General features: G+C 45.1%; 4 protein-coding genes, 1 long non-coding RNA gene and 1 other non-coding gene across 7 annotated transcripts; 2 read left to right on the forward strand and 4 right to left on the reverse strand.

Annotated features, from left to right (window-relative positions):
- Positions 1–544: 544 nt before the first annotated feature.
- On the forward strand, positions 545–3,817 carry LOC123119651 (protein IMPAIRED IN BABA-INDUCED STERILITY 1). Its single transcript, XM_044539515.1, has 5 exons — positions 545–1,351; positions 1,443–1,730; positions 1,817–3,040; positions 3,173–3,308; positions 3,412–3,817. Exons 1-5 carry the CDS (start codon positions 1,022–1,024, stop codon positions 3,435–3,437), a joined length of 2,004 nt encoding a protein of 667 aa, XP_044395450.1. The 5' UTR covers positions 545–1,021; the 3' UTR covers positions 3,438–3,817.
- An 8,347-nt stretch (positions 3,818–12,164) lies between these two features.
- On the reverse strand, positions 12,165–16,202 carry LOC123124425 (uncharacterized). The gene is made up of 3 exons (XR_006461076.1): positions 15,978–16,202; positions 13,306–13,391; positions 12,165–12,367 (listed from the first exon to the last, which is right to left on the reverse strand). It is a non-coding gene; the product is annotated as an uncharacterized lncRNA (long non-coding RNA).
- A 1,716-nt stretch (positions 16,203–17,918) lies between these two features.
- LOC123119652 (uncharacterized) lies at positions 17,919–22,602 on the reverse strand. 2 transcript variants are annotated; one of them, XM_044539516.1, is made up of 11 exons: positions 22,358–22,602; positions 21,267–21,350; positions 20,489–20,804; positions 20,302–20,385; positions 19,698–20,213; positions 19,482–19,611; positions 19,233–19,395; positions 19,025–19,153; positions 18,717–18,911; positions 18,506–18,628; positions 17,919–18,417 (listed from the first exon to the last, which is right to left on the reverse strand). In XM_044539516.1, exons 3-11 carry the CDS (start codon positions 20,739–20,741, stop codon positions 18,304–18,306), a joined length of 1,707 nt encoding a protein of 568 aa, XP_044395451.1. In that variant the 5' UTR covers positions 20,742–20,804; positions 21,267–21,350; positions 22,358–22,602; the 3' UTR covers positions 17,919–18,303. The 2 variants fall into 2 exon arrangements, with proteins under 2 accessions (XP_044395451.1, XP_044395452.1); XM_044539517.1 differs by lacking the exon at positions 22,358–22,602 and adding an exon at positions 21,807–22,031.
- Positions 22,603–33,600: 10,998 nt separating this feature from the next.
- Positions 33,601–33,673, forward strand: TRNAA-CGC (transfer RNA alanine (anticodon CGC)). The gene has a single exon. It is a non-coding gene; the product is annotated as a tRNA-Ala (tRNA).
- A 2,751-nt stretch (positions 33,674–36,424) lies between these two features.
- Positions 36,425–48,562, reverse strand: LOC123119653 (putative F-box/LRR-repeat protein 23). Its single transcript, XM_044539519.1, has 2 exons — positions 48,163–48,562; positions 36,425–37,325 (listed from the first exon to the last, which is right to left on the reverse strand). The coding sequence occupies exons 1-2, from the start codon at positions 48,471–48,473 to the stop codon at positions 36,716–36,718; spliced, it is 921 nt and encodes a 306-aa protein (XP_044395454.1). The 5' UTR covers positions 48,474–48,562; the 3' UTR covers positions 36,425–36,715.
- A 1,822-nt stretch (positions 48,563–50,384) lies between these two features.
- Positions 50,385–53,303, reverse strand: LOC123119654 (uncharacterized). The gene is made up of 2 exons (XM_044539520.1): positions 53,021–53,303; positions 50,385–50,891 (listed from the first exon to the last, which is right to left on the reverse strand). Exons 1-2 carry the CDS (start codon positions 53,199–53,201, stop codon positions 50,608–50,610), a joined length of 465 nt encoding a protein of 154 aa, XP_044395455.1. The 5' UTR covers positions 53,202–53,303; the 3' UTR covers positions 50,385–50,607.
- Positions 53,304–70,874: the final 17,571 nt, after the last annotated feature.

Here is a 70,874-nt window from a genome sequence, read left to right on the forward strand (position 1 = left end):
CTGAACCATCACTTTCTAATTCTTTGTGGTTGATTAACAGATGGTGATCACATGATGCCACCATGTTTCTCCCAAACAGACCAGCACTTATAATTAATTATCACTGCTATTAACCTAGTAGGGTGCTAATTAAATCCGTTAGCCACGCTGATTCAATTTTGAGCGCACGGTGCAAGAAAGTGGAGACCGGGAGAAAACCGGGTAGGCCAGCGTAGGGTTTAAATACAAACGGCTAGTACACGCATGCATCGCCACCTACACTTCCCTGGCGACATAATGCAATCACATGAACATTTCCCGCCCAAAACCCGGACACCACGTTCCTATACTTGCATGCACATCGATTCTTTGACTTCCCACAGTAACCTTATAGTAGTAACTAAATAATAATGGAGGTACATTTTTATGCGAAAAAAAAACAGAGAAAATTATACATACATGTAGTAAGACACTAGTTTTGTTTCTGGATCAGTTGCACCTGTTCTTACTTCCTCCCTGAGAGGCTGAGAATATAAGAGAGGTTGGTGCACTTAACCAGGGAGGGAGACAAGCTTTTGGCTATCTTTAGCATGGTGTGATAGGAAAGAGAAAAACACACACCAGAAGTGCAATTTCTCCCTCTCCATGTCCCTCCCCATTTTTATCTTCTCCTGGCTCAAGGCCAGCGCAAGGAATTAAAGCAAAAGGGGGGATAGACAGACCGAGGAGGACGAGGAGGAAGAAGAGGAGAAAGCCCAATTAAAGGCAGCTGCAGCAAGGCTGGCCCTGGTGGTGGTGGTGGTAATCTAGATTTCCTTTCTATCTTTAGGAGGAGGAGGGTGGCCGCTTTGGATTTGCGCATTTGCATTGCTCGTGCCCTGTGGAGAGGAAGCAGAGGAGACAGGGCAGGAGGAGGAGGAGGAGGAAGAAGGTGGGGGAGCCAAAGCAGAGGAGCCCTCCCCTGTTTCTTGCTCCTCCCCCTGGTTGGTTCTTGCTCCTCCCCTCGCCTCTTTGTTTCTTTCTTGGTCGACGGCACGGAGCCATGGGGTGCGCCGTGTCCAAGGGGGCGTCGCTAGGGTCGCCGGGGTACGAGGTGTCGTCGGCGTCGGGGCACGAGGTGGTGTCCGGGAGCGCGTCGGCCTCGGCGTCCGCGGCGGTGTGGAGCAGGCCTAGGGATGGGGAGGGTGACGAGGACAAGGGCGCCGCGCGCGGCAACGCCGTCGGTGGCACGGCGCGGCCGGGGAACCTGCACCGGTACATCGAGTGCGAGCAGGTGGCGGCCGGGTGGCCAGCGTGGCTCAGCGCCGTGGCCGCCGAGGCCGTGCAGGGCTGGGTCCCCCTCAAGGCCGAGAACTTCGAGAAGCTCGAGAAGGCAAGCGCCCGCTCCTAGCTCCTCTCGCGGCAATTAGAAAGAAAGAAAGAAAGAAAGCTCATCAATGGCGGGTTGTTGTTGGTGGGTGCAGATCGGGCAGGGCACGTACAGCAGCGTGTTCCGCGCGCGTAGCCTTGAGACGGGCCGCCTGGTGGCGCTCAAGAAGGTGCGGTTCGACAGCGTGGAGCCGGAGAGCGTGCGGTTCATGGCGCGGGAGATTATCGTCCTCCGCCGGCTGCAGGGCCACCCCAACGTGATCGGCCTCCATGGCCTCATCACCTCCCGCTCCTCCGCCTGCATCTACCTCGTCTTCGAGTACATGGAGCACGACCTCGCCGGACTCGCCTCCTCCCCCGACCTCTCCTTCTCCGAGCCCCAGGTAGGCACATTGCATTTCATTGCCTTGTTATCATCACCACAACGGCATCCATCATATTAATTGATGAATTTGGATGCTGCCGGCAGATCAAGTGCTACATGCGGCAGCTGCTGGCGGGGCTGGAGCACTGCCACGCGCGCGGGGTGATGCACCGGGACATCAAGTGCGCCAACCTGCTGGTGAGCAGCGACGGCGTGCTCAAGGTCGCCGACTTCGGCCTCGCCAACGTGTTCTCCACCTCGCCCACGCAGCAGCCGCTCACCAGCCGCGTCGTCACGCTCTGGTACCGCCCGCCGGAGCTCCTCCTGGGCGCCACCGCCTACGACCCCTCCGTCGACCTCTGGAGCGCCGGCTGCGTCTTCGCCGAGCTGCACGCGCGCCGCCCCGTCCTCCAGGGCCGCACCGAGGTGGAGCAGATCCACAAGATCTTCAAGCTCTGCGGCTCGCCGCCCGACGCCTACTGGCACCGCGCCGGGATGACGTCCAACGCCTCCGTCTTCCGCCCGCAGGCCCCCTACGAGAGCCGCCTCGCGGAGACCTTCGGCTCCGCCATGCCCGACGCTGCCTTCCGCCTCCTCGGCGCCCTCCTCTCCGTCGAGCCCGCAGCCCGCGGCACAGCCTCCACCGCCCTCGCCTCCGACTACTTCTCCACGGAGCCGTACGCATGCGAGCCGTCAAGCCTGCCCAAGTGCGCGCCAAACAAGGAGATGGACGCCAAGTTCCGGGAAGACTCCAGGAGGAGGAACAACGCGCCGCCGCCGGCGAAGCGGCTGTCAAGGGCGCACAAGAGCATGCAGGACACCAGCCAGAGGCATCACAGCCACGTCCACGCCGAGGAGTCGCTCCCCATGGAAGTCGACGGCGGCCTGCGGCCCGAGCCGGCGACGGTTAGCAACGATGCCCCGCAGCCGGAGCCGCCGTGCACTAGGCAGATGCCCGGCAGCTGCCAGGAGGAGGAGGACGCGCCGGCGCCGGCGCCGGCGCGGCTCCCCGACCACCTCGCTCTCTCGGGCGGCCCCGTGCAGCTCGCCGCGTCCACCGGCTTCGCTTGGGCCAAGAAGCCCAGAGTGCCGGACGCGGCGACGACCAAGAGGAGCGCCTCCAGGGGACCAAGGAGTACCACCACCCACGGAGGCGACGCGGCAAGCGCAAGAACGACGGCCGGCGCCACCACAGGTCCATACGAGGCGGAGAAGCAGGAGATGATCAAGCAGTGGGCGCAGGTCGCAGAGGCGTTCACCTCATCCGAAGCCTACAACAGCAGGTCCACCAGGGAGCCATTGGACGCCAAGCAGCTCAAGACCAGCAAGGTCAGTCACACTCGCACGCTCACCATCCTACTCCACACAGCAACCCACACCAAAATCTCTTGCAAACACATGGTTGTTTTGTTTTGATCATCTGGAGCTGACGAGCTGTCTCATTTTCCCTGGTTTCATCAGAAGCACAAGGGGAAGATGCAGAGGGTGGACTACTCAGGGCCGTTGCTGTCGGAGACGCGGCGCGTCGACGAGTTCCTGCAGAGCCACGAGCAGCGGATCCGGCGAGCCGGCCGCCGCCGGTCGTGGTTCCACAAAGGTGATCGATCGAACACCCCACACAATGAAATGCATGCCTGCAGGCTAACCAATTCCTCTGAAACCGCCATTGCTAACCTCATTCTTCTTCTTTTTGTCGACAGGACAAAAGAGGGAGCAGCAGCACTGAGACTGAGACCGAGGGAGAGGCACGCACGCCATGATCACACATGCTAGACCCCGTGTAGAAGGCTCGAATTTTTCCCCTTTGACTCTTGCGGCAATTGACTGTTTGCTGCGAAATTCCTACGTTTCAAACGGAATGGTTACCATGCATTCAGTTCAGGCTTCTGTATAGCAAGATTGTATAGAGCTGCAGATCACAATAACGCATCTATGCACTGTAGCTTCCACTTCTTGTCACCTCCCATCTCCTGCATTCTTCCATCGCTAGCTCAGCCGGTTGTGCCTTGCTAATGCCCTCTTATTTTTGAAGAAACGATAAAAAAAACACGCCGTGCTGATGCCTGGGAATTGAGGCCAATGCTGCACTGGTTTGTGCTTTGCTCACTTCATTGCTGTTGTTGGTAAGGCAGAACATCTGACTCTGTTTTCCCTTTTCTTTTCTTGTACACAATGGAGGTAGGTACTACTCCCCGTCTTATTCCTGGACTAGTACACAGAATCAAATCTTACTAGAGAAAATCATTGCAAACACGTAAATAAGACATCAATGTGGAAATCATCTTCTGCTCGGGATAATCAACAATCATGCACTAAACCAAAGACTGGGTCTAGCTTTCAAATTTGGTTGACCATAATTTGTTGCCTTGTCAATTCCTTTTACGAAAATTGCTCTTAGCCGTAACGAACCTAGTCAAAAAGATATCAGAGGGAATTTTTTTTGTCTTGAGTGGAACTGCAAAGGTAACATCAAATATAAAGGAGTATTAAAAAGGGATTGAAGATTTACGATGTGCTCACCTGTTCATGAACTGGCCGATGTGAAGTCACGAGGCCTGTGCTCCATTTAGATGTCTATGTACTGGATGGATCCCTAATTCCCTATTGAATTGGGCTGGAATACTAATTCAGCAAAGAAAAGAAAATGAGCATGAATACGAGTTCGCTTGTTTGGTTGTTCACTTAATTGGCTCAAAATGGAATTAATCCTAGCGAGGATTCGATACCAAATCCTGTTTACGTGAGTATGAAGATTATGCTTTGTCCTATATGCCTCAAAACAAAATATGTACAGTCCATGACTACAATTGAATAATTATTTAGGAATTGAAAATAAAGTTTAATTCTGAAATGCATCACCACGGCAAAAAAAAAATGTTCACACAACAACAATAATCCTCTTGTGACAACAAAGCACAAATTCTTGCATGACATCAACTCTTAACACTAGTTCATAGATAGGTTCAAGTTCGACAGGACATACACAAACATACACGTATCAGCAAAGCATCAGTTGGATAACTTCAAGGCAACATTAATAGCCATGCTTTCCTCGAGATCATGGGCAGCTCTATTAGAGCATCAAACAGATGCTCATTAAGAATCAGCTTCCCATAAGACCGCAACCTATCAGGTTCAGCCAAATCTAGTATCAACTGAAGTGTCGCAAGTATTTCGTGCTAGTCTTGGGCGGTGAAAACGGATCAACAGGACATGCAAACGCAACGTTAAGGGGATCAAGGTATACAACCTTGTTCCATCTTGGTGTGATGACATCATGACAATTAAACTGAGATCTACAACTACAAGAGTTCATTATGCTTTTGATTTTCATCGCCGCTATTGACTCGATAAGTTGAGATCCAAGGTTGATGCCAAACAAATTAGCTTAAGAAAGAAAGAAAAAACACGAGGACATCCACATTTGGGATGCCTGACGGCAGCATCTCCACAATCCTACCACCTACCCTATAACTATGACCATTGACCATAATACAGCGATCGGGCGACATGTAATCGAATAAAGATGCAAGAGTCCAAGACAACACCTTTAAGATGGAATCACCACCCACACCCCAATGTTAGTTGGTCCAATTTGAAGTCAAACATGCGGCTATGATCCCTAAAGTAGATATACGGGCCAAGACCTTCAACAAGGACACAATGCGCAGACGTTGATGCTGCCTAATTTAATCAGAAGCCAAAAGTTATGGATTTCTTTGCCTAGAGAGAATATAACCTCGATATAGAGGGGGACAACAACACCGCACTTGCGTCGCCCGACTATCGTTGCTCATCTCTTAAGTGTTGCCACGAGCGGTCGAGCTGCGATGCAAACCACTGATCTAGGGGTCGTCGTACCGACCGTGCCGGCACCCGATCTGTCAATTTCCGTCACCATTGACTAGGAGCGAGAAGTGACACCCTGAACCAACTCCCACGCCACGAAGCGAGAGGAAGGGCTCGCCCCCGCCGCCGTTGCTATGCGAGCTTTGCCCATAAACGCTCACAACGCCGTTAAGGGAGATTCCACCCCCCCCCCTCGTGTCGCCCTTGTTGAGAGTGACACTAGGCTGCTTCAGATTCTTTTTGTATTATATGATTTATTTAGAATAATATGGTTATATAGCCATCACCCGATGAAAAATCCATAATATGCCCTTCAATGGTTGGATCCTACAAAGGAGACAAATATTGCGTTGGAGGACCATTGTAATTGTTCGGGCATTGCGAAAGGCGGGTTTAAGTTAAAAATCACCGATATGGGTTGATGCGCTATGAAATTTTTCTTTAAATAAATTTGTTGTGTTCACCCTTGATGTTTGCAATGGTAATCAATGCCCTAGGTATGACCCTACTTAACCTCACGGTGGGAGATAGGAAAAGACACATACCTTTGGTCCATATGAGGGACGTCAATCTCACGTTTCACGCGAAGGGATTCGACCTACTCAGCGCTACCCACTCGGCGTAGGTTTCATGGAAGCTAGAGTCTGCGATTGAAGCGATCGATAAACTAAACTAGTTTGTAGAAAAACGAGCATTAGTCGTTTTTCCAAATACTCATTTTTCTGGTTTATGGGAAACCAAGTTTTCCTTATCCCGAGATTTGATGGACCAACCAAACATAGTTTTAGGTGGTTAGAATCCTAAACGTGATTAGTGGAAACAGGTTTGGTATAAATCCCTTATCCAAACAACTCCAGAGGTTTAGCTCATTCCAGTCACATTTCGTGTTATTTGCCCCAACATAACCTTGCCCTCGGATATCTTTCATTTAACCCATTGGTGTCCTAGTCAATAATGAGTTGAATGTGAGAGATATCAAAGGGCAAGGCTATGATGGAGCAAGCAACATGAGATGCGAGTGGAATGGGCTAAAGGCTCTAATTCTCCAGAAGTTTCCTTATACATATTATATTCATTGTCTAACTCATCAGTTGCAAAAAACGTTTGTTGCTACTGCAAATAGTGTACATGAAGTGCACAATTTTTTCCAACATGCAAATTTTATTATAAATAATGTTAGTGCATCTCCCAAATGCAATGATGAGCTACTAGAATATAAAGCCACTAAAAATGCAAGAGAGATTTAACTGGTAGAGGTTGTCACGAGAAGAGGGGCAGATCAATTAGGATATTTACAAAGGGCCAAAGACACAAGATGGAGTTACCACTACAAGTCAATCAAAGACTTCTGTTTGCTGCAATTGTTTTGGTGCTAAGAAGTGTAGCAAATGATCACACACCAACATAAAACTTAAGATATTGCAAATGTGTTAGATCGTATTTCTAACACAAATGTGTTGCTTGCTAAACTGAGAGAATATAGATGGAAACACAAGATTTATGTTCTGGATATGGTTCAATAGAATTTCTCTTTTCCTACATCCCTGAGATTGTTAGAGTGATTTAGTCACTTAATTACATACAGACTTACTCATTAATTTATGAATGTTGATGTCATAAAGTCTTGAAATAAGCATGATAACACCACATATATCCATCATTACAAAGTAGATGTATTTAAACGTTGCAATACATCATTAAGTGGTAGAGTTGAAGGATTGATTCAGTTCTAGAGTAACTGAGCTTCTGAATCTTTGTTCATCCTTGGGTCCGAGACATGAAACCTACGGCAAGTCAAAGATATGCAGCCTAGTGGAGGAAATCTATCCTGCTGATTTTCTTAGTCAAGAAAGAGACCGGTTGGAGTTTGAGCCACAACATTTCAAACTTGATACATTCAGCCATCAAGAGACCATAACCTGCAAACCAATAGATGATTTGACAAAAGGAATAGTTAAGTTGGCAAATCTTCTGATATCCAATGGTTGAGAGGTTATTAAGTGTAACATCCCAACATTTGCATTTTGGTATGTTATGATATAGCTATGCATACTTACATGTCATCTTGCGTTCGAGTGCCATTTGAATTTGGGTTCCCATTTGAAGTTCTTTTGAAGTTTAATTTGAATCCCTTTTCTTCTCTGAGTTAAGACTTCTCCATGTTCTCTCATAATTACAAAATATATGAGTGAAGGAACATGACCCTTGAAAACCAGAGACAAATTTGGAAAAACATTTGAGAAAAAAAACAAAAAAATATTTGGAAAACATTTAAAAATCAAATTCCTCTTCTTTTTGGAATTAAAAAAATTAGAGTATTTAATTTTGCTATGAAAAATAGTTCATATTTTTTATGTTTTATTTCAAGATTTTTGATATAAATTTTGCATCCTACAAAGTTCATTTTCTTTTTCTTTCTTTTCCATTGATGTTTAAAAAAACGCAAATAGCCCACGGGAGGCCCAGCCTACCTCATGAGGTCGTCCTCAACCTCATGACTGGGCATTCCAGATCGCCACCACACGCCATGGTTGCGCGATCCCCGCGCCCCGGAGCCCCCTTTCCTTCCTCCCCTCACCGTAGGAAGCTTCCTCCATGCCCCGCACCTTCCTTCCCCACCTCCCCGCACCTGTATGACCATCAAGGCCGAGATCTTCGCCCGCCGGAAATCCAGTAATAGCCGGATTTTTCTCGGCTTGCCGCCGCGCCCTCGGCCCTCCCCGCCCCTATATAAAGCCACCCAAGGTACCTCTCATTCCCCTCAACTGATTTCCCCCTGGGTAGCCCCCCTTCCCCCACTTCACAGTCTACAAGAACTCGCCAGAGTTCGCAAACTCCGGCGGCTTCTCCACCGCCGCCCGAGGCTCGATTGGCCCTGCCTCGGCCTCTCCTGAAGTTGTTGCGATGCCCTCTTCCCTGTCCCATGCTCGCCTTCCTCCCACAGTCACTGCATCATCGGATCCGAGTTCGTTTCCGTCATCTTCCCAAACTCCGGCGACTAACCCTCGTGGGCTCCATTAAAATCCCGTAGTTCAATTTTCAGAAAATAGCCAATCTTAAAAAAAAAGTGTACCTCCTAATCTACTGATCCAAATGGAGTGATTCCAATTGCTATGGTTACATAAAATTGTGTAGTTTCTGTTGGATCCAAAAGTTCTATGTGTGAACCTTTTAAATACATATTTGAACAGATTTATTTCAAACACCAATTTGGACATAACTTTTATTTAAAGATAAGTTTTCAATTGATTCTTTTTGTCATTGTTTCCTATATGTTTTGTTTATCCAGAGAGTAATAAAAATAATTTTTCAAGACTATTTTAGATCTGTTTTGATCAGTTTCAAATCTGAACCTATTAGGCTTGTATTAATGAAAAGAAAATTATTTTCTTTTACTTTTAAGTAATTCTTTTTGCCACTTTAATTTAATTACACTAAAGTTTCTGTTAGTTAACAGTAATAAAAATTTATTATTAATTAAAATTATTTTTGTTCAATTCTAAGTTGATTCTTGTTTAGGCCATAACTTTGGATCTACAAAAACTTTTCAATTGATTTTTTTTGCTAATTGAAGTTTTAATAAAATACTTTTTGTTAATATAATAATATTAAGTTTTACCTTCTGTTAAACTTTTATTTTAATCAGAACTATTTCTATTTTTGTTTGATTAGAACTTAAGTTTTCCCTAAGTTTTATAAGATTTCTTTTAACTTTTCTTTGGTTTTTCTTTAATGTTTTCCTGTTAGTTTTACTTGTTGAATTCCTTTGTGTATGTCATTGTTTGCTTCGTTACATTATCAGGAGTGCGAAGCTTGCTACTATCGGTCGTTAGAGTTTGAAGGGCATCACCAAGGCAAGTCACATTTGATCATATTTTTGGCAATACCCATGATTTTATTGCATTAGATGCAAACTTTCCAACATGTCATCAAGTAGGTAATATTGAACTTGTCCTTGAGTGGTATCATGAAGTAGGAAACCCCACACCCCTGTTACCAATGCCCAGGAAACAATGAACTTATTAAGTTGCTACGCTCTAGTAAACGGGGATTGGTTGAGTGATACATGGAGTTGTGAGTGTGATATAAAATTTTGATCAAGACTAAAACCTCAAGATTTCAAGACTTCAAGACCAAGAATTCAATATACCTCTAGGTCGAATGGTTGAAGGGCACCCTGGAGTACGAGTGGATTCCCAGTGAGCTGGAGTAGGCCAATTATCATGAGGACTTGTCGGTTTTCTCTGTATGCAAAAACTTAAACTTAGAGCCACCACAGCCACATTGCATATAGTGATAGTATTTTTATCTGTTTTCTCTATGATTTTGCCAGCATATTCAAAATGTTGACCTACACGACTGCAACTTATCATATTGCAAAGATATTTTCCAACGAGGAGTAAGGTCTACGTTCTATGCTCGGTGTTGCCCTTGGAGTCGGATGGACTCATCTACCTTTGTCGCTTCCACAGTAGTTATATCTCATGAGTTAGCCTTTAGCCAATTTATTATTATTGTAATAAAGACTCGATATGAAATTTTAGATGTAATAAAGCATGTGATTGAACTTTGATATATACACTGATGTACTGTGTGTGCTAGCACGATCCAGGGATAGCAAAGATACATAAAGACTTGAACTTTTCGGGTCGGGTCGCTACATAAATGTTATCAGAGCACACGCTGGCCGTACGACGTGACCAATAGGATTGGAAACCATTAGAAAGAAACTATTTTACTATATGCTTTAATTATCGTATTCTCGTCTATTCATTTCTAACTCTTATCCGATCTCAATGTTTTAGATGGCTATCACCTATACCCCAGTCATCATCACGGAGTTTTGCCAGCCGGACGAGACGATGCCCTTCGAAAAGCAGCTGGTACAAGTCGTCAAGGAGCTGAAGATAGCTCTGCCCACCATCACCAAAACCCTCATCAAGATCATTCTGGAAGACCCACGCTGGAAGATTGAAATTCACATTCTTGTAAGGACTTTTGGAAGACCATAGAGCCAATAAACTTCCATTTTATTGCTCCCACCTGGCTCCTCGGTAGGAATGTTTCCGCTCACTGTGCACTTGGACGCATCCGTGAAGAATACAATGAAGAGCTCTTCGCATCAGATCTTACCATGGTCTCCCGCAGAAGGCCAGATGGAGAAATCGTCCGCACAAGGAATGATGAATCCATCATCTCCTACGTCCAAGACCTGGAGGTGCATATCAGGACCCTGGAGCGACAGACGCACCGCAGCACGAAGAAGGTCAAGCAGCTGATGATTCGTGAAGTGGAGCTTGAAGATGAACTGGAGGAAGTCCACTATGATCATGAGGATGAAGTCAGTGCTCTTCAGGAAAAGCTTGAGGAATTGAAGCTTCAGCTTGCCAAAGCAGAGGAGAAGCTGGACCAAGGAGAACACCTCCAAAATGATGATAGTTATGCAGACTACGTGTGCAACGATGACGATTATGAAGAGAGTACAACTAAAGGAGGCGGAGTCATTGACATTTCCTCTGAAGAAGACAACTAGTTTCGACCACCATGTTATCTTAAATTTCTGTTTATCGTCTAGACCGATGTTGAAAATTTAAGATAACATGGTGGTCAAAACTAGCTGTCTTCTTCAGAGGAAATGTCCATGAGTCTGCCTCCTTCAGTTGTACTCTCTTCATAATCGTCATCGTTGCTCACGTAGGCTGCATAACTGTCACCATTGTGGAGGTGTTCTCCCTTGTCAGGCTTCTCTTCTGCTTTGGCATGCTGGAGCTTCAATTCCTCGCCCTTTTCCTGAAGAACACTGACTTCATCCTCATGCTTGTAGCGGGCTTCCTTCAATTCATCTTCAAGCTCGACTTCATGAATAATCATCTGCTTGACTTTCTTCATGCTTCGGTGCATCTGCCACTGCAGGGTCCTGATATGCACCTCCAGGTCTTGGACGTAGGAGATGATGGAGTCATCACTCCTTGTGCGGACGATTTCTCCATCTGGTCTTCTGCGGAGACCATGGTAAGATCTAATGCAAAGAGCTCTTCATTATATTCTTCATGGATGCGTCCAAGTGCACAGTGGGCAGCAACATTCCTGTCGAGGAGCCAAGTGGGAGCAATAAAATGGAAGTCTATTGGCTCTGTGGTCTTCCCAAAATTCCTTCCAGGAATGTGAACTTCAATCTTCCAACGTGGGTCTTCCAGACTGATCTTGATGAGGGTCCCGATGATGGTAGGCAGAGCTATCTTCAGCTCGTTGATGACTTGTACCGGTTGCTCTCTGAAGGGCATCGTCTCGTCGGGCTAGCAAAACTCCGTGATGATGACTAGGGCATAGGTGATAGTCATCTAAAACGTTAAAATCGGAGAAAAGTTAGAAATGAACAAATGGGAATACGAGAATTAAAGCATATAGTAAAATAGTTTTCTTCCTAATGGTTTTTAATCCTAGTGGCCACGTCCTACGATCAGAGTGTGCTCCGATACCATCTCTGTAGCGAACCAACCCAAAAAGGTAAGTCTCTGTGCATCTATGCTATCCCTGGATCGTGTTAGCACACACAATGTCTCTGTGCATCTATGATATCCCTGGATCTTGTTAGCACACACAATACATTAATGTATATATCAAAGTTCAATCACATGCTTTATTACATCAAAAATCTCATATCGAACCTTTATTACAATAATAATAAATTGGCTAAAGGCCAACTCATGAGAGAAAACTACTGCGGAAGCAACGAAGGTAGATGAGTCCATCTGACTCCAAGAGCAACACCGAGAACGTAGACCTTACTCCTGCCGGAAAATACCTCTGCAACATGATAAGTTGCAGCCGCGTACGTCAGCATTTTGAATACGTCGGCAAAGTTACAGAGAAAACAGATAAAAATTGTATCACTATATGTAATGTGGTTGTAGCGGCTCTAAGTTTAAGTTTTTTCATAAAAGCTAATTCTTTCCTACTCAAGAGGAAAATTAATTACCACAAATTAATGTCATTAATGAGATATTTCCGCCAACCAAATTCTCATAACCCAGTTACAATTAAATCCAATTATTTTATAATAAATGTGTCGAGAGTCCCTGATAGTTCCAATTCCAGAGGCTCAAGTTGTCCATAATCGAGAACACGGCTAATTGATTGGTTTAATACTCCACAGAGTTTTGTGCACTTTCCCCACAAGATTTGATCCCTCCTTTTACGTCCTTGCACTGCTGTTGTTTAAGAACAGAAAGATCAAAACATGGTCTTTCGGAGAGTTTCCCTGAGCCACTGACAGTGCCCATCCAATCCTACCATTTGTCTACATCTGGTAGCACTGTCCGGTGAGAGTCACAACTAAGATCAACCAAGTCAGAGCCCATATTGACTTGTAGTTGCAGTATCCATCCGCCTCTTTGAGTCTGGGTGGAACTTTCGTCATCATAACTGGCCTACTCCAGCTCGAAAATCCACTTGTACTCCAGGGTGCCCTTCAACCATTCCACCCAGAGATATATTAAAGTCTTGAAATCTTGAGGTTGTAGTCCTGATCAAAATTTATATCACACTCATAACTCACATATATCACTCAACCAATCCCTGTCTACTAAAGCGTACCAACTTAATAAATTCATCGTTTCCCGGGCATTGGTAACAAGGGTGTGGGGTTTCATACCTCATAATACTACTCAAGAACAAGTTCAATATTATCTACTTAATGCATGATGGAAAGTTTGAATGTAATGCAATAAAATCATGAATATTACCAAACATATGATCAAATGTGACTTGACTTGGTGATGTCCTTCAAACTCTAACGACTGATAGTAGCAAGCTTCGCACTCCGGATAATCTAACGAAGCAAACAATGACATGCATAAGCAATCATACTAACAATGAAAGGAATTCAACGAGTAAAATAACAGGAAAACAATAAAGAAATCCAGAAGAAAAAACAAAGAAAAATTAAAAGAAATTTTACAAAACTTAGGTAAAACTTAAATTCTAATCAAACAAAAACATAAATAGTTTTCTGATTAAAATAAAAGTTTAACGAAAGATAAAACTTAATATTATTAGATTAATAAAATGTATTTTACTACAAATTTAATTAGCAAAAAGAATCAATTGAAAAGCTTTTGTAGATCCAAAGTTATGGCAAACAAGATTCAACTTAGAATTGAACAAAACTAATTTTAATTAATTATAAAAATTTATTACTGTTATCTAACAAAAACTTTAGTGTAATTAAATTAAAGTTTAAAAAAATAACTTGAAAATAAAAGAAAATAATTTTCTTCTCATTAAAACAAGCCTAACAGGTTCAGATTTGAAACTGATCAAAATAGATCTAAAATAGTCTTCAAAAATTATTTTTATTACTCCTCTGGATAAATAAAACATATATAAAATAGTGGCAAAAAGAATCACTTGAAAACCTATTTTTAAATAAAAGTTATGCTCAAATGGGTGTTTGAAACAAATCTGTATTTAAAAGGTTCAAACATAGAACTTTTGGATCCAATAGAAACTACACGATTTTATTACTGTAGCAATTGGAATCACTCCATTTGGATCAGTAGATTAGGAGGTACGATTTTTTAAGATTGGCTATTTTTCTAAAAATTGAATTACGAGATTTTAGTGGAGCTCACCGGGGTTAGTTGCAGGAGTTGGAAGATGGCGGAAACGAAATTGGATCTGATGATGTAGTGATTCCAGGAGGAAGGCGAGCATGGGACGGGGAAGAGGGTGTCGCAGCAACTTCAGGGGAGGCCGAGGCAGGCCAACCGAGCCTTGGCGATGGAGAAGCCGCCAGAGTTTTCGAACTCCGACGAGTTCTTGCAGACCGTAGGGTAGGGGAATGGGGGCTCCCGAGGGGGAAATCGGTCGAGGGGAATGAGTGGGACCTCGGGGGGCTTTATATAGGGGCGGGGAGGGCCGAGGGCGCGACGATAAGCCGAGAAAAATCCGTCCGTTACCAAATTTCCGGCGGGCGAAGATCTCGGCCTTGATGGCCATAAAGGTGCGGGGAGGCGGGGAAGTAAGGTGCGGGGCGTGGAGGAAGCTTCCTACGGCTAGGGGAGGAAGGAAAGGGGGGCCCGTGGCGCGCGGATCACGCAGCCATGGCTTGTGGTGGCGATCTGAAACGCCCAGTTGTGAGGTTGACGACGACCTCGTGAGGGAGGCTAGGCCTCAGGTGGGCTATTTCCGTTTTCTTTAAACAGCGATGGAAAAGAAAGAAACAGAAAATGAAAATGAATTTTGTAGGATACAAAATTTATATCGAAAATCTTGAAATAAAACATAGAAAAATATGAACTATTTTTCATAGAAAAATTAAATACTTTTAAAATATATTTTTTGAAAATTCCAAAAAGAATAGGAATTTGATTTTCAAATTTTTTTGTTTCTATTTTTTTCAAAAAAAAAATCCAAATTTGTCTCTGGTTTTGAAGGGTCATGTTCCTTCACTCATATATTTTGTAATTATCAAAGAACATGGAAAAGTCTTACCTCGGAGAAGAAAAGGGATCAAATGAAAACTTCAAAAGGACTTCAAATGGGAATCCAAATTTAAATGGCACTCAAATGCAAGATGGCATGTAAGTATGCATAGCTATATCATAACATACCAAAATGCAAATTTTGAGATGCTACATTAAGATTAGTGATAACTTTTCAGTGTCAACTCAACAAAAGAGTAAGCCATTTCTACTATGAAACTTGTGAAGACACGACTTCTAACTAAAATAGGGGACACTTTTCTTCGCCATTGCATCATAGTCTATATAGAGAATGTACTAGCAGAAGTTCAATTCTGAAAAGATATCCGAGACTGTTGATCTTCGTAGTCGTAATGCTCCTAGTTCCCCCCTCCCTCCAAAGTTTTGGCTCCATTCTTGACCACATTTGCTCCTAGTTCCCCCCTCCCTCCAAAGTTTTGGCTCCATTCTTGACCACATTCCCAATTGGATTTGTGGTGTTGCGTTGGTTCCTCATTTGAATCGACGACAGTCAGCACATGTTCTAGTAAATTCATACTCTTCCAAGATTAGTTGATAGGGGCCCTCAAATATACAAAAACACCTACACCATCTTGCTTTCCAGGAGGGTGTTGCCAAATTTGAACATCATGATCAACTTGGGCATTAACTTTAGTAGGATTAAGGCTGTCATCTTTGCTAGCTTGCGACATCGTTTATATATTTGTATTAGCATCATGTTCGCACGGCTGATAGCTTGAATCGATTGGCTTGCAAAAATTATGAATTGATCTGGCTCTCTTTCTGTTCATATTACACACACAACCACATGCATGTGAACAAACTGAAATTTCCTAATTAGTTTTGGTTGTTTGTATTTTCTTACAATTCTACATCCATAATTTAGAAGTCACAGATTTAATCTGCATGACTGGTCTTTGGAGTAAACTAACCTTTCTTCCTTGCCTCTTCGCCGCTCATCCTAACCGGCCGGCCACGCGCCCGTGCAGCTGTTGTCTCTGGATCGCCACCCCCTTCTTCCTCGATTCTTGGATCAACTGGAATCGATACAGGCAAGTAGCCAGATAGGGCATGGGCATGTCTGATCGAAAGCGTCGGCGGCGGCAGAACGAAGAAACAGGGGCGATCTGAGTGCCGACTGCGTGCGTGCGTGCGTTTCCAGGGGACAAGTTCCTGGCCCTTTATATTCTTCATCAATGGTGGGCTTTGGCCTGGGAGATTTTGTCCTGCCAGCTCCTTCGACGCCACAGATGAGATGGGCCACTATGCGACAGACTATCGGATAATGGTCAAAAGTGCCCCCCCCCCCCCGGCGCAATTTGGGCTAGCCCATGTGTTCTTTCTCTTTTTTCCTCAATTTGTTTTATATTTTTCTTTTTCTTTTGCTTTTTTAAACTCCATAAAATGTTCAATATTTCAAAAAAACGAGCTTATTAATTTTTATTTCAGAAATGTTCATGAATTTTCAAAAAAAATCGAGTTCCAAAAATGTTAATGCATTTTAAAAATGTTTCAAATTTCAAACTATAATTTTTTTAAAGTTCTATGATTTCAAAAATGCTCCAAATTTTAAAAGTGATCGCAAACTTTAATTTTTTTTCCCAAAATTCAAATATGTTTCAAAACTAAAAAAACTATCAATTTCATCTTTGTGCCTGGCGTGCACAAGACGTTCGAGTTGGTCGCCGTTGTCATGATGTCGAAGTCGTCGTCCTCCTCTGTGTCAACGGTGTTTGCATGGCGTTGTTGGGGTCCACCATGTAGACCAATGTCGGGACCACTGCCAAGCCGGCTGTTAGGAGTGCCTCCGAGCAGCTGCTCAAGCCTTTGTCCTCGTCGGACTCTTCCTCACCCAAGATCTGGTGAAGCGACTCCACCGTTTCGACGAAGTGAGAGGTGGATGGGAAGTTGAAGATTTTCGTCGACTCCTTGACTAGGCCTTCAACAAAGTTGGAGGTGTCAGATCGTGAACATGGGTCTCATCGCGCTAGTCGATGACGAACTCCAAATTCCCAAAGATGTGAACCTGGCCTTCGACAAGGGGAGGGGAAAGGCTGACTCACCCCGTCGAGTCAGCGATGAAGCTCATGACGCCTAAATACAAAGATCCGGCCCTGAGCATAGACGCAACAAATTATGCTAGATCCCATATGAATCTTGTTTCCAACAATTGCACCCCACGCCTGGAGGCTGGAGTGCCATTGTCAGATTGGAATCTAACAGATCCCTCGATAGGGTACCGCAACATTCGGATGACCGAGTTGGCAAACCCAGAGGCAAAGTTTACCCCGGTTCAGGCCCTCATGGTGATGGTAAAACCCTAGTGATTGTTCATAGGGTGCACAAGCACAATGTACACAGATGTTCGTATGTGTATCGAGGGAGTGAAACTATGAGATGTAAGATACCTAACGACTAGCTCGACCTCGCCTTATAAAGGAAGACGAGATCTAGGGTTACAAGTTTCCTAGTCGGCTAAGGCAATTGAAGAGTCATGGATCTATGGTTCGGCGTGTCTTAACGGCAAGCCGAATTCTTCCTTTGGTGGAGGCCATGGGCTGGGTAGAAGGCATGGCCTGGGGAGGCGAGGGCTTTACTAGGTCTGGTGGGCCGATTTCTGGTGCCCTGGATACCGCGGATTCATGGCATCGTCAGTTTTGGTGGAAAGACAGCTACACTATTTTTCCCTCAAAAATAAAAAGACAGCCACACTATTTTTTCCCCTTAAAACAACTCCCGTTGGATTCTAGTTTGAGATAACTGGTGTCAGTTATACTAGCATTTTAGCATCAAATCTTCAAGATTTGGATTACAAAAACTCAGATATATATATTGATGATAGCTACGTCCAGAACTAGTTTCAGAATGAGATGTTGATGGAGGTTGGCATATAGCCTCATAACAAATAATGTACATACAATATGATATTAGAAGATAGAGAAGAGATAAATTGAATAAATAAACCAATAAGGCTGTCCAGATAGCATCATCAACTCCTGATTCGCGGGGTTCACAGATTCGAAGTTGACCCACATATCCAGATTGTTAATGAACATGACTATATACGCATGTTTTTACATAACAACATTGTGGGTTGCGGCAGGACCGTTCATCTTGCAGAGCAGCGCAACCCTTCCAAGCACACATAGCAAAGGGAAGGTCATCAATCCTCAAGGGTCAGAACTTGTGAGCACCTGGAAATGGTTTTGAGGTCCTGACTGAGACTTCAGGTTTAACTTAGCACACCCAGGTCACGTGTCAGTCGTCGTCGCAAGGAAGGAGTGTTGGTATTTGTCCATGATCGACGAAATCAAGCCGGTTTAGCCTTACACTGCACAGGACACTCTCAGGGAGTTCTTCCTGCTTCTGGGCCTGCATGACACACGCTCAACATGTTCAGTTCATCGACAAGTTATATCCCCCCTAGCAACTTATCAAGAAGAATGGGTTATCATGCTACCTGTATAGTCAGACCCAGATCGATTACACCATGTTTCAGCCGTTCCCGGAAAGCTTCGAGCCCTTTCCTCGATATGAAGCTAAACCGGTGCACATCTAGGTCTATCTCCAAGTAATTTGGTCCCTGTATGTATTAAACCCATATGTTATATAGGAGTGGAGATGCTAGAAAAAACTAAAAAGATGGCATGCATCAAGAAAATGTCACGCACCACATAGAAGTTGTGTTGAGGCCGTGACAGAACTGGCTTTTCATTATAAGCCTGCACAAGTTTCCTCTCCGCAGAACTCAGATTCATATCATCTGGGTTAACCAACCCAGTCAATATTTTCAATCTTTCCCTGTAAGGAACAGTTGAGTCTAATGGAAACCCTTTGACCTTTTCTACCTCATCGCTTACAAGTCTCTGTAAATAAGACAGAAGACAGAGATTCAGGGCATATCAGTCCAGGTCATCAGGATTATCAAGCATCAGTTGTCTGCGAACAAAGACGGCGCCTGACGTGAGAGAAATTTTACCTTGATACTCTCATAGAAGTGAGGAGAAATGTCTTTCTCAAAGTTGTCGTTCAGTTTGAAATACAACACTAGGTTAATCCCTTCCCCGTCGCTGTCACCAAGGAAGATAGCAGTCGGATATGTAGGCATCTGGGTGCAAAATACATACGCATTAGTAATCAAGCATCCTAAAAGTTTAGGGGAAACCAGCGAGTTCTGACTATCATACCTGAATATTTACGATAAGTAAAGAAGGAACTTTCTCACTTGGCCTTATAGATGGTAGCTCAATATGCTGGGCAATGTGATGTATTTTCCTTGGTGACATGAACATGTCCACGCCGATTGGAGTATATGGAGAACTTCCTGGGGCAGCTGCCTTCTTTTTGTCTCTACATGAAAGTTATACAAATTAAAACCAAGTTCATGTACTAGAAAAACACAAAACAAGACAAGCAAAGGGTGTACCAACTCTTACCTGAAAAAGCTGTCTCCGCGTAGCTTGAAGATCGAAGGCTCAAGAATGGACCAACAACCTTCTGATATTTTCTCGCTCGCTTGAGGAATCAATAGCCCGGCTCTTGGACGAATCAAGTACCTCCTAGAGCCTGCGGATAGAGATTCAACATCAACCATATTTCTGAAAACTGCCTCTAATGTAAAAAAAGGTAAAATACATCAGAGAAGAACTCACATATTTCAGTAGTTTGCTCCCCATCAAAAGATGTCCTCGTGAAAGAGAGCCTGACAACTCCTGACTTCTTCTTTTGGCCCCGTGGGCTCGCCACTCCCAACGGCTGAACCTTATTAGCATGACGAGGCGTGCACACTGGTGTCAAACTTTTGAAGATACTTTCATGAGATTTTTCTCCATCTTTGAAAGACTTCAAATTATTGCATGCCTCGTCACCTCTTCGAAGTTTTGTCAGCATTTTTACGCCATCATTTTTTGTCTTTGCTTCCTCCACCTTTGCACCAGAGATATCAGATGTTTCCGAACTTGCAATTTTAAGCCTCTCTGCTTCCTGAACACCGGATTGGCTTGATTTATCCATACAGTGTGCATCTCTTGTTAGGTACTGTTCAACAGCTTGAGCAACACATGAACTGTCAAAAAACTTCTCGAACTTCTGGATGCAATCAGCAATACATGAAGCATCTTCACACTGCACTAAGTGTGTCCTTCCAGCGCCCGACATGGCAGGAAAGTCTGCAAGAAAGGATTGTGCATAAATAAATATATATGACCAATGCATATGCCTAGTGCGAATGAAATCTGTCTAGAGAAAAGACGATACCTCCGTTGACACTGCTGAAGTCTTCATCAGAATCAGAACCCAAAATGCTGACAGAATCGAACCATGCTTCTTCCTGACATACAACTGGAACAATAGGAACAAAATTTAAGGACTTTTGATCCTAAATGTGAAATGTAAAGACTTTGGATCCTAAAACGTATGAAAGTAAAATGAAAATTCTGATTACCGCTTCCATTTTCCGAGTCTAGCTCGCTATGATGCCACTGCAGCTGTGTAAGGTGGAATGTCACATTCGAGCCATCAGATTTCCTGCGAGTGGCCGCGGAAGTCTCCACATGGACAACTTCTCCAGAAGCAGCACAGGTCCCCACATCACTGGCGCGTATGGTAGGCGTGTTTCTCAAAACCTTTCCACGGCGATATGTGCAGCGCAATCTCTGCGGTCTCCGCCTCCTGCTTGAAGACACGCAGGCACCCATGGTAGTAGTTGTGAGAGGATTTCTTCTTCAAAGGGTCTGACCAAAATGTAGACTTCCAAGAAGCTGCAGAAGAAAAAGGCTCAACAGAGATCAGCTAGCTTGTTCTTCACAGTGTGGAGATTACTTGTGTGCCTACCCTAGATTGCTTGTAGTACATCTGAAAGTTGGTTGCCTAATTCATGCAGCTGTATGAAAAACAACCAACTACAGTACAAATTTGATAAAAAGAAAGAAGATGGCAAGACACATCCATTTTATGGCTCTCTAAATCTTTGATGATAAAATAAACGGATAAAAAGAACAGGCCCCCCCCCTCCTACTGAAGATCTCGAGGGTGCTTAATTTAGAACTTAATATAATGAAACCGGCAATGAGGGGGCATGCATTGATCTAAGAACAAGATGCAGGGACCAAAGCAGACAATGAAACCATGAACGGCTTACCATGACAATAGAAGGCAGACAGATCAATCAAGATAACACTAGAAAATTTCTTGAACGGCTACATGGATGGAGCTGGAAATACCTGGTGATGAAGAGGGCAAATGAGGCCGGAGATGTGATGCCTACTAGTAATCACCGGCGCAGCACTCCGCCTCCTTGCGACAGCCTGCGCACAAATCCATTTATTGACCGTTCAAAAGTGGAAAGACATGTATGCTCATAATAAAACCGCAAATCAACAGTTGGTCGGTCGGCGCATCATCACAGCTATAGAATTGATTTGAATCAATGGAAATGCTATACTAAATAAGAAGATGGTTGTACTGGAAACAACCAGGAGCGCTCCAGGTAAAAGAATAAACAAAGTGTGAAGATTCTGCCGAGCTTTATTGCTGGTTGAACTTCTCAGCTCGACAAGTTGACTCCACGGCCACCAACGAAGGATTTTTTAAAGCTTTTTTAATCGGCGACGAACACAGAAACCCAGAGTGGAGTGGGAATTAAAATAGTCGGATTGAAACTAGCAACGGAGCTGGATCTTGCTACTTAGCCAAGAACTTGTTTTCTTCTTTCCGAAAGGAAATGAAAGGGGAGGAAATCAAATATAGTGGCCAGCAAGAACCTGAAGGAGGTGGATTCACGTCTGCGAAGACTAATTATCCCATAAATCAAATGACAGCACAGAGGAAAAAGCCCGGATGAATCGGAGACAGAGAGCGGACAAATTGGTCAAATGCAGGGGCATTTCTTTTCCTTTTTTTTTCCATTTCCTGTTTTCTGGAGACAGGGCAGGCAGCAGCTCGATCAAAAGGGAGCGGCCTATTTATGAGCAGCAGAGGGAAACAAGAGATGGTTTGCGTGAAAGTAACCCAGGCTGAATCCAAGCAGAAATCGACAACACAGCTGCGGCATTGGTGGATAAGCAGAAGAAGCGCTCGTAGTTGTGTGTGCTCTACCGACAAACCAATCCCGCCGGCAAAAAAACGCCAAGTAAGCAGAAGCAAGGGGGGAAAGATTTCGCGGTCGATCCAGAGCAAGCAAGGCCGCCTCCTCCCCCGCCAAGAACACCAAGGATCCCCTCCGAGCTCCCGGAAACAGAAACAAAAAAAAAAACAATCCTCGCGAGAAGAGCGAGCAGGGCGAGACGGGGGAGAGAGAGAGAGAGGCGGGTACCGAAGCATCACAAGGAGGGGACGGGCGGCGGCGGCGGCAAGGTGGCCGGCCGGAGCGGGGCGGAGGGTGGATGGAGATGGCCGGGCCGGCAGGAGCGAAGTCGCCGAGGTGGTGGTGGTGGTGGTGGTATCGTATATACACGTACCAGTATATACCCCCACGTGTGGATCGGAGGAGGGAGGGGGCTCGACTTCAAAGGCAGGTGGTGGTGGTCGGCAGGAAAAGGAAAAGATTGGAGGCTACAGTGCAGCACGGCGTCATCGCTTTTCTCCTCCTGCGCTGCGCTGCGCTGCGCACGGACGATCGGTTCGGAGTCCGGGAAACAAAAAAATCGTGTTTGGCTCGGAGCATCGACCGACCTTCCGTTGTTTTCGGATTAGACAGTAGAGTACGCACGCTCTACAGTAGTGGAATCGTATATCGGGCGGAAATTGATCAATGTTTTTGGTTGGGTGCGGTGGGCCGTGGGCGGCCGAGGATTTACTGCTGCTCGCGAGTCAGCAACAGTGCATGCTGTTACACGACACTGTAGACGAATTTAATGAATGAAAGATATGGGATCGTCAGGTGCCAGTGCTGCACTGCTGCTCATGCTCGAACCCTCTGTCAGACTCTCACTAGGTACACATGCATGCAGTGCACGGGCCGACTTTGGTCACCGTCGCTGCTTTTTCCGCGGGATAACAGCACCATAATCTCTAACAGAGAGCAAATTGCTCAAACCACCCACTGTTGATGCCGATTTGGTAAGAACATCTACTCTATGGGTTTGTTATGTAGAACATCAACTATTGATGTAATTTGTTACAGCTAGGTCTAATCTAGCGTTAAGGTACGTTGATGTGATTTCCGACAGGTGAGTCCCGTTTGTAAGTGTAAATATGGCAAAAGAAAATGGCCACATCAGTCAGCAGGTCAAATCAAGGGTTTTCCATTGCAAGTTTAATTGGCCTATTTAAATTTTTGACTCAAAATTCAATAGTTTTCAACCCAAATGCAAAAAAAAATATTGAGTAAATCACACATGTATGAAGTACTACTCTGGGAGAATCGCAGCTCATTTGACCAACGGTTTTGTAGAAAATGGAAGTTTGGCATTTCATTCAAATTTCAGTTCAAAACTTAACATTTTCAAAAAAAATGTGCAAAAAACTATATTAAGACCATAAATGTATCTAACACCGATCTAGGAAATCTCAATTTTAGTTAGCTTGCTCAATTTATTGTTTATAAAATCATCATTTTTTGATAAATATGAAAAAAATCCAAGAAATCGTACTCAATACTAAGCTAAAAAATAGCTTAAACGGACCAAAGGTTTGAGAGATATTGACAGTTTTGGTTGGTCAGATGTCACCGGTTTTGTTTGTCACGGCGTGCATATACAAGCGGGACCCACCCATCAAAAATCACATCAGCGTATCTTAACGTTGGATTAGACATTGTTCCAGCGGATTACGCCAAATATGTGATGTTTTGTGCAAACTCAACACCAATAGTTGATGGCTTGTGCACCTTTCTCCTCTAACAGAACCCAAAAGTTATATTTGAAGATAATTTGATGTTTCAAGGGTTGCAGGAAGTAAATTCTAACCGCTTTCTTTTGATCCAATTTCAAATTAGATTAGAAAGATAGAAAGGCCACGAGGATGGGAAAATCAAAATAAAATCTTTTTAAGTAGTTCTCCTTTAGGCCTAGCTAGCATATCACTCAAGCCAGTAATCCCTAAAAGATAGTCTTCTATCCCCAAAATGCGGTCGTCTCAACTAAATTTAGTACAAAGACACAACTTCTCGGTAAAAATTAGGCGGACGTCCGACCTTCCTCTCAGCCCCGACCTGCCAACCCCATTAGCGTTGTCCACCCATCGGGGCCGGAACCATTTCACGCGACAATCCCGCAGGCATGCTGTCCTCACCTACACCTTCTCCTCGCTCGCCGACACCAGAATCCGTTTTTTCACCGTCGACGACATCGTCGTTTCATAGCTCCGTCCCGTGGCTTGGGAGGTGCGTTTTCATTCTGAATCAAACCGGCCGACCTTGGATACTGCATAGAAAGGTCAAACGCAACTCATAGATGTTCAACAATGCTGGAACCAGCAAAGAAGACTGCCACCCCCATCGTCGCCCCAACATCGCACTTGTGTTTGTCGCATCCATGCCCCGGAATCGCCTATGCAAACTTCTAGGCAGTGTACTCGTTGTCCTCTGCCCTCATTCGGCCTTAGCCCGAGCTCCATCACTAGTCGTAGTGACTCTGGACTCGTCCGCCCACAAGGTATTTTGTCAACATGCCTCTATGGCCTTTATTTATTTATTTTTATGTTTCAATCAAAGAAAGGTCTCGAATTGTGCAGACAAAGATGTTATGGGACATGGTTTTCAACGATTCATCGTAGGAGGAGGAAGAAGATGATCACTTTGAGCTGGCGGTTGTCGTGGTGTTTGTGGAGGATGATTTCAGGTGGTCCGGACTTGGTTCTCGGTTTGGTCGAAGGACATTTCTTTGAGATGGAATCATCAGTCATCAAAACGAGGGATTACATCGCGCAGAATGCAATATATCCCCCCTCACTATTTCTAGCACCGACTCCAAATGTACCAAGATATTTTCAACACCATTACATAAGTTGTGGAGAAACATGATCCTTCGTTCAACTGATAACGAATGCACCGGGAGCAGCAAGTGTACGTTCATTCTTGAAGATTACATCAGTCGTGCAAGTTCTTGCTTATGAATGCCCAGTCGCTGCCATTAATGACTATGATCGCATTGGGTAAGATCTCATCCTAGAAGGTGTGAGACGATTTGGCGAAGGTGTGATCGAGATATGTATCAAAGTACCTGAGGGGTCCCATTGATGAAGATACCAAGAGGCTCATGGCAGAAAATGAAGAGAGAGGTTGGCTCGGGATGCGTGGATCAATTGATTGCTCCGTTGGACATGGAAGAATTCCCATGTAGCATGACAAGGTTAGTACAGAGGGCATTGTCATGATCCAACCATCATTCTTGAGGCAGTTGCATCCCATGATCTGTGGATTTGGCATGCATGTTTTGGGATGCCCGGCTCTCACAACGATCTCAATGTCCTCTCGCGGTCTCCTCTTTTTGCAAGGCTTGTTGCCGGTGACAATCCACCTTGCAACTATGTTGTCAATGACAATGAGTACAACATGTGATATTACATAACTGACAATATTTATCCCCCATGAGCCACATTTGTGAAGAAAATCCACCGTCCTAAAGTATCAAGAAATCTCACTTTGCAAGTATGCAAGAATATACTAGAAAGGATGTTGAGAGAGATTCTAGTGTGCTTCAACGACACTTTACAATTGTCTGTGACCCTGCCGAGTATTGGAACCCCGATACCTTATGGAAGATCATGAAAGCATGTGTTATCTTGCGCAACATGATCATCGAGGATGTTAGAAAAGACCCACGTGACTATTGGTATCGCTTCAATGGGCATCTGGTGGAGATGAACATAACCCCAACATGATTGAAGCGTTCCTCCATGCACACCGAAGGACCGAGAACCATCAAGACCAAAACCAACTTCAATAAGATCTTATTCAACACAGTTGGCACGATCATAGCACTTTATTCTCGTGCTTTTATCACATTTATTTGGATTCTTAGTTCATTTGAACATCCTGTTGTCTTTGAATTTGCATGGTGATGTTTGAGAACATTGAGTTTGCTATGCATTTGAATTGTGTATACTTGAATTATTAAGTATTAAACCAATATGTTGTGATAAGTTGAAAACGATTGGATGAATTAGGAAAACAAACTTCTTACCGGATTAAGATTTAAGGGGTCTGCCAACTGAGCAAATGATTAATCACCTAATTTATTTTGAATTTTTGGGATATAGAATAAGTTTTGGACTTTTAAGATAGGGATCTTCTAGAGATGCTCCAAGGACATCTTCAAATGAATAACAAATCAGGGTCTATGCAAAAATAACAACTAAGAACATCTCCAATTGACTTTGGCACCTCATTGTCAGACGTGGCGGATTGCCCGGACATACCCGAGCACCCTCATATCCTTCCTATACATGAGTTGGGTTTTAGGGTTTTGAAGACATCCCGAGCATATAGGAAAGAAGGGTCTGTATCTGTAGACTTTGTCTTTCTCTCTCATGTTACCAAAAAGGGTTTCCCCCGCTTTGTATTCCAAAGCAAACCACCATTGTACAGATCGCAATGCTGGGGCGAGCAGCACAACAAGCCCAAAGAAAAAGAAGAAGAAGAAGAAATGCCAACAGCGGCAGCTCGACAAAGCGCAGAAGACCCGCGACCGCTGCGCCCTCCGGAACCAAACCACCACAGCCCGAGGCTCCGATCTACCGCGAACTAAGCAGCACCTCCAAGAAGGCATGCGACACCGACGACGCTGCTGCCCGGACAAGTCCTAGGGTTTCCCCCAGTACGCGGAGGGAGGTGGGGGATAGCTACTCCCGACACCCTCCAAGAAGGGATGGTAGCACCCGCCGGTGTCACCGCATCGGAGCCAGACGAACCGGCAAGGATTTCTCCCGCACGCCAAACCCCACCAGCCAATCGGAGCCAACCATCCAAACCACCGCCCAACTATGCGCCATCACGGTTGCGCCGTCACCAACACCGTCTCGCTGCGAACATCACCACGAGGCCAAGAAGACCGGAGAGAAGATCCGAGCAACGGGAGCAGCAGCATCAAGGCCGAGCGGGAGGGAACCACCTCCACCGCCGTCGTGCGGGAGGCCCGCGCCTCCGGCACCGTCGCGGTAGCCGTCCGGACACGGCAGCGGGGCATACGAGGCCACCCTTGGCCCGGCCAGGCCCGAAACGGGCCCGCTAAGCCCCGCCGGCCACTCCGCAGCAAGCTGGCGTCGACGCCGCCAGCAACCAGCCGATCATCGCCGCTCACCACCGCCTCCTGAAGGCCACGCCAACGCCATGCCTGTCGCCGACCCGCCCCGACCCAGATGGAGCCCGAAGGGCCCAGATCTGGGCCGGGCGGGCACCGCCAGCCCGCGGCGCCGCCAGCCCGCGGCGCCGCCGCTGCCCAGAGTCCGCCCCCGCCTGCGACAGGACACCCCGCCGCCGGGCAGGACCGCCGCCGCCTGAAGACACCGCCCGGAGTCGCTCCGTCCCGCGCCGGAGAAACCCTAGACGGGGAAGGGCCGGGGGCCGCCGCCTGAAGACACCGCCCGGAGCCGCTCCGTCCCGCGCCGGAGAAACCCTAGACGGGGAAGGGCCGGGGGCCGCCGCCACCAACATCGCCCGGGCCAGGCCCGAGGCGGGCGCCGGCGACGGCGGCAGGGAGGAGGAGATGGGAGGGGGACGCGCGCGGGGAAGGAGGGGAGGCGCGGCCGCGGACCGTCTGGGTCGAGTCGTGTTCCCTTTCCGAGAAAGTATTATCATATTTCTCTCTCTCATGTTCAGGCAATGTTCGGGTTATCCGTCCTGACATACAGGAACAAGGTGAGGGATTTGATTGGAGGTACTCTAAGGGTCTTCGTGGGATTCTTAAAAGGCGGGGAAAAAAACGTAGGAATGACATGTCATGTGCATCTCAATCTTACGGGATTTTGATTCGTTTGATTACATCGTAGGAAAAACAAAGCATTCTTTTAAAGTGGTTTGAGTGGATGCTGACATGTATATGAAATATAGTATAAAGAAAATTTTAAGGAAAATCCCATAAAATAGGTTCTTCTTTCTATGGAATATAGTATGAATAAACAACCAGCATAAAAAAATCCAAAGGACTGTAATCCTCCAGAATTTCTACAAAAATCCTTTGAATCCAAGGAGCCTAGCTCAAAACGGGATCTTGCTGGACAAAGCATGTACTCCTCGCTCGATGTTCAAACTTTCATCGCAGAAATGGAACATGCTAATAGGAAGAGGAATGCCATTGGCAAAACAAACAAAAACTGAATGGTGTAGATAAAGGATCTAATCCAAACACTACGGACAATAATTTTGCACATGGAATTTATTTTCTGCATTCGTCTGTCGGTTAGGAAGAGAACCAAGAAGATGCACTACAGGGACAACCAAACTCCATCCAAGAAGGGGGAGCGCGCAAAACAGAAAAAATGCAGCCTAGCTCTCCCTTGTCGTCGTGGTAATTACGCACAGGTATCCACCGAATCGACGGCCTGCTGCGCTGCCCGAGAGAGGAGATGGCGCAGGGTCTAATTTTAGTCTATCAAGCAGGCCTTGCCCATGCACGCAGCTCCCCCATCATGACAAAATCTTGCTGAATCCAATAAGCCATGCAGCAGCACCAAACATGCATGGCTACTCTCTTTTTATATCCTGCTTTGTCTCTAGTATTTTTTTATGTAAATTTTTATACTGTCTCTATCAAACCAATACGTGTCGAAATCCGTCGAGATTTTTTTTTCTCCAAACGCGTCCAAATCAGATGATTTGTTTTTAAAATGTGCAAGAAGAATTCTCTAGTTTTCATTGGTAAAGTAAAATAGCATCATCTATTTACATACTTTCAAATCATGTATATGTTGTGCGACAGTTAGGAAACGCGAAAAGGAAGTTCCTCACTCCGCTGACGGCCGGATCGACAGTCTCCTCCCTCTCCGGCTGCGGCCGGAGAGTAGGGGGGGGGGGGGGCTTGGATTCGTGCATGACGCGTGTAGATAGTAGGGTGGTGGTCTCCGGCGGTGCTAGCGAGGTGGTGGTGCTGGCGTCGTGGTGGAATAAGGTTGTTGGAGTTCGATCCCCATCCCAACGAGGTCCTATGTGGCGGAGTCGGCGAGCTTCCGGCATGGTTTCCTCTTGGATCAGTCGATCTGGTGAGGTTTGGTTCTCCTGGTGTGGTCTTCATGGCGGAGGTGATGGCCGAATGTGGGAAATTTGGTCCCCTGCTTCTCTCTTCGTCATGGTAAGGTGGTTCCTCACCTTGCCATGGGGAGTTGGGGGTGATGTGGCGGTGCGTCGGTGGATGCCGGCGGCGCATTTCGTCGTATCTTTAGGTGTTGTTTGTGGACCTCTGGACTATGTTTCTGTCGGCATGGTCAAGCGATGGTCGTTCTTCCTCCTTTTGACGTGCTAGTTTTCGACCGAGGCTGGTGACTCCCCGTCTGTGTTTCAGTCTGTCTGCAGGTTTCAAGATCGCGCCGGCTCTGTGTGGCAGCGGCGGCGCGCCCTCAGCCCGCGTTGGATGCGTGGTTGGACGGCTCCTCAGGGATCTATTTGTAATTTTCATTCTTGTGGGGGTGCTTTGTACCATTGGCTTATTTTAATATTAGTTTGGAGGTCTTTTTCACAAAAAAATCATGTATATGTTGAAATTTTAATGTATTCACATACAGAGGATGGTTAAAGTGCCATGTTCGAAATTGTGTTAGTGTCTGAGTTATCATGTATTTCCAAATTAAATGCATATCATAGCGTCACAAATTGCTAGTCTTTGAGCGACTAGTGCAAAAGTGACGGGTGAAAACAAGGGGGTAGTGGGTTTGGGCGATTTAGGACGGTGGTAACATCATCATAATAGCTTGGACAAGGTTCGCTACCTAAAAACGTACCCCCATGAGTGTGACTGCGGTGATGAGGCAACGAGGACGGGATGAATTCAGTTAGATTCATTGGTTTTACCATAAATCTGAAGGGCTTCTTTGATTTAAAAGAAAAACAGAGGAATAGCATATGATAATCATTTTTATTTCCTATGGTAAAGCTGTCCATATATTTAAATCCGTGGGATGGAACAACGGAAAAATAGACAAAGTTTTTCTTTGGTCTCACTTTTAGAGTCAAAAATGCAACCCATCTTTGCAAGGATTGTTCCTTCGTGGTCGCTGTTTGGAACCAGGTAAACACTTGGACAAACGAGGGTCTTGTCATCTCAGGTTTCTTGCGTGAGCCAGGCGTTGTTTCTGACTGATGGGACAAGATGCTAGTAGATGAGCCATCCCAAGTGCGGAGGCGGAGGAGCGGTAGGATTATCTACACAGTTTGAGCTATCTGAAAAGAGAGGAACAGACGCGTTTTTACAGGTCAACGGATGACTCATCGCGAGGTTGGTCTACTAGCTTTCGAGGCCATTAAGCAACAGGATCTGGCTTTCGTTGGGGCCTTGCCATCTGTCGGCATAGGCTGAGTATGTGCTAGGTTTTTCATGGTTCATGCACATGGGCCATTTTTTGGTTTTTGCCATGCTCCCTAAAAACGTGCGCCCTCTATAAATTGCGCTTCTGTTTTTCTTCTATAAGAAAAGGCAGTGTTCCTGCCGGTTCTTCAAAAGAAAAAGAGTGAAAAATGCATGAATTCCAGTGTAATCTGCTTAAACCTTATCTTTAAATTTCTCTGCATGAAGAATGAGTCTAATGTTCTTACGCTGGTACAACATTTTAATTATGCTTTTTTAGTTTCACACTAATTGGTTTGTGTTCATCGGAATTTCTGTGTTTTTTTTTTCATTTGTATTAATCAAACACCTAATTTTATGAAATTGTGTTTTTACTTTACATATACATTTATATCCATCCATACCGAGTTTAGAGTCTTGCAAACCAAACAAGTACACAATGCACGGATTTCTCAGCTGACCGTTCATTCTGGTGTGTAATTGTAATGCTTCTTTTTGCGTCATCATGTGTGCGTGCGTGTGTGTTATCATTTTTTTAATGAAAGAAATGCCTATCATTATTACGTTACAAAATTTGGACAGGTTACCTGGAAAAATTGGGACTAGTTGATTTTTTGTCCATCCCGCCACCATCGTCGGCTTGTCCTCCTCCACCAATCAAGCTGCAATCATCCTCCACCCACAGCCCGCACCTCGCAGGCGCGCCGCCTCACCATGTCTGACCCGTCCCCTTCGTCCGTCTGGTGCCGTCCCAGCCATCCCTCCAAGCCCCCTTCTTCTCTAGCGTTGACGACCCCCCACCCACCTCACTTCTCCCGCACACTCGCACCTACACCTGTCAACCCTTCGGTTCCCCTCGGTCAAAGTCCCAAAGATGTCACCGTCAATGTCCTTGTCTCCTAGTCGTTCCCGGCTAGGCCTCCCCGAGAACACCGCGGTCGCCCACGTTGTTCTCGTCTCCATTCCAGCTTCGTAAAAATTGAATGGCGTGAAATATGTTTTCCGTGGCGTGAAATATGGTTTTCATCACCACGCTTGCGACTCCTCGACGGATATCTTTCTTCTTTGCAGTTTCAGGTTCATGTCGGTGATCAGGTTGGCTGGTGGTACCCGTGTCATATGGGTTGGCTTGCATCGGTTGTCTGGTTTTCCGTTAATTAACCGGGCAATTCTTTTCTTTTTAATCAATAAAAATGGCAAGTGTGTTGCCTCGTTTAGAAAAAATATGTTTTTTAGTCGCAAATTTGAAGTGAACTAGGGGAGAATCATTTGGGAGTACTAGCAGTAGTTGATGGGTCGATCGATCGGTCAGGTGGTTCGCGCCTGGACCGTCCAACGTGGTCCGGACGGTCAAAGACGCGCGGGTAGGGCCGGACCGATATGGTTTGAGTGGAAAAGGACGTGCTAATGCCTCACAGTGACTGCGACTCGCGATCATCGTGCACGCTTCATAATCAATGAAGACGCATACGTTCCGCCTGTGCGGCGTCTCACTCACAAATGAAACGCGTTGTCAGATCTACCACCGCTCAGTTTTTTCTAGAAAGAAAGAAAAGCTTCCCTAAAGAAAAAAAAGGGGGGAAGATATAATAGTGCAGTAGTAATCATCTCCTGGTGAAATTTTCCGGCGATAGATATACTCTTCGAGTTACTGCAAGCCTGCAACAGCACTGCCGTGGAGCGGTAAAATTGCGTGAGGGAGAGCGAGAGCGACAGTGCTGGTTTTGGCCTCGGCTGTCTGCGCAAGGGCGAGAGAGTGAGACGCTGCGCATTGATTGCACTGGCTGGCTCATGCGACAGTCGTTCAACCACACGTACGTGATTGATTTACCACGGCCCACACGTTCTGCGTTTGGGACAAACTTTTACTACTACGGCATCGACTGCGTGACTGAGCCTGAGCCTGAACCTTGACTGTTCGCCCGGCTGCGCCGTCGAGCCATCATTTCCACATCTCTGCCGCGCCGGCTGCTGCGTGATACGCGATCGATCGATGGGCTGGCTAGACTTTCGTTTTCAGAGACAATCGTATGGTAGCATGACGCTATCTGTTTGCTAAGTTTCAGTTAGGAGATTAATTAAACTGCGCAAAGTGGTTTTCTAAAATATGTTTTTCTATGATGTGATCAAACACTTCTTTTACAGTATCTATATACAAATTCATTCATGTGGGGCACACTGAATCTTATCTACGCGGGCTCGAATCATATGCACTGGATCAAATCAACGAAGCGATTGCTTGCTTTGAAAAACTACTCGAGGGATCAAGTCCGGGTTCAGTGTCCACCTCCGTCTCTTGTGATTTGTCGACACTGAAAGAAAGTTCAGAAAAATGTTTCAGATAACACAGAAGCTTTTTAAAACTTTGCAAGCCAGCGACGAGCTTTGGTTTGGTGGCGAAGGGAAGGACAAAGCAATCAAGCCGCACCCACACGGGGCTGAGCAGTCACGTCAAACAAAGAGAGATCGATCTCTCAACTTTCTTCCTTTCTCTGCCTCTTCGACTTTCTGTATCCAAACAGCTCGCGCCAATGATGGCTGATGCGACCGCTGCTGGTGCATCATTGCGCTCCTTTCTTTCGTAACCGCACTGCTTGCCATCGATGCGTCGCACTGCATTCATAAGAACACATGTGTGGAGTGGAGATGGGTATTTTTTCCAGTCAGAAAACAAGAACCGGCCATTATTTCTTTTTACCCGAAACTGTTGCAAGTGTCACAAGGTTTCACATGTGCTCATGCGGCCATCCTTCAAGTGGCAGCATTGTTCATCGCCGATTCAATTCCTTGGCGTGAAGCAACAGCCACATGGATGGATGGATGAATAGTGGCCTTTCACGGTTCACGCCCGAAACAACGGAGAGTGGGAAGAGAGGAAAGAAGCCGAATGCGAATGGAGGGAAAGAGGAAGACGACGGGCGAGGCGAGGGCATCGCGAGCGCGACCGCCAGTGGTAGAATGGGCTGGGCCAGCCTGATGCGGTCCGGCCGTGGATGGATGGACGGGCCTGGCTCGAATTCCTTCTTCCGGCCGGCCGGCCGCAAGGGTCTCTCTGTCGTCTTCTCCGGTGACGGCGTATGTTTCGGTTTGATAGCTCCACTTCCCGAGGTTGTCAGCAAATGGGGGTGTAGCTCATATGGTAGAGCGCTCGCTTCGCATGCGAGAGGCACGGGGTTCGATTCCCCGCACCTCCATTTTTTTAATTTTTTTCCCTTGTTCTTGATGTTTTGCACGTACCATTTTGATGCTTTATGTTTTGTTCAACTTAACCTTGCCAAACAGAGCAATACATTTCTAACATCATACGATCACTTCAGCAAGAATCTTACAACATCTACGTCCACGTTGAGCTGAGCAAAAATCATTTCCTGCCTTCTTGTTAGGAAGTTTATCGGATCTCATCACATGCAAGGAAGCATGCTAAAAGTTTCGAAGCAACACTTCGGGTTCATCCCGGGCCTAGAGAGGTTCTCTTTCGTTTGTTCTGAAAAAGTTGGGCGTCTATCTCATTGTCAAGTTCAACTTGAGAGTCAAAGTTGGACGTTATATAAAAACGTCAGAGGCCAAGACAACAACATTTTATTTCTACATTGAAGCTACAATCGACATTAGGGTTGAAGTGCTCTAAATCGCCAATCATGCCGAGAACTTTAGATCGATCTAGCTTTAGCCACCATATATGCATCTACTCCTGTAATATGATTTGAGACAATAAGTTGTGAAAAAGTTGGAGCCTATCTCATTGTCAAGTTCAATTTGGGGATCTAAAAGGATCGAGATGGACATCGAGAGTGGGGTGGGGGTTAATAGGTACAACTGGAAATATTAATTAATTATTGGCAAGTTTAGGCAATGTGGAATATAAAAATGAGCCTAAATAATTGCTACGGTGAGTTCAACAAGTACACTAAGATGATTACAAATATATGGTGAGATTAACAACACCAATATGATAAAAGTCAATGCAAGGTCAAATGGCCAAAGTAAACCACAAGTAAAGAGTTAGGGTTTGAGATAACCGAAGCTCCGAAGAGGCGGAGACGAGGATATATCCCGGTGTTTACCTCCTTGGAAGGATGCTAGTCATGCAGTTATATACGTCCACTTCCCATCTTAATCATCAAATGGGGGTGTAGCTCATATGGTAGAGCGCTCGCTTCGCATGCGAGAGGCACGGGGCTCCATTTTTTAAAAGAAAATCTTGTTTTTATGCCAATTGTGTTCTGTACTATTTTGATGTTTTGTATTTTGTTCAATTAACCTTGTTGCCAAACAGAGCAGTACATTTCGAACATCATACAATAACAGTTCAACAATCAGGGCTTCGCAACTCAAAACGGACTTACCTGTATTTTATCTCTAATTTTCCAGAATTGAACCTTATAACATCTAACATCTAGGTTGTGCCGACCAAATATGTCGTCAAGTCTTTAACATCATTGTCGATATGCTGAGCATCCTTATTGCAAGGGCTAAGGCGGATGGACAGGTTGGTAATCTTATCCCACACTTGATTGATGGAGGTATATCCATCTTACACTATGCAGATGCTACCATAAGTTCCCGTTGAGCTTCACATGGTTAGGGTCAAGAATATTTTTTTAGCAAAGGCTCTTTATCTATTGGCTATGGTTTGGGTACAAGGTTCTGGGAAGGCACTTGATTAGGAGACAGACAACACGGTCTCTAAACCCCGTCTCTTTACAACATCGTTTAGCAAATACATGTTTTTGTTGTGAGCGGTTATGGCCGACATACTGTTGAACATCACCTTTCGGCTCGCACTTGCTGGTGACAAATGAACAAAATGGCTTCACCTGGTACATATGTTTTAATGAAGGTTAACTTAGGCCCTTCCCAATGCTCCACCTTGTACAGGTGCTAAGCCTGCCATGTAGGCAAAAAATCTGATGTGGCAAGACAATTAAGAGGAGAGAGATGGGTTTGATGATCCCAGAAAGAACCAATGCCAAGCGCGCAAACCTAGGCCAAACATTTACATGAAGCAAACTCACCAATGCATGAAAGAGTTTAGTAGCTAAGTCATTAAATGAAGGAAGCTTAGTAACAACAAGTTAAGCAGCTATGCATTGGGGACAATAGTTGCTAAACTATTTAATACGCTTAGCACCTCATCTAAGCAACTATCCATTGGAAGAGGTCTTATCACAGGAGCCAGATGTCTTCCAGATGTCTCAATGTTCAATAAGGGTCACACTTTCCTTAAAAACATATTTGATAACTCCCATTAAAGATAAAAAACATAAATGATAGTATTTGTGTAGGAAGTGGTCTTAGCGAAAGACTGCAAGAAGTATTGTTATTGTGACAGATCAAACAATCCATCATCTATTTTACTCTTTTGCAATCCATCATCTATTTCGTCATGAGCGGTTAAACACTAGACTTAAGGATCAAATACGTGTGAAGTTATGCGCTCTATGTTTGTAAGTCCCAAATCTCAATAATGGTTTTATTTTTAGAAGAATTAGAGTTTTCAACTGTTTGTAGGTTATCCACGAGATTATACATCTGAGTGGTACGTCGTACGCACACGAGTCTCTGACCACTGAGTGCAACCAAGTCAGAGATGGAAGCACAGATTTTGTTCAACAAATGCACTCAGAGATTGTACCACACATTTTATTCAACCAATATACTCCCTCCGTCCAGAATTGGAATTACTTGATGCTCAAATGGATGTATAAGAATTGAAATTACTTGATGCTTAAATAGATGTATCTAGCGCTGGGGAATTGGAATTACTTGATGCTCAAATGGATGTGTCGGAATTGGAATTACTTGATACTCAAATGGATGTATCTAGCACTGGGTAGATAACAGTCTAGCAATAGGATTATTGGAGCAATCTCGAGTGTCTTCTGGTCCTGAAAGCCTCGTTTTCATCCTCTGGACAAGCAACATAGCAATAGAAGATGGTTATGTGCAGATGCAGAGGCTGAGGGTCCTTCATTTCTTTCTTCAACATATACTCTGTATGTAATAAGGCACATATTGTTCTTTAGTAAATGTAAGGTACATACTGTTTACAAAGGAGAAGACAAGGCTAGCAAAATTCCCAACACAAAAAGGAAACGAACCCAGCGCGCCTTCTTATCATGGAAGACATACACACACGACATGTTCGACACGTGCCACAAACAGGACTCCAGATGACCATTGTGAACTTCTCTTGAGTTGCCATCGATCAGCCCATGCCCATTGGTAGCCACCTATCATAAAGCCAAATGACCAAGAGCTACATCCAGATCTTCCTGATCGTCCTCATCACTGTGGTCAGATCCATGGAAGGGGTATTGCTGCGTAAAAACACCATCGTGGGCAAAAAGAAGTGGAAGGGAATTAAGCTCGAGCGTCTCAATGTACGCCTCGTGATCGTAGTCATTGGTCGAGTCCTTGGGTAGCCTCACGTCTCTAAGCCTTGCGCACTTCGCTCGCAGCTCTGCATCGATGTGGATGTTGAAGCACTGGCGCAGATCAAGGGACTCGAGGTGGGGGCAGTTGTCAAGTATTGCAGCAAGTGCACTGTTGCGGAGCCGATTGGCGAAGAGCTGAAGGTGACGTAGCTCAGGCATGTTGCTGGCGATGTCGAGGGCACGGTGGTTATCGAACTGTTCTTCACACTCAACATTGACCCACCGGTTGTTCAGGCGCAGCCGCTTCAGCTGTGGGAATGCTTGGCCAACAGCCTTCATTGAAATATAGATGGAGCAGGTAGTAAGCTCAAGTTCCTCGAGATGGGGAGATCTCTTGCCCAGAGCAACCAAGCCTTTGTGTGAGACTTTCATGCAGTTAACTAGCCGAAGGCTTTTCAACCCATTAGTTCTGCAAATTGTAGTACTTCAGTTAGATAAAAAAAGCATTGATCAACAACCTGACAGCAAGAACACCCGGTAAGATGTCATATAGGTTCACTAAAAAAACAGAAGGTATGCTCTTTAGGGGGGGGGGGGGGGGGGGGGGGGGGGGAATGGTGGTAACAGAGGTTAAAATAATAATAGTTGCATACATTGATATATCTACAGAAAAAGAAGGTACCATGTCAAACGAGAAAATGGCAACATGAAAATAATGCTAAATTATTATTGAACTCATCCACTTCCAGTAAGTTATCAGTTCCAACAAAGTTTTATCGCAGAAAAAAAAGAGCGCTCAAACGAAGTTTTAGTTCCTTGTACACCCGTGTGGATTGACAATCCAACATATGAGTTGCATAAAAGTGAATCAAAATAATGGGATAATACATGTTTAAAAATATGATTATCACTTTATCACCCTTGTTGCACTGAGATATCATCATGAGAAATGCATACAAGGTCAGTAACAACTAATTTTGTTTCGCGCATGGTACCATTCAACTTAACCAATCATGAAAACAAACACTAACCCAAACAATCCAACAATAATTTTCGAAATTAAAGCTATTACGTAAATTTAATTGGTAAAATCAGACACTCCCATAGCTTTGACAGCATGAACCAGAGGAAATACATATTCCTTAAAATTCTCATAGCAGCCGAGAAAAAAAAATCTTAGATGATCATAAAAAAGGTAATTGGAATAGTTAGTTAGTACACAATTTGATGAAAAAAAAAAACCGTTCTGGTTGGTGGTACACAACTACCATGCCTAAATAAATATGGAGCAGCAGGATATACATTTAATATGAATCATAGCTATTGGTCTCTTATGTTTCATACGTTAACCATGAAACATAGTAGATATAGAAAAGCTTTCAACTTTCATTAACAATTAACCAAAACAGAAAACCACATCATGAACCAAGATGGTAAGGAATCTCCAAGATCCAAGGTACCCTTCCACACAGAAGAACAAGCAGCAGTCCAAACTGGTGGAGAAAGTTGAGCAATCCACATATACTTCAACACCCTTACCACGAAAAAGAAGACCAAGGCACAAAACATAATCTGAGGTATCCTCCTCGCAAAAATGAACAAGATATCATGGATGCTGATAACCAGAATTGGCAAAATTGGTTTTGGTCCAGTAATAAAAGTTTACATGAGTAAACCAAAAACATGCTATCTGTAAACTCATAAACTTGGGTTCTGAAAAAATAAGCCAGGATCTTTTTTTAAAAACAAGGCATCCCCATTGTTTTTTTGAAGGTCTGCTGAAGGCCTAAGCCCACCTGAACTATATTCCAACAGGGCACATCAAGGGCAGGGGTGGCGGGTGGGGAGGCACTGAAGTGCCCAGGCTGAGGCCAACACAAGAAGTAAAAGGAAGAGCGAGAAAAAATAAAGGACGGGGAGGTTGGCAACGCCAAGTGAAACCCCCGCAATGACGCCCAGAGAGACAACAACTCGCAGCATGTAAGGTGTGGCGCAAACAATGACAAAAGACCTACTTCGCTAGGAGCATCACGGAATCAAGTCATGATGAAGACACAACCAGCATCATAACCACAAACGGCAACATCCCCTCTACAACCTCGAGAGCAAGGCCAGGTGACAAGCAAGACTTCACCACACCGCAGGCACAAAAACCACTGGGTGGGCCGGAAAAAACAAGCTGACGCCAAGCACAGTGCCAAGGAGCACCACCGGCAGTCGAAAAGCATCAAATAACCGAGACCTCGTGACAGCACTGATGTGCTGCCGTTGAGACTGAAGAGCGTCGTGCAGCTGAGGCCACAATGCAGCACCAATCATCCCAATTTTTGGTTCTGTATCTCACCCATTTTTTTAGTGGTGCATCAGAATTAGATTTTTGCACATACTGGATAGTGGATAGTAATTCTAATATAAGAACACACATTATCCCACAAACTCACAAAGTCATAAATCACATCCACCAAAACAAAATTACACCCATATGGACCGGCAGGGGCTTGCGAGGTTGCATGAGGTTCTCTTGTCGGTGGGTGAAAGAACATGCGGTGCCCCATGTTTAGTTTTGGTAATTGATGACAATCTCTATGGACTAATGGTTGCCTTGAGTTATATTTGAAGGATTTGTCCATAGGCATTTCTTGAAGTCCATGTGGTGGTTTCAAGGAGTTTATGTGGTGACCAATGTGTTATTAAGGAATTATCCAAAGATTGGTCATGTGAGAGTTGAGCTTATTGCAAGCATGTCTTGAAGAAGAAGATTATGTGATCATTCATGTTTACCTTCAAGACATTATCCAAATGAAGAGAGTTGGAAAGAGTCAAGGTTGATCAAGACTAAGTCAAGAGTGAATCAAGTTGATCAACACACAAAGCGCACAAGATGTACCGAGGGATTAAGCGATCCCATGGTATGGTAAGCATTGTCAATTACGCTTTGTGTACTAACCCATGGTCTTCGTGAGAGTTCTTTGTGGGGTTAGGTTGCGGTGTGCAAGTTCAAGTGAAGCATCCTGAAGAGATCAAATGCTTGAAGCTTGCCGTCCATTGTGGTGACAATGGACTTGTGAAGTCATTGTGGTGACAATGGACTTGTGAAGACGTTGCGGTGTGCAAGTTCAAGTGAAGCATCATGAAGAGATCAAATGCTTGAAGCTTGCCGTCCATTGTGCTAACAATGGACTTGTGAAGATGTGCGGAAGAGTGGCTCACCCATAGTGGAGTATGGGGGAGCAATTAACTAGTCTTCATCGAGCCAACGCAACCAAGAAAGGTGGTCCAACTTAAGGGAGTCAAGATCGTCATCATCTAGCTCAAGTGGACCATGTGCAAGGCAAAGGTTTGCTCTTGATAGGTTTTCTATTTTACCGGTCTCATGATGGTAGTTGGGAGGCCGGGTTATAGGATCGATTGCCGTACTATCAAGGGAGGCTCTCGATGAGTAGCTTGATCGTATCGTCCATAGAGAGCTCAAACCATTGCATCCTTGCATCATCTTTATTGGTTCTTATTTGGTTCTTCTCTTTGTGAGTTTTGGAGCTTATGGTCATCTTGATGACAAGCTCGAGTTCATCGAAAACGGAGTTCACTCGCATCTTCTATGATGTTTTCGATGTTGGAGGTTATGCCGGTTCTTCTCGGTTGGAGGTTTCACTCTTCTATTTGTTGGCATACCTCCCCTGCCTCTTCTTACTATAACCAGTCACTGTTTTGATGCTACTCGTCTTCCTCTATCCAACAAGCTTGAGTTTGCTCAATTCGGAGCTCATATGCAGAAGTTATGGCAGTTTTGGTCCCAGCGATAGTACCGCGGGCCGGAGCGGTAGTACCGCTTGGGTGCTACAAGTGGTAGTACCGCTGGTAGCCCCCAGCCGTAGTACCGCTGCGGTCTCGTGCTAGTACCGCCTCGATTCGAGGGGTCTTTTTTCGTGTCGGGTTTTAGGGTACTAGCCGCGGCAGTGGGGGCCGTAGTACCGCTCGTATGCGGTAGTACCGCCCTGACCACCGCGGTAGTACCGCTTTGGGCCCAGCGGCAGTACCGCGAGGGGGAGCGGTAGTACCGCTGGCCAAGTGGTAGTACGCTCTCTGCGGGGCTGGTGTGGGGGGTAACGGTTGGATTGTTCCTCCCACTATATAAGGAGGTCTTCTTCCCCAATGAACCTTATCTCTTGAGCTCGTGTTCTTCCCCCATTGTTGACCTTCTTCGAGCTTGCTAACTCTCAATCCCTACATGGATTCTTGCTAGTTTTTGAGGGAAAAGAGAGAGGAGATCTAGATCCACATTTCCACCAATCACTTTCTCCTCTATGTGAGGGGAACCCCTTGGATCTAGATCGTGGAGTTCTTGATGTTCTCCTTCTTGTTCTTCCTCTCAATTTCCTCCCTAGCATTAGTTGCTTCGGTGGGATTTGAGAGAAAAGGACTTGGGCACTCCGTGTGCCCTTGCCATTGCATTTGGTGCATCGGTTTGAGTTCTCCACGGTGATACGTGGAAGTTACAAGTTGAGAAACTTATTACTCTTGGGTGCTTGGTACCCTTGAGCTTGTTCCTCTTGGGTGCTTGGGCGCCCTAGACGGTTAGTGGTGTTCGGAGCTCAATCATTGTGGTGTAAAGCTCCGGGCAAGCGTCGGGGTCTCCAATTAGGTTGTGGAGATCGCCCCGAGCAATTTGACGGGTTCCGGTGACCGCCCCCAAGGGTTGCCATTTGTACGGGTTCGGTGACCGCCCTCAAGGGTCCCTTAGTGGAATCACGGCATCTTGCATTGTGCGAAGGCGTGAGGAGACTACGGTGGCCCTAGTGGCTTCTTGGGGAGCATTGTGCCTCCACACCGCTCCAAACGGAGATTAGCATCCGCAAGGGTGTGAACTTCGGGATACATCGTCGTCTTTGCGTGTCTCGGTTATCTCTTACCCGAACCCTTTACTTATGCACTTTACTTTGTGATAGCCATATTGTTTCTTGTCATATATCTTATTATCACTTAATTGTTTATCTTGCTTAGCATAAGTTGTTGGTGCACATAGGTGAGCCTAGTTGTTGTAGGTTTTGTGCTTGTCAAATTAACCGCTAGGTTTATTCCGCATTTGTTCAAGCCTAAACCGTAATTATTTTAAAGCGCCTATTCACCCCCTTCTAGGCGACATCCACGATCTTTCAGTGGGGACGGTGGACACCAGATCAGCGGTCCTAGATGGTCGTTTTTCCCAGGAGTAGTTTGGAAAGCAATGCAGTGACGGCTCTATGGGGCAGTGACCTTGTGACGTTAGGGTGAAAGTGTTTGTCTGCCCGGTCGACTCAACCGGGTGGGGGAAGGGCCCCGGATTTGGTATGGTGGCCATGGATTGCTGGTGGTCATCCTGTGCAGCTATGGCTGCGGGGATCTGGGTTATCTAGCGGTGTGGCTCCCGAGTGAGCAGTGGAATATTGACTCAGCAGCACTATAACTTGGTGTGTTTGTAGTGTGGCATTGATCAGCGATGGGGCTTTCGCATCAGATGCTGTATGGTTTTTGGCCTAGTTTCTTTTGATGAAATGCATGAGAAGCCTGCTCTTTCAACCTTCTGGAAAAGAAAAGAAAATGTCTACAATAAAATCAAGAATAGGGCCCCGAAACTAAAATTAAGAATGTTCCCCTCATGTCACACTGTAGTAGTATCCCACTACAAATATAACCACCTAGTCCTGCTAATCTGAAGCAGCACAAAGTTTGTGGAGGAGCAACTCCACCTTGCTGCTACAATGTGTACAGCACAAGTGTTGAAAGAACAACTTCAACGTGCTGCACTAGATATCGCTCTAGAGACGAATGTAGGTTGATAGGGCAGCAAGAGTTCAATCCAGAACTCCTAGGGCACAAGATCTACTCCAAGATCTTAGATAAGAACAACAAATTCTATTATAGGTAGGGGTACATAGTCTGCCTCCAAAGTAAAGGCGAGGACCTCTATTCATAGGGCTTTGAGAAGCCTTCACATACTTCTACTTATAGCTGGAATACTCTAGAAAACATTATGTAAGTTTCACCATTCTACTCATAGCTACTCACAACTAGAAGACTCTAGAAAACAGTAGGTAGGATAGAAAAGAAAAGGAAAGAAATACTACACTGGAGTGGAAGCATCTAGAAGTAGCCAAACAGATCTGGCATGTGTTTTCTTTCTTCTCATCTAGTGTTCCACATCATTCTCCCCTGGTTGTTTGGAACTCGCCCTCGAGTTATCTTCATAGAGCGCTTCTTCTGGATGGTAGAGAACAAGTCGCAACATTGAAAGTGTTGGAGATACCCATATCACTTGGAAGATCTATCACATAAGCATTATCATTTATCTTCCTCATGATAGAGAAGGGCCCATACCTTCACTGCCTAAGTTTCCCTTTAACACCTAAAGACAGCCTCTCTTTTCGGAGGTAGACCATCACCTTATCACCGACTTGGAATGATTTTGGCCTCTTTTTGCAATCAGCAAGTTGTTTATTTCTGATTTTGTGCTTCCAAAGCGCCGCGAATCTCTTCAAATAACTCGGTGTAATTATCAGCAAAGGACAATACTGATTTTGAGTTTCCCCTTGATGGCAGCTTCACCAGGTCCACCACATGTGTTGGAACTTTAGTGTAGACAATGGAAAAAGGGCTCCTTCCTGTGGATCTATGCTTGGAGTTATTGTAGGAGAACTCTGCAAGAGATAAAGCCAAATCCCATTGCCCCTTTCTTTCTCCATAAATGCAACGGATCAGATTACCCAAAAACTTGTTCACCACTTCCGTTTGTCCATCTGTTTGTGGATGAGCAGTGCTAGAAAATTTCAATTCAGTGTTGAATTGCTTCCACAAAGTGAGCCAAAATGCAGCAAGAAACTTGCTATCACGGTCTGAGACAATGGACCTTGGAACTCCATGAAGTCTGACCACTTCTCGAAAGAATAGGTTTGCCACATGATGAGCATCCGTTGTCTTGCGGCACGGGATGAAATGAGCCATCTTAGAGAATCTATCCACGACCACAAATACAGCATCACTTCCTCGTCTTGTTCTTGGCAAGCCCAAGACGAAGTCCATAGAAATGTCCTCCCATGGAGCAACAGGAACAGGCAAAGGCATGTATAACCCTGTGTTCTGGACTTGGCCTTTGCAGGTCTGGACATACGGGGCACCGTTGAACGAACTTTCCAGCATCTCTCTTTAGTTGTGGCCAAAAGTAGCGAGCTTCTAGGTTAGCGATAGTCTTGTCCCGTCCAACATGGCCACTAAGATCACTTGAATGGAGCTCTCTAACCAGCTTGTCACGTAGAGAACTTCTTGGAATGCACAAACGATCATTTTTGAAGAGATATCCATCTTGCATCAAATAGTCATCACCTAATGGTTGGCCCCTTGCGTGCTTCACTCAAACATGGCCAAAGTCTTCGTCACCCTCATACAACTCCTTTATTTGACCCATGCCCGGAAGTTCAGCTTCAAAAGAAGTCAAGAGGCATGCACGACGACTCAAAGCATCGGCCACTCTGTTAGTTATTCCAGATTTATGCACGATGAGATAGTTAAACCTCTCAAGATATGCTGCCCATCTTGCTAGCATGCGGTCAACATGCTTTTGATTTCTAAAATGCTTCAAGGATTGATGGTCGCTATAAACAATGAACTCTTTAGGCAGCAAATAGACTTCCCAAGTTTTCAACGCTCTGAAAACGGCGTATAATTCTTGCTGATAGGTACTCCATTTCTGTCTAGCTTCACTTAACTTCTCACTAAAGAAAGCAATGGGCTTCCTTTCTTGAGATAGGACAGCTCCAATGCCTACTCCACTTGCATCACACTCCAACTCAAAAGTCTTGTTGAAATCAGGTAGTACCAAGACAGGAGCTTGTGATAGCTTTTGTTTAATCTCATTGAAGCTAGCTTCAGCTGCTTCTGCCCATTGGAACTTTCCTTTCTTCAAACACTCGGTAATTGGTGCCATGATAGTGCTGAAATTCTTAACAAATCGCCTATAGAAAGTTGCAAGGCCATGAAAGCTTCTTACCTCAGAAATGGTCTTAGGAGTTGGCCATTCTCGGATTGCTTCAACCTTAGAATCATCAACACGAATGCCGTCACATGTTATGACGAATCCTAGGAAAAGAAGTTGTGTTTGCAGGAAAACACATTTCTTCAAGTTGACGTAGAGCTCATTTTCCCTTAGTACTTCTAGCACCTTCCGAATGTGATCAAAGTGTTCATCCTCATCCTTGCTATAGATCAAGATGTCATCGAAATAGACCACAACAAAGTGGGATAAGAAGGGTCTAAGGACTTGATTCATTAAGTGCATAAAGGTACTTGGTGCATTTGAGAGTCCAAATGGCATGACTAGCCATTCAAACAACCCTTCCTTTGTCTTGAAGGCGGTCTTCCATTCATCCCCGGGTCTTATACGGATTTGATGATATCCACTTCTTAAATCTAGCTTTGTGAACACTCTTGCTCCACTAAGCTGATCCAACATATCATCCAGACGGGGAATAGGGAATCTATACCTTACGGTGATCTTGTTAACGGCTCTACTGTCCGTACACATGCGCCAAGATCCATCTTTCTTTGGCGCGAGTAGGGCTGGTACAGCACATGGGCTAATACTTTCTCGAATGTGCCCCTTTTGCAACAATTCCTCCACTTTCTCCTTCAATATACCATGCTCCTTTGGGCTCATTCGATAGTGTGGAAGATTAGGAAGACTTGCTCCCGGAATTAAGTCAATTCTATGTTGAATTCCTCTCATCGGTGGCAAGCCATGTGGCTCCCCAAGTATGTTCTGAAATTCTGCCAATAAACCACGTACCTTTGCTGGAATTTCAACAGTCAGGTGCTCTTCTCCCTTTACAACAAGTGCAGCACACAAATCTGCCTCCTTCAAGTCTTCCATAAACTCATGAGAGGTATGGGAGATAGTTAACATAGTTTTCCCCTCCTCCTTAGAGGTATTACCTTCGGGTTTGTTTGGTAAGATAATGATCCTTCTCTTGTTCCAAATGAAAGAGTAAGAATTTTCCTTGCCCTTGTGTGTAGTATCCACATCAAATTGCCAAGGCCTCCCAAGAAGAACATGGCTGGCATCCATGTCAACCACATCACACAACACATTTGAGCGATAATGCTTACCCAAAGAAAGTGGCAGGTTGCATTGTTTGGTGATCCTCATATTCACTCCTTTCTTGATCCATCCAATAGTGTAGGGATTTGGATGATCATGGGTTTCAAGCTTTAAATGGTCCACCAACTTCTGGGAGATAAGATTCTCGCAGCTGCAACTATCAATCACTAGTTTGCATACCTTGCCATTCACCGTGCATTTGCTCTCAAATATTTTCTTCCGTTGTGTGTCATCGAGTTGTGGTGTGGAACATAGGACACGCTGGATCACACATACCACCTCTTCACCTTCTTCTTGACAAACCTCTTGTCCGTCTACATCTTCAGATTCGTATTCTTCCTCATCGCTTTCACCATCATGGATAGTCGTGTTAACAAATTTCCTTAGTGGGCAGCCGCTGGATATGTGTCCCTCTTTACCACATTTATAGCACTTTGGGCCTTCATTTGCCTTACCCTTGCCTCTAGTTTGCTTCGGGATGGGCTGTTTTGTCTTTGGTGGAGTGGTCTTTTCTTCCACTCTATTAGGTTGGCTCCTAGATGAGCCTTCGGTATGAGGATATGGAGGATATGGAGCCTTAGTTGTCTTTCTCATCCTCACAAACCTCTCGGCCTTTAAGGCTAGAGCTTGTGCTTGATCAACGGACCAGATTTGTTGCATCATCAATCGATCTTGAATAGCATCATTGAGACCATTGATGTACCTTGCAACTTGTTGCTCTTCAGTTTCAGCAAGGTTGCACCTCACTTGTAGCCTTAGAAACTCCTCCGTGTAATCTGAAACAGTCCTATTTCCTTGAGCACAATTTTGAAATTGGATAAATAGGATCTGGTCATAATCAGCGGGCAAAAATCTCCCTTTCAAGAGGCCTTTCATTTGTCGCCAAGTTCTAACACGAGGTTCTCCTCTGAGCCTGCGCTCCTCTTGAACGCGATGCCACCATGCACCGGCTCCTCCTTTCAGTTTGTATGCGACCAAAGGAACTCTACGATCTTCCGGAACCTCCATGACCTCAAAGAAAGTCTCCACTTCATATAACCAATCCAGGCACCCTTCAATGTCAACATTTCCATTAAAACTTGGGATCTCAGCTTTCACCTTGTATGTATCTCTTGCATATGTAGGGTTGGGTGCTCTCCGATATGCGTAGAGATTTGGCTCTTCAAGGGCATCATCATATTCTTCACCTTCAGAAGCCTCAACATAAATTGGCCTTCTTGAAGCACGTTGAACAACATGTTGTCGTGGCGGTCTTGCTCCAAGATTACCTCTCCTTCCTTGATGAACATCTTCCTCTTCTTTAGATGAATCTCCTTCATTGGTAGCAGGGGGGACACCCTTTCTTATCATCTCAACCAGCTGGTCAAATCTCCTATTAAGATCTTCACGCAGCTCTTTGATTTGTTGTTCAGCAGCATCCATCCTCTTCTCCAATTGCTCCATTGCTTGCTGCAACTTACTCTCGAAGAGGACAGCAAGAACTAGTATGGGTCAACGAGGCTCTGATACCACCTGAAGCAGCACAAAGTTTGTGGAGGAGCAACTCCACCTTGCTGCTACAATGTGTACAGCACAAGTGTTGAAGGAACAGCTTCAACGTGCTGCGCTAGATATCGCTCTAGAGGCGAATATAGGTTGATAGGGCAGCAAGAGTTCAATCCAGAACTCCTAGGGCACAAGATCTACTCCAAGATCTTAGATAAGAACAACAAGTTCTATTATAGGTAGGGGTACATAGTCTGCCTCCAAAGTAGAGGCGAGGACCTCTATTTATAGGGCTTTGGAAAGCCTTCACATACTTCTACTTATAGCTGAAATACTCTAGAAAACATTATGTAAGTTTCACCATTCTACTCATAGCTACTCACAACTAGAAGACTCTAAAAAACAGTAGGTAGGATAGAAAAGAAAAGGAAAGAAATACTACACTAGAGTGGAAGCATCTAGAAGTAGCCAAACAGATCTGGTATGTGTTTTCTTTCTTCTCATCTAGTGTTCCTTATAATAATCCTAACAACAGGATCACTATCCACCAAAAAGACTAGAATCAGAAATCCAGAACAGCGGGCAGGATTAACGAAACCCTAAAACCCAAAAATTATCACAGTGGGCACAGGTCACCAAAACCACAGCGACTAATCTCTCCCAAATCCTACAGAGAAGCAGAAAGGGTCGCTACCTCTTGGCCATGTAGAAGAGCAGCGCGTCGGTGACGAAACAATCGGCGGCGAAGTGCTCGAGGCGGCCGTCGGCGCGGTCGACGGCCGCGCACGCCATGGCCACCATGTCGATGGTGGGGTCGAAGCAGTCGGACAGGTCAACACGGCGCCAGAGGTCGGGCTCGCCGGTGGCGACGCGGAGCCAGTTGCGGCACACGACTCCGGCGCCCATGAGCACCTCCGGCGCGCCCAGGCGCTCGAACACTGTAAGCAGAGCATCGTCAGGGAGGCCGGCCCAGTCCGGCGACGGCGACGGCGACGGGGATGCCATGTCGATCTGGCTAGGGCTTTCCGGAAGCCTCCTGTGTGGTGAGAGGGGAGGCAAAGTGCTTAAGCGTCGGGCGCAGTAATAGTACCCACTGTAACCGTTGTTGCTTTGTGACACCTGTATCCATTTTCTCTGCTATGACTAGTTCTTTTTCTAAATATTACTGATATAGTTTTATTTACACATTGTAATCACAAATACTAACATACACACACGCAACGCACGGACGCACGGACGCACGTACAACCCATTTCTACGAGCACCTCCGAGATAATCGATGGAAACGCAGAAAGTCTGAAATAAATTCAAAAAAGTGCGAGCATCTGTGCCAAGTCAAATACTTGAATCCTGATAGGATAGCTCCACCACAAGAAAGCTAATCATCTGAATTATGCTGAAATCTGGTAGTTTGGGAGAAGCCGAGATTTTGACTGTTTAGTAGGAGTTACTTGTGAAAATGGTTAGGGTGATTTTTTATGAGAACCATTTTCAAATCAGGTAATATAGACATGGTAAGAGATATTTAAACACAATGAGTCATTGTAGGATATGATATATGCTATCATTTACTAATATGATGAATTTTAGCTGGGTAATTCGGCCTTTTAATTTGGTTATTCAATTTATTTGTAAAGTTTTAGGTATCAACCAATGATTCATGAATGTTATCTTTGCGTGTGTCTAAAGAATTGAGACGTTGGCATTTGACTAGAGTAGTGAAGAGGTGACTATAATTTTTAATCTTTTATTTAGCAAGAGGTAGAGTTGGGGTAGCATCAATTGAAGAGAAGTTTGTCCAACATCGTCTGAGATGGTTTGGGCATATTCAGCGCAGGCCTCCAGAAGCTCCAGTGCATAGCGGACGGCTAAAGCGTGCGGAGAATGTCAAGAGAGGGCGGAGTAGACCGAATTTGACATGGGAGGAGTCCATTAAGAGAGACCTGAAGGAGTGGAGTATCACCAAAGAGCTAGCTACGGACAGGGGTGCGTGAAAGCTTGCTATCCATGTGCCAGAGCCATGAGTTGGTTGCGAGATCTTATGGGTTTCACCTCTAGCCTACCCCAACTTGTTTGGGACTAAAGGCTTTGTTGTTGTGTTGTTTTAGCAAAAGGGATTTGCAGGTCAAGTGCATGATTCAACTTTTCACTTATATAGTATAACCAAGTCTCTCAAAATAAACAACACGTGAGAAAAGCCAGGATAAGAAAATGAACCAAAACAGAGGTGAAGATGTATTCCGATATTCACTTTTGTGTGTGTGTGTGTGTGGGGTGGGGGGGGGGGGGGGGGGCTAGCCAAGTGCAGGGAACAAAAGTACCCCGACAAAGCAAAATCTCACCTTCTTCTCCCTGAGTCTCCTCCACACATAAAGCAAGAATTCAGAGGTGTATCTCCCTCTACCCTATGAGCGATATTCAAATTGACAAGCATGGTACAAAAATAAAACTGTCAAACATGATATGAAAGATATGAAGATGGGAATTGCCACACATAGTTTCATGTTTTACCCCCTCTACCCCTATGGGCGATAGTTATGCGGTGCTTATTCAACGCCTATTCATGTTTTATCTCGATTATTTATTGTATGTGGACATTGTTCTTTGTTTAAATTGAACATTTGGATTTATTGATTTGAAAATTTGTTGTATTCTATGATACTGAAATATGAAAAATTTCAAATTATGTTGATGTGAAAATGAAGTTGGAATAGAGTTTATATGCACACACACACATAGAAGAAACATAAGAGGAAAAACACAAGGAATCTGGCTTTACGTAGTTGCTCTAAAACCTTTTTAAAAAATTGAAGAGCGATGTAACAACACCTTTAAAGGCTCCGTTCTGGGGGAATCTGCTAGAGTTGCTCTCATCCTTATGTCGCAACACCTGATCGCTCGGCAAATCTCTGGAAATAAAATTATTCAACTCTTTACACATATCTATTATATTTATATGGCTCAAAAACATATAATGATTTACAACAAGTAGGCATTCGACATCAGATCCCTTCAAACGACTGACATTCTAGATGCGCAGACCATTACAAGCATAGGGACCGACCAACACCTTCCCTTTCAGATCTTACAACATGTTTACTTATATATCAGGCCCGGGCATGAACCCATCCTACACATTTCAGCTACAGTACAGCGGAACATTGGCAGGCTTGTACAGGAATGCCTTGACGTTGTGCGAGTTCCCTGACTGTTTGTTGTATGTGAACTTGACCCCAGAGTGTGCATCGCCCCTCCTGGTGCAATGGTGGTGGAAGCTGCTGATGGGCCTCGCCAGGCACGAGTCCCATCGGTCGCTCTCCGGCATCGTCTCCGCAACACTGTAGATGCCCTCGGAGTTTGTGAATGCCTGATAGTTGATGACCTCGCCAGATTTCGTAATGCACAGAACAGCAACCTCCGCGCCTATATAAGACACGAAGATGTACATGAGCAAGAGGAGAATTAAAGAGATTATCTTGCAGGAACTTTAATTGTACACAACATAATGAACAATCCAAAGCAAAGAAATCAAAATGGAATTAGTATGAGACAGGCAGCACATGTATGCTTGACAGTCACATAAAAGGTTCAAGATGTAATTCTTTTTTAGTCTGGTATAGTACCACCTAAAGATCGCCACTTCAGATTTACACTAACATTTTCCAATACACTTCGATCGCATGTAAGCGTTATGAAATATCCCTAATTTTCTTGACAAAAAGGAATGTCAAAACCCATCGTTGACACCTGCGCTAGCACCAGCACTGCTTGTCCCATTTGCGTTTTCATCTCAATTTGTTCATGGATGGTTGAATTACTGAATCTGCCTACCTGAATTTCTAAAATGGTTGATTCAACATCCACTCGGCCCATCTCCTCCAACTTTATTTTTTGATGTAGTTGTTGAATTGCCAAAATTATGTCTGTAGCTATGCCGTGGAACAATCAACGTCAGCAGAATGGCGAGTGCGCCAGTACAGTATGCTGGTCCAGAGAAAATAAAATAAAAGTAGAATGGAACATCAATGGGCAGAAAGTTCTCCCAATAGGCTTAACAGGCAATGTTTTGACGTCATTTGGTTTGAGCTTGTAGGGGCGATGGAGCAAGAACAAGGAAGCAGAAGGGAAAGAAGAAGCAGGATGGGGAAGCCAGAGGGGTCAACCTGCGAATCAGTGACAGGGACTAACTCCAGGAAATGGACTCCAATAACTTGGCAGTGGGTACCCTCATGTTAATGCTTCTCATTGGTGTTCATGCTTAAATGGGATTGGATTGCGAGAGATAGCAGGGAGGTGAAGGTCGCCCTCCAGGCTTCTGTGGGCTTGTCCCAGCCAAAGCTCAGAGAGAAGCACTATTAACTTTTGGCACACCGTTCGCAGTTCTAATTTTATCAAGCAGAGAGCACATCAATGCATTTTCTTTGATGACATTTGATAAATGCTGACATTTCTTGCTGAACAACTAAAATAAGTCTCAGAATACTAAAGGAAAAATTCACATATGTTCTGGAAAGAAGTGGATTCAAGAGATGCATTCAGCTATTCCATGGACATGTACATAACTTTACATGTACTACGCCAATGACTATTATTTCATACGTTGGGAAATGCATTATTTACTCCTTGCAAGCCAACGTACAGACCCACATGGGCACCTAGACAGTTTTGGATTTTGATATCTTTAGTTTCCTTTGCGCATGGAGTTTCAGAGAGAAATAGTGGAATAGATGGTGAAGTGGATACGTGAGGGAAATTTAGGCTATAATTTACACATCATCTAAATATATATACATGCAATGAGAGGCTCCAGAGAAATTACTCAGTAAAGGTGCTATTGTATTGCAGGCAGTACATCATATTCAGCCATCCTTAATAGTTTGCTTAGGCAGAATCAAGAACTCTACCTGACAGTTAAGTTCACCTCAATTTCGGGACATGTTTTGAGCTGAACCAGTTCCCTGTAATTTGATTTGCTCCGGTGGCAGTGGAAAGCAGTTTATGAACTTTCATACGTTCCCAAAACATGTACTAGGATAGAAGTCAAACCTTTTTCCTTGTTTCTTCTTATGTTCTTTTGCTAGAGACTGAACAACCTTAGAGTGAGATACAGATAACGGCTCATGTGTTCGCCTCACCTCACCAAATCCCAACTAAGCTGTATCATGTGCGTCCATCTATGCTCCTCACTAGCTAACACAAGAGCCTCCTGTTACCTAGTACTTACGTCCGATTTTCATCTCAACATCAGATGACCAGTAGCCAAACATCATACGGCCAGTAGCCTAACACAGACTAAAATTCCACCAGAATTTCCCACGGAATGATACGAAAAGCGCTCTCCAGTCTCCACAGCCCACGAATTTCCACTAGAGCGAAACTCGCCACTTTGCTCAGCGTGGTAAACCGAGAACTAAATTCCGAGATCCAAAACAGCTGAACCGAGATCCGCGGAAGCGATCGCTCGAAATCTAGCTCGATGGCCACGACAACACAGAGGGCGGCGACTGCAACTTAGCTAAATTCGAAGGAGGAGGCAGGCTCATTGGGCTGACCTTCGAGGGCGTGGTCCTCGGAGCCGATGGCAGAGTCGGCGCAGACGTCGCAGACGACGCGGCCGCGGATCTCCCCCGTCCACGCCTCGGCCGCCGGGGCCGCCGACAGCAGGAAAGCGAGGAGGGCCAGGTGGAGCGGGAGCAGACACCGGTGAGGGAGAGAACACGCCGCCGTCGCCATGGATTGGGTTGCTCCGTCGAGCTACTCTTTCCTCTTTTTTGTAGTAGCTACTCTTTCCAGCTGTTTTTCTTTTTCTTTTTGAGGGGTTGGTGACATTTTCCCTTTCGCGGGAGTATTGACGAGGTAGACTGTTTTTTTTTTCTGAGTCATACGAGGTAGACTGACTCTAGAACTGGGCCTGGGCAGCCTTGGGCCGGGCCAGGCCAGGTTTATCTCCTGTGATGGGCTTGGGCCTTATTTGCAACCCAAAAGATGGTTTCGGCCCTCTTTGTTTGGGCTTTTACTCCTACTTTTGCAGCCTTTTCACTTTGGCCAAAAAGCTCCTAAATAGGTGTGAGAGCTATTTCTCGCTTTAAGCGAGTCGAATAGCTTGCTCTCGCAGAAGCATGCGCAGTAACAGGCCAGCCCATTTAGCGCATATGTAGTAATAAAAAGGAAGAAATAGGGGCGAAAAAGCGCCGCCCAGGGATCAAACCCGGGTTCCTACGGTTGGGACTAGTGCTTCTAGCCACTGCACCAAAGTTGTGTTCTCCTCTCTTTTTTGGTTTTTTGTTGATTTTTTATTTCTTCTCCGGTATCTCCATTTTTTTCATTTCTTTCTTTCTTCGGGTCTTTTTTGTTTCTTGAGTTTTTTTTCATTTTCTTCATTTATTGTTTTGGTTTTTGTTTTTTCTTATGTTTGTTTTCGTTTTCACTACATTTTCGTATATGTCAAAAACATTCTTTAACAAGTGATCAACATTTATTGTATGCACATTCAACATTTTATGAACTCTTATTCAACATTTTTCAAATATTTGTTCAATATTTTAATACTTATTCAACATTTTTCAAATACTTGTTCAACATTTTTCAAATACATGATCTATATCTTCTAATACATATTCAATATTTTTCAATACGTGTTCAACATTTTAATACTTATCAACATTTTTCAAATACTCATTCAACATTTTTGAATACTTATTCAACATTTTTTAAATACTTGTTCAACATTTCTAATACTTATTCAAATTTTCAAATACTTGTTCAACAATTTTCAAATACTCATTCTTATTCAACATTTTTCAAATACTTGGTCAACATTTTTTAAATGTGTTTTTAAATAGTGTTTTTATATATATGTAAAATATTTTAAAACATAAATAAAAATACAAAAAAAGAAAAAACGAGAACGAAAAAAAGGCCTTTGCCTCCCGCGCGGTTGGGCCGGCCCATCTGGGCTCCCCCCGATGCGAGGCGTCTCCATGTGCTCGCCTAAAGCGAGAACAATATCATGAACCTCATCCCCACATTTTGGAGGACTCATGAGTCTCCATCATTATTTACCTCACTCGGACAATGCTCTAATAATGATGATCATCACACTTCTGTTTACTTACCACTCGATAAACTGAAACAATATGACTCTATATGAATGTCTCTGCCAGTGTACCAAGATGTGCAATGATCTAGCGTAACATGTATAACAATGATGAACGGTGGCTTTGCCACAAATATCATGTTAGCTCTATATGATCATTCAAAACAATATGATGATGAACATACATGTCATAACACGGAACGGTGGAAATTGCATGGCAATATATCTTAGAATGGCTATAGATGGGATCGCGAAAGAACAGAAGCTTGCGCGTGGTGAAAAAGTTGTTTCGTTGGTGCTTCTGTTTTTTTCAATATTTTAGAATTTATAGTGCTGGAATTAGATCAGATGGAGCCACAAGGGGCTCACAAGACATCATTTGAGTCTCCAACAATTATTCCAATAATTACATATCCGATTTGCCCTATGGTGCGCCTACCCGCCAGGGTGCACCCTGTTGTCTTGCCGTCTCCTTGTTTCTCTTCTGGCTCCCTCCGAAGCTTTCAGGGTCTCTTATGTTCCAGGAAAAATCGTCAAAAAATTTCGTCGCGTTTCGACTTTGTTTGGTATGGATTTTCTGTAAAACCAAAAACAAGCAGAAAGCAGCAACTGGCACTAGGGACTAGGTTAATAGGTTAGTTCCCAAAAATGCTATAAGTTTGCATATATAAATTATATAAGATTGATAATATAATAGCATGAAACAATCAAAAATTCTTGATACATTGGAGATGTATCAAGAAGAAGGGTGTTTTCATGGTCCGATCAACATATAGGATGTTGGTGAAAACAAAACTCATCCGACGAGACTGGTTAGAAGGGTCGGATGGATCTTCAAAATAGCGACTGACTAGAGTGGTGTTGGGTGTCTCTTTGAAAAAATAAGGTTCCCTCCAAACTGAAGGTATTTCTCTAGAGTCTGTCACAATGATGTGACGCCCCCGACTCAAACGTGCATTAATCATACACGCAATGCGCACGATCAAGATCAGAGACTCACGGGAAGATATCACAACACAACCCTAGACACAAATTAAAGTCATACAAGCTTTATATTACAAACCAGGGGCCTCGAGGGCTCGAATACATAAGCTCGAATACAAACGGGTTAGCGGAAGCAACAATATCTGAGTACAAACATAAAGTAAACAAGTCCACCTTAAGAAGGCTAGCACAAACATCAACGTAGATCGAAAAGGCAAGGCCTCCTTCCTGGGAGCCTCCTAACTACTCCTGGTCGTCGGCAGCCTCCACGTAGTAGTAGGCACCCTCGGGTTAGTAGTAGTAGTCGTTGGTGGTGTATCTGGCTCCTGGGATCCACCAACTGATCGCAACAATCGTGATGTGAACGGGGCCCAATCTTTCAATGAGAGGGAGATAACTACGATTTTGGGTGGGACTTTGTCGGGGTATTCTCGCAACAGACGCCAGGGGGTGGCTTATCATGGATGGGGATAAGAGGACGTCGTCGGGCCCTGGAAGCGGGAATGGGCGAGAGCTCGATCGCACACGAGACTTACCTAGGTTCGGGGCTCTCCGAGGAGATAACACCCCTAGTCCTGCTCTGCGGGGTCTCCGCATGATGACTATGATCAAAGGGTGGCTACAATCGTGCTCCTTGAGTTGTATTGCTAGAGGAAGAAGAAGGGCAAGGCTAGCTCTCTTGCTTCTCCTAGCTATGGTGTATCTGAGTGGTGTGTGTGCTGAACCCTTTGCATGGGTGAGCCAGGGGTTTATATAGGCCTACCCCCAAGGGTACAATGGTAATGCGGCCGAGTGTAGGACCCAGACATCAGTGTCTAAGGGCGCCGGGTTCTCCGCCGGCTGCTGGGACCCACCTCCTGGTGGGTCCCACTGGCTGCCGAGAAACCGGTCGACAGGTAGGGCCCGCCGCCTGCGGCCCATGCTGATTGCCTTTTGTTGTAGCCTCGCCCTTGATGACGGAGGCCTTGTCGGGGGACGCATGGCTACAGTCCCGCCGCCTAGTCTGCGCTCGCTGTAGCCATGCTCCGTCTTGTCGGTGTAATGGCGCGTGGACTCTGAGAGGAGGGAAGGGCTGGCTGCTGGAGGCCGGTCTGCCCCTGAGGCCGCCTTCGTGGGAAGCACCGTCTTCTGGTTGCTCACGGACAGGTAGGGCCCGCCACCTGCAGGCCGTACCGATCGCCCGTCGTGGGAGCATGGCCCTTGCTGACGAGGGCCGTGTCATGAGCCGCATCGCTACAGTGCCGCGCCGGGCAGGCAAATGACCGCTTGGTCAGCCCGCACTGTAGCCATGCTCCTCCGTGATCCGGGGGAGGGGGAGGCCCTGTAGCCACGCCCCGTTTCTGTTGGTGAACGTGGTAATAATTCAAAAAAATTCCTACGTGTCACCAAGATCAATCTAGGAGATGCTAGCAACGAGAGAGAGGGAGGGCATCTTCATACCCTTGAAGATCGCTAAGCGGAAGCTTTATAAGAACGCGGTTGGTGGAGTCGTACTCGCGGCGATTCAAATCGTGGAAGAGCCGATCTAGCGCCGAAGGGACGGCGCCTCCGCGTTCAACACACGTACAACCTGGGGACGTCTCCTCCTTCTTGATCCAGCAAGGGGAGAGGAAAAGTTGAGGGAGAACTCCAGCAGCACGACGGCGTGGTGGCGATGGAGCTCGTGGTTCTCCGGCAGAGATTCGCTAAGCACTACGGAGGAGGAGGAGGTGTTGGAGAGAGGGAGGGCTGCGCCAGGGAAGGGGTCACGACTGCCCTCCCACCCCCTCACTATATATATGGGGAAGGGGAGAGGAGGAGGTGCCCTAGGGTTTCCCCTAGGGGGCGGCGGCCAGGGCAGATTGCATCTCCCTAGGAAAACCCCAGGGATACTTGCCCCCGAAGCCAAGCCAGGTGGAGGCTTGCCTTCCAAGTTAGGTGGAGGCGCCCCACCTCCCCAAGTAACGTGGGAAAGGGTGTGGGGGCGCACATCCCCTTAGTGGGCTGGTTTGCCCCCTCCCCTTGGCCCATGAGGCCCTACAACACTTGCCGGGGCCCCCGAAACACATTTCGGTCATGTTGGCCATAGCCTGGTACCCCCAGAACACTTCCGGACTCCAATACCCTTCGTCCAATATATCGATCTACACCTCCGGACCATTCCGGAACTCCCCGTGACGTCCGGGATCTCATCCGGGACTCCGAACAACCTTCGGTAACCACATACTATTCCCATTACAACTCTAGCGTCACTGAACCTTAAGTGTGTAGACCCTACGGGTTCGGGAACCATGCAGACATGACCGAGACACCTCTCCGGACAATAACCAATAGCGGGATCTGGATACCCATATTGGCTCCTACATGTTCCACGATGATCTCATCGGATGAACCACGATGTCGGGGATTCAATCAATCCTGTATACAATCCCTTTGTCTATCGGTATGTCACTTGCCCGAGATTCGATCGTCGGTATCCCTATACCTTGTTCAATCTCGTTACCGACAAGTCTGTTTACTCGTTCCTTAACGCATGATCCCGTAGCTAACTCATTAGTCACATTGAGCTCATTATGATGATCCATTACTGAGTGGGCCCAGAGATACCTCTCCGTCACACGGAGTGACAAATCCCAGTCTCGATTCATGCCAACCCAACAGACACTTTCAGAGATACCTGTAGTGCACCTTTATAGTCACCCAGTTATGTTGTGATGTTTGATACACCCAAAGCATTCCTACAGTATCTGGGAGTTGCACAATCTCATGGTCTAAGGAAACGATACTTGACATTAGAAAAGCTCTAGCAAAACGAACTACATGATCTTGTGCTATGCTTAGGATTGGGTCTTGTCCATCACATCATTCTCCTAATGATGTGATCCTGTTATCAACGACATCTAATGCCCATGGTCAGGAAACCACAACCATCTATTGATCAACGAGCCAGTCAACTAGAGGCTCACTAGGGACATGTTGTGGTCTATGTATTCACACATGTATTACGGTTTCCGGTTAATACAGTTATAGCATGAACAATAGATAATTATCATGAACAATGAAATATAATAATAACCATTTTATTATTGCCTCTAGGGCATATTTCCAACAGTTTCGTTGTAATGAATGGGTGTAAACTCCGAGGGGAGGAGGGGCCGTCTGCTAGGAGCCGGCCCCCTGAGGCTGCCTTCTAGAGTGCGCCGTCTTCTGGGAGTCGGCCACCTGGGCCAGCCGCATGTCCGAAAGGTACGAGGGGCTTTGCTAGCCCCGATGTCTTGAAATGCTAAGGGGTGCCGATGAGGCTGCCAGTGGTCAATCCCTCCGACAAACTTGACCCTCATGATACGGCTACCAACCGTATAGGAAGAACCGTACACGACTAATATCCACGACAATCACTGAACCAACTCCATGATGTTATCGACCGAGCCAACGACACGATCGACCTATCCACGAAGGATTTTTCCTGCAAGCCAATCGAAGGACATGCAAGAAAATAATAGCCAAGCAATCTGAAATTACGGATATGCTAGATGGAATAAATCTCACAAGATGAAATTTGAGGTTCTGATAAGATGTCTTGACGGTCGCACTAGCCGCTACGAGCGAAGACAAATAAAAGTAGCTAAAGCTAAACTTCTCTAAACAAAAACCGAGTCTAAAACATATATAATTTAGGGTAACTATTTATTAGAGGCAGACGTGCGGCCAAGTCAGTTCATTGTGTTCCATCCGGACTGCTTTGGGCGTACGTCGACGGGCGGCGTGTAGAGGCTGTAGCATTGCAGGGCTGAACTGTGAGTCCACGTCTCCGATTCCTAATCCAAGTGCTTTGGTTCTTGTGCCCGCTGTCCTTGTGCACGTAACATCAAATGATGGTTGTGATGGATGGTTTGGTCTTTGGTGGGTGCATGCATGGTATGCACATGCATGTGTATGTGTTCCATGCACATTAACTGCTCCTCATTTTCACACGGCGCCTGTAAAAATATTCTATTATTCTGCATACAATAAAAGGATGTGTTGTATATATATTTCAAGTAACAAAATAATAATTTATATAATAATTAATAGAAATTACCTAATTATTTTGTATGATGATAATATTTTTGGTTGTATCTATGGAGGCTATGTCCACATCAAATCGAGTATGGGGGGGAGGTAGCGGAGCAACCGTGAGTACTCATCCAAAGTACTCGCAAGACTTACATCAGATCTACACTACATATGCATTGGTATCAATAAAAGGGGTAGTATCTTGTGGAGTAAACTGTAGAATGCCAGAATGAGGAGGGGGGAGGGGGGGAGAAGCTAATCCAATCGAAGACTACGTCTTCTGGCAGCCACCATCTTAAGGCATTAGAATAGAGTAGCTGGTATGGTAACAAGTATCATCATATAGCAATAATCCTACCCGGAGATTCTCTCCTCGTCTTCCTATAAGAGAGCAATCACCGGGTTATATATGTCACTTAACTGGGTGTGTTTTATCAAGTATCCTATTTTAGTTGTAAGAGGTCGGAATACAACTCCACGCCGTCCTGTTTCTGTAGACACGGCTATTCGAATAGATTACTTCCCTGCAGGGGTGCAGCACATTACCCGATCAGTCCTGGCTACCTCTTTATACAAAGCAGGTACTTACGCGGACCACCTCGGCCAGTGCCTCTCCATCATTGACGTTTGAGAGCTTTGGGAAGAAACATATGACGCCGAGTGTCCATAACTCATCCCGCGTGGCGGTTAGTGCGAAAAGGTCAGTAGCCATCTCAGATCAAATATCCAATCTCGTTAAGCGTGTGACATGGCTTAGACTACGGTGGTATTTCCCAAAAGAGGAAGGGATGATGCAGCATAGCTACGGTAAGTATTTCCCTCAGTTATGAAACCAAGGTTATCAATCCAGTAGGAGAACCAAGCAACACTATGTAAACGGTACCTGCACGCAAAGAACAAATACTTGCAACCCGACGCGTAAGAGGGGTTGTCAATCCCTCCTCGGTAAAAAGATAGATTAAATTATACGAGATTGGATAAATAGATCCGAATAAAACACGAAATAAAATAAGTAAAGAAAAATTGCAGCAAGGTATTTTTGGGTTCTTGAATTATAGAACTAAAAACAATATGATAAAAGATAGACCCGGGGGCCGTAGATTTCACTAGTGGCTTCTCTCGAGAAAATAGCATACAGTGGGTAAAAAAATTACTGTTGGCAATTGATAGAAGAACAAATAATTATGATGGTATCCAAGGCAATGATCATGATTATAGGCATCACGTCCAAGATTAGTAGACCAACTCCTGCCTGCATCTACTATTATTACTCCACACATCGACTGCCATCTAGCATGCATCTAGTGTATTAAGTTCATGGAAAAATGGAGTAAGGCAATAAGAACGATGACATGATGTAGACAAGATCTATTCATGTAGGAATATACCCCATCTTTTTATCCTTAATAGCAACGATCAATACGTGCCTCCCTACTGATACGCCATTTTGCACCATGTTTACTGCTACTTCTTGAGCTTGCGTTGGTTTTTTCCTTGAAGAGGAAAAGGTGATGCAGCAGAGTAGAGTAAGTATTCCCCTCAGTTTTGAGAACCAAGGTATCAATCCAGTAGGAGACAACGCACATGTCACCGAATACCTGCACAAACAAACACCAACTTGCACCCAACGCGATAAGGGGTTGTCAATCCCTTCACGGTTATTTGCAAAGTGAGATCTGGTAGAGATGGATAAACGGCAAAGTAATATTTTTGGTTTATGGAATGGAAAGTAAAAGATTGCAAAGAAAGTAAAAACGAAACTAAAATTGTAGATCGGAAACTTATATGATGGAAAATAGACTTGGGGGCCATAGGTTTCACTAGAGGCTTCTCTCAAGATAGAAAATATTACGGTGGGTGAACAAATTACTGCCGAACAATTGATAGAAAAGCGCATAATTATGATGATATATAAGGCAATGATCATGAACATAGGCATCACGTCCGTGTCAAGTAGACCGACTCCTCCCTGCATCTACTACTATTACTCCACACATCGACCGTCTCCTGCCTGCATCTAGAGTATTAAGTTCATAAGAATAGAGTAACTCATTAAGTAAGATGACATGATGTAGCAGGATAAACTCAAGCAATGTGATGAAAAAACCATCTTGTTATCCTCAATGGCAACGCCCAAAGGCGGGAGGCGGAGGTGGATGCCCGCACATGCGTTAACGACCTTGCGCGCTACACCGAGTTCCTGTGGGAGGAGGAGGAGCGCCTCGTCGAGCAGGCAAAGAGCCTTACCGCCACCGTGACCATGGCACACGCTGCCTCAGAGGCGAGGAATCAGGAGATCTACGAGGAGAACCACCGCTCCAAGAGGGGTCGTCTGGAGCGGTAGAGGGCGTTCGAGGTGAGCGTCGCTGAAGCTGCAGCAGCGACATGCACCGTATTACAGCTCTCCAGCTCATCGGTAGGCTCCTCCTCCTCTGCCTCTTACTGAGTGCGCTTGGCAGAGGAGAGGCATCCGGAAGTAGTACAAAGCCCCTCCGTAGTAGTAGTATTTAGGGGCTATTTTGTTCAGTTCATCTAACTATAGATGTGGTGGAACTTGTAGCGACCAGACCTCATACAGTCTGATCTCTGTGCATCAGTGTCATCCCTGGATCGGTAATGCTGACACGCACAGTACTTGAGGATTTATAACAGAGTAGCAATCACACACTTATTACATCGAATGTCTCAAAAGAGAACTTATTACAATAAATATGTCTTAAGGCCATCTAAAACGATAACAGCGGAAGGCTTGGAAGATAAAGCGAGTCCATCAACTCCAACGGCATCACTGAGTGAAAGACCACGACCTAAGGCACCTTACTCGTCATCTGAAAAGTCTGCAACATGATACGTTGCAGCCTGAAATGGGTCAGCACATGGAATATGCTGGCAATGTAACACAAGAGAGTAATGAAACAGAAATAATGCTATCACTACATGCATATATGGCTGGTGGAGGCTGTATGGTTAATATGTTTGCGAAAAGCCAATTTTTCCCTACAGCAAAGGAATAAATTTTATTTAACTATCATGGTAGTTGTTAAACATTGAGAAGGTTCCTCCAACTCAATCCCAATTAAATATCATCATTAAACCCAATCAAAATTTATATTAAGAGTGATGAGATCCACATGATAATCCAAGATCTAGATACTCAAGATGTCCATAACCGGGGACACGGCTAATCATGATTAGTTTGTACACTCTGCAGAGGTCTGCGCACTTTTCCCCACAAGACTCGAATACATCCATGGTCGGATATTCGAGATACAGTCTTTCTGAAGCATTAACTCTCTACTCTGGATAGACAATACCACCTACAACCCACTACATCTGCTAGTCTACCTCTTCGAGAGCTTCACGCAACTTACTCAACTATGCCAGAGCCCATAATGGCTTGTGGATGCACACGGAAGTTTCTAGCATGAATAATCTTATGATCCCTTTGAGCCTGGGTGGCGAGCCGTAGGATGATCACACGGGTCCTCCGGGATATCCTAGGACAACACTGGATTCTCCAGGTGCCCGCAACCAACCCACCCAGATGTGTATTTAAGTTGCCACCTTAAGTTGAACCATTAATTAACAAACGCACATCTGTCATGAATACACTCAAACCCAATCCACGTCTACGAGCATAGCATAGCATAACAGTATAAGCAACGTAGAAGTAACTCCCAAAGGTTTGATAATAAACAGGTGAATAGGTACTACCTCATCTACTTCCCAAACCCACAATTTAATCAGATCCTAACCATGCAATTGTTTGAGGATTGATCTAATGCAATAAAACTGGGTAGTAAAGAGGTATGATCAAAGTGTTACTTGCCTTGCTGATGATCCGTGAAACCTAGAGACTCGTAGTAACACGCTTCGCACTCCGGGTACTCTACCACAAACAAACAAACAAACATACAATAAGCAATCAAGAAAGATGCACGGGTAAAACTCAAATAAGAAATCTGACCAGAAAGTTCAACTTAAGAACTCCGGTTTGCAAAAAGAATCAAATCAAACGAAGCAACGAAACTCAAACTGCGAAAGAAACAAGATCCGATTACTAATCTGGACTAAAGTCAAATTTTACAGTAGCAAAATCTTGTTTAAGTTGGTTAAACAGAAAGAGGGCTTCGAGACGAAACTCTAGTCGCTTGAATCGCCTGATTCCAATAAACGAGCGAAAAGTTATACTAGAACGAAAATCGGATCAGAAATTGCGATCGAAAATAATCGCGAAAAATCCGAGAAAAAGAAAAACTGACGAACAGGCTAACGAATGAACGTTCGTTATCTGCGGCTAATGGGCGAAAACTATTCGTTAAAACGAACGTACGGACGAATGTCCGCTAAATAACTAAACCGAAAAAACCGAACCAGATCTGAAAAAAACAGATCTAGGGTTTTGAAAAAAAACCGATCGGTTTTCTCGCGAAAACCGAGGACGGCGGCGGCTACCTCCGGCGGGTCGGGCGAGACAGCGGCGGCGGCGGTGCGACTCCGGTGCGGCGGCGCGGCGGCGGGTGGCGGCTCAGTCGGCGCGCGGCACAGGCGGCGGCGGTGCTGCGCGGCGGCTAGGGTTTGGCGGCGGGGCGCGGGCTGATGGGCTTCGGGGCTCGGCCGACGCGGCTTATAAAGCCCCCCTGGGCGGAGTCCCGCTCGTGTATGGCCCGAAGTCGGTTTCCTCTTTTTTTAAAAAAAAAATATTCCGCGCAGAAAAACAAAGAAAAGAAATACTAAACGGACTCCAAAAATCCTGAAATAAAATTTCCCCGTCCTCTGAAAATCTACCGGACAAGGTGAACATTTATTTGGGACTCTAATGCAATTTGTAAAAACGCATATTTTTCCTAATTCAAATAAAATAGCGATAAAACTCCGAATAAAATTCTTATTTGATTTTAATATTAAATCTCCAATATTTCTTTATTTTGAGGATGTCATTTTATCCCCTCTCTTTTATTTTCATAAAAGAAATATTCGAAGATAAAATAATTAAAATCAAACGATCCTCTTTTCAAAATTTGAGAAAAACTCAAATATGAAAATAACGAAATTCCCAACTCTCCCCGTGGGTCCTTGAGTTGCGTAGAATTTCTAGGATCAAGCCAAAATGCAATAAAAATATGATATGCAATGATTGTCTAATGTATAACATTCCAATTGAAAATTTGGGATGTTACAAACCTACCCCCCTTAAGATGAATCTCGCCCTCGAGATTCGGGTTGGCTAGAAAATAGGTGAGGGTGATCCTTTTGTAGGTCTTCCTCTCGTTCCCAGGTGGCTTCATCCTCGGTATGGTGGCTCCATTGAACTTTGCAGAACTTGATAACCTTGCTGCGTGTAACTCGGCTGGCAAACTCGAGAATCTTGACTGGTTTCTCCTCGTATGTCAAATCGCTATCCAACTGTATCGCTTTCAGTGGCACTGTATCTCTCTGAGGGATATCAGCCATCTCTGCGTGGCACCTCTTTAACTAGGAAACATGGAACACATCGTGAACTCCTGACAATCCTTCGGGCAATTCCAACTTGTAGGCAACTTCTCCCATACGTTCCAAAACACGGTAAGGTCCTACAAATCTCGGGGCTAACTTTTCCTTAACTCCAAAACGTTTCACTCCTCGAAGTGGTGATACACGAAGATACACTCTGTCTCCGACTTCGTAAACTGTCTCCTTGCGTTTAGAATCCGCATAACTCTTCTGCCTGGTCTGGGCTACCTTGAGTGTATCACGAATCAGCTTAACCTTCTCTTCAGATTCTTTAATCAAATCAGGTCCAAACAACTGGCGATCTCCAACTTCATCCCACATCAATGGTGTCCTGCACCTCCTTCCGTACAATGCTTCAAAAGGGGCCATCTTCAAACTGGCTTGATAGCTGTTGCTGTAAGAGAACTCTGCATACGACAAATTATCGTCCCAACTAGATCCATAGTCTAGCGCACAAGCTCTCAACATGTCCTCCAGAATCTGATTGACTCTCTCAGTCTGTCCATCTGTCTGCGGGTGAAAAGCTGTACTGAACTCTAGCCTGGTTCCCAAAGTCTCATGCAACTGATTCCAAAATTTGGAGGTAAACTAGGTTCCTCTATCTGGTACAATGGTCCTCGAAACTCCATGCAGACACACAATCCTGGTCATGTATATCTTTGCCAACTTAGCACTGGTGTAAGTGGTCTTCACTGGGATGAAATGAGCTACCTTCGTCAAACGATCGACTACAACCCATATCGAGTCATAGCCTGAACGAGTCCTAGGTAACCCCGTGATAAAATTCGTGCCTAGCTTGTCCCACTTCCATTTGGGTATCGGCAGTGGTTGTAGTAATCCTGTTGGCGTCTGATGTTCTGCCTTCACTCTCTGACATACATCACAAACTGCTACATACTCCGCAATATCCTTGTTCATTCCGGTCCACCAGAAACTATCCTTCAAATCCAGATACATCTTGGTATTTCCTGGGTGAATCGAATACGGCGAATCATGGGCCTCTTGCAGAATCAACTTCCTGATCTCCGGATCATTAGGCACATAAATGCGGTCCTCAAATCATAGGGTATCGTGCTCATCTTCACGAAATCCCTTAGCTTTTCCTTTGCTCATTCTTTCCTTTATCTCAGCAATCTCCTTGTCTGTCTTCTGAGCCTCTCTGATCTTATCCATCAAAGTAGATTGAATCTCCAGTGCTGCTACATAACCTCTCGGAACTATTTCCAAACATAGCTCATGATGATCCTCCGCTAACTCCTTGGGTAACTCTCCGGTCATGAGTGTATTGACATGACTCTTGCGGCTCAACGCATCGGCTACTACGTTAGCCTTTCCGGGATGATAATGCAACTTCATATCATAATCCTTAATGAGCTCTAACCATCTCCTCTGCCTGAGATTCAACTCCTTCTGAGTGAAGATGTACTTCAAACTCTTGTGATCCGTGTACTCACAATGGTTTCCGATGAGAAAGTGTCTCCACGTCTTCAACGCATGCACTACGGCTGCTAACTCCAAATCATGTGTAGCATAATTCAACTCATGGGGTTTAAGTTGTCGGGAGGCATATGAAACAACTCTTCCCTCCTGCATAAGCACTGCTCCAAGTCCTCGACGAGAAGCGTCGCAATACACCTGGTAATCCTTGCGTTGATCTGGAAGAATCAACACTGGAGCTATAACCAAGCGTTTCTTCAACTCCTGAAAATTGGTCTCACACTCCTCAGTCCATTTGAACTTGGTGTCCTTCTTCAACAACTCCATCATGGGCTTTGCAATCTTCGAGAAATTCTCAATGAACCTCCGGTAGTATCATGCGAGTCCAAGAAAACTCCGGATCTCTCCAACTGACGTGGGTGATTCCCAATTTGTCACAGTGACAACCTTGGTAGGGTCTACTGCTATTCCTTCTCCGGATATAACATGTCCGAGGAATCCAACTTCCTTCAACCAAAACTCACACTTGCTGAGCTTGGCATATAACTGATGTTCTCTGAGCTTCCCAAGTACCAGACGCAAATGCTCTTTATGTTCCTCTTCATTCTTCGAGTAAACTAGAATATCATCAATGAACACCACGACGAACTTATCCAAAAACTCCATAAACACTTTGTTCATCATGTTCATAAAATAGGCAGGTGCGTTAGTCAGACCAAATGACATAACGGTATACTCATATAGCCCGTACCTTGTGGTAAAAGCTGTCTTAGGTATATCCTGCTCTCGAATCTTCAGCTGGTGGTACCCTGATCGCAGATCGATCTTGGAAAACACCTTAGCGCCTTGCAGTTGGTCAAACAAATTATTTATCATCAGCAGTGGGTACTTGTTCTTGATCGTCACCTCATTCAATCCTCGATAATCAACAACCATCCTCAACGATCCATCCTTCTTCTCCACTAGAAGTACTGGTGATCCCCAAGGTGACGAACTTGGGCGAATATAGCCTTATCCAGTAACTCCTTAATCTGCTTCTTAATTTCCTCCAAATCCTTTGCGGGCATTCTGTACGGTCTCTTAGATATTGGTCCCGTGCCTGGCAAAAGCTCGATCAAAAACTCAATATCTCTATCCGGTGGCATGCCTGGCAACTCTTCTGGAAATACATCTGGAAAATCCTTCACCACTGGTACTTCCTCCTGTACAACTCCTGATAAGGAATTCACTTGAGTCCTACTCGGCATATGCCGGGATACATACTTGATCCTTCTTCCTTCTGGGGTGGTAAGCAAAATCGACTTACTGGCGCAGTCAATGTTCCCTCCATACTTCGATAACCAATCCATGCCTAATATCATATCCAGTCCTTGTGACTCCAATACTATTAGGTCCGAGGGAAACAGGTAGTTACCAATCCTTAATGGTAACCGATCACACCATAGGCTAGCCATATACTCTGCTCCTGGCGAGGTTACTAACATGGCTGACCTAAGGGCTTGGGTTGGCAGTTTAAACTTATCCACAAATCCCCTTGATATGTATGAATGCGATGCACCAGTATCAAAAAGAATGATTGCAGTAAATGACTTAACCATAAACTTACCTATTACTGCATCGGGTTGCGCTTCAACCTCCTCCATGCTAACGTGGTTCACCTGTCCCCTGTTGAAAGGGTTGGGCTTCTTCCTAGAGCTTCCATTGCCATTTCCATTCTTTGCTTCAGAACACTCCGTGGCATAATGTCCGTTCTTCCCGCACTTGAAACAAGTAATGTGACTTAAATCCTTCTTGGCGGGCGTTGCTGGGTTGGAATGGTTCTGTCTGTTGCTTCCTCCATTACCATTCCCGTTCTTGGAGCTACTATGGTTGTGCGACATCCCTCCATTGTGATTGTGAGCTCCATGGTTATGTTGAAGGGGTACTCCCGAGTTCGGGGTAAAACGGGGTCTCTGTTGAGCTCCAGAATTGTACTTCCCTTGTCCATACTTCCTCTTGCGGTTGTCAATCTGCTGCTGCTTCCCTTCAATCATGAGAGCTCTATCTACCAACTCCTGGTAGTTATTAAAATTTGCCACCATCAACTGCATGCTTAGCTCATCATTCAGTCCTTCCCGAAACTTCTCCTGTTTAGCTGCATCCGTAGCAACGTCATCTGGGGCATAACATGCTAGCTTACTAAAGTCATCCACATACTGGCCAACGGTGCGTCCTCCTTGGCGTAAGTTGCGAAACTTGCACTTTTTCATGGCCATAGATCCTGCTGATATATGGGCAGTGCGAAAAGCTTGCTGAAACTGGTCCCATGTAACAGTGTCAGTGGGGTAAGTGGCTGTGAAATTCTCCCACCATGATGCTGCGGGTCCATCAAGCTGATGTGCGGCGAAACGCACTCTCTCCGCATCTGTGCATCCTGAAGTGGTCAACTCCCTTCCAATCTTGCGGAGCCAATCATCTACAACTATCGGCTCAGTGCTACTGGAGAACACCGGCTGATTCAGCCTTAGAAAACGGGCTAAGTGATCAACGGGTGGTGGTAGTGGTGGGTTGTTGTTGTTGTTCCCCTGATTCTAATTCTGGACTAGTATCTGCATCAATGCATTCTGCTGCTGGATCAACTGAGTGAGCTCTGGTGGGAAGGCAAATCCATTGTCGCGTCTCGGAGGCATCTGCTGGGTTTAGAAAAGGTGAGAAAACAGAATAGACTGAGGTCTAGGGGGAAAAACACTACCCATATGCACATGAGACAAACACAAACATATCACTCAATCAATCAAGCAAGGGCATACAATCTGTCTAACTATCGTTACAAAAGTGCTCGGACTATACTATATACATGGTGGAATACTACTACTGATATGGTGGTCGACTAGAAAAATTGATCGGTCGAAGACTCCATGATATCCGCTCCAGCTTCATCAACAAAATCATCATCGCTATCGTCAAGGTCCGAGTCGGTGTCGTCGATGATGTAGTTCTCCGGGCAAGTGGAATCGTCGTCTTCTCCTCCTGGCGCGGGATCTCCCATGAATACTCCTAGCTTCCTTGTCAAGTCGTCATTCTTCTCCACTAGTACGACGATTTCCTCCTCATAATCTTCGCGAGTAGCCTTGAGTTCTTCCTCCAGCTCTGTGATCCTGGTCATTGCCTTCTTCAGATCCATCATGCCCGCGCACATCTGATTCTCCTGGCGACGAATGTGTTGGTTTAACTCCTGGATGAAAGCTGCAATAGATCTATCCTTCCTGGTGCTAATCATCTCCCATTGCTCATCTCGGCGCCCACAAATCTGGTAGATAGTATCCTTCCTTGTGGTAGACTTCTCCAATGCGTCTCATGGTGATGTGGGCTGCCATGCTTTTGCCTAGACTCCAGGTGGGTGCGTCAAAGGAAAACTCTATGGGCTCAGTGACTGGCGTGAATGTCCTTCCTGGAACTTGAACTTGAATCATCCAGCGCTCCTCTTCTGGTAAAGTGGCATTGTAAGTCCCGGTGAAGCTTGGTATTCCGATGTTCAGGTACCTAGTGACTTCCTTCAAGTGTCGTCCAAAAGGTGTGTCTTCATCCGGTTGTGCAAACTTGTTCCTTGCATCCGCCATCCTAAAGAGTAGAAAATGGAGAGGAGTCAGAAATAAGAAGAGAGCAGTGATCTAGGGTTTTAGCTTAGTGGTCGTGTCCTACAGTCAGCGTGTGCTCTGATACCATCTTGTAGCGACCAGACCTCATACAGTCTGATCTCTGTGCATCAGTGTCATCCCTGGATCGGTAATGCTGACACGCACAGTACTTGAGGATTTATAACAGAGTAGCAATCACACACTTATTACATCGAATGTCTCAAAAGAGAACTTATTACAATAAATATGTCTTAAGGCCATCTAAAACGATAACAGCAGAAGGCTTGGAAGATAAAGCGAGTCCATCAACTCCAACGGCATCACTGAGTGAAAGACCACGACCTAAGGCACCTTACTCGTCGTCTGAAAAGTCTGCAACATGATACGTTGCAGCCCGAAACGGGTCAGCACATGGAATATGCTGGCAATGTAACACAAGAGAGTAATGAACAGAATAATGCTATCACTACATGCATATATGGCTGGTGGAGGCTGTATGGTTAATATGTTTTGCGAAAAGCCAATTTTTCCCTACAACAAAGGAATAAATTTTATTTAACTATCATGGTAGTTGTTAAACATTGAGAAGGTTCCTCCAACTCAATCCCAATTAAGCATCATCATTAAACCCAATCAAATTATATTAAGAGTGATGAGATCCACATGATAATCCAAGAACTAGATACTCAAGATGTCCATAACCGGGGACACGGCTAACCATGATTAGTTTGTACACTCTGCAGA

Source organism: Triticum aestivum, chromosome 5D (assembly GCF_018294505.1).
Source record: "Triticum aestivum cultivar Chinese Spring chromosome 5D, IWGSC CS RefSeq v2.1, whole genome shotgun sequence".
Classification (NCBI taxonomy): domain Eukaryota; kingdom Viridiplantae; phylum Streptophyta; class Magnoliopsida; order Poales; family Poaceae; genus Triticum; species Triticum aestivum.

What these genes read in the sequence shown, in the direction of transcription:
- LOC123119651 (XM_044539515.1), top strand. Translation starts at nt 1,022, where the DNA reads ATGGGGTGCGCCGTGTCCAAGGGGGCGTCGCTAGGGTCGCCGGGGTAC. An exon ending in ACTTCGAGAAGCTCGAGAAG is followed by an intron (nt 1,352 to 1,442) that starts GCAAGCGCCCGC and finishes TGGTGGGTGCAG; the next exon opens with ATCGGGCAGGGCACGTACAG. An exon ending in AGCAGCTCAAGACCAGCAAG is followed by an intron (nt 3,041 to 3,172) that starts GTCAGTCACACT and finishes TGGTTTCATCAG; the next exon opens with AAGCACAAGGGGAAGATGCA.
- LOC123119652 (XM_044539516.1), bottom strand. Translation starts at nt 20,741, where the DNA reads ATGGGTGCCTGCGTGTCTTCAAGCAGGAGGCGGAGACCGCAGAGATTG. An exon ending in CTTCAGCAGTGTCAACGGAG is followed by an intron (nt 20,214 to 20,301) that starts GTATCGTCTTTT and finishes CCTTTCTTGCAG; the next exon opens with ACTTTCCTGCCATGTCGGGC. An exon ending in GGAGCAAACTACTGAAATAT is followed by an intron (nt 19,612 to 19,697) that starts GTGAGTTCTTCT and finishes CTCTATCCGCAG; the next exon opens with GCTCTAGGAGGTACTTGATT.
- LOC123119653 (XM_044539519.1), bottom strand. Translation starts at nt 48,473, where the DNA reads ATGGCATCCCCGTCGCCGTCGCCGTCGCCGGACTGGGCCGGCCTCCCT. An exon ending in CTCTTCTACATGGCCAAGAG is followed by an intron (nt 37,326 to 48,162) that starts GTAGCGACCCTT and finishes TACAATTTGCAG; the next exon opens with AACTAATGGGTTGAAAAGCC.
- LOC123119654 (XM_044539520.1), bottom strand. Translation starts at nt 53,201, where the DNA reads ATGGCGACGGCGGCGTGTTCTCTCCCTCACCGGTGTCTGCTCCCGCTC. An exon ending in CGAGGACCACGCCCTCGAAG is followed by an intron (nt 50,892 to 53,020) that starts GTCAGCCCAATG and finishes TGTCTTATATAG; the next exon opens with GCGCGGAGGTTGCTGTTCTG.